The sequence below is a fragment of the Bombina bombina genome, chromosome 3, assembly GCF_027579735.1.
Source record: "Bombina bombina isolate aBomBom1 chromosome 3, aBomBom1.pri, whole genome shotgun sequence".
NCBI lineage: Eukaryota > Metazoa > Chordata > Amphibia > Anura > Bombinatoridae > Bombina > Bombina bombina.
Window position 1 is genome coordinate 891,549,910 of NC_069501.1, and position 72,089 is coordinate 891,621,998.

A 72,089-nucleotide genomic window follows, 5' to 3' on the forward strand; every position below is an offset into this window, starting at 1 on the left:
TCCTATTTGGGTAGCTAGCAGAGGATCATTAAGTAGGATATGCCAATTCTCATCTATTATTTTAATCACTTGCTTCATTTGTGGGTTATATGTTGTAATTAGACGTGGTTTGTTATCAGCTTTTTTTTTATGTGGTCTTAGAAGGGTATTACGATCCATTTTTGTTACTTGTGTGTTTGCTCTTTTGATTGAGAGTTTACTGTAACCCCTATCTTGTAATCTGTTACTGAGTTTTTTTGCTTCTTGTTTGTATACTGTAATATCAGAGCAATTTCTTCTCAGTCGTGTAAATTCACCTTTCGGAATTGCTTTTAGGGTACTGGGAGCATGTGCACTGGTTTGATGTAGGAGGGTGTTTGTAATTGTGGCTTTCCTGTACAACGTTGTGCTAACTTCACCGAGTTGGTTTATTTGTATCTCTAGGTCTAGAAAGTTGACCTTGTGATAACCGTATTCATAAGTTAGTCTCAGATTTAAATTGTTGTCATTCAGGATATCCATAAATTTGTTAAGTGTATCAATCGGACCCTCCCAAATAAACAGGATGTCATCTATATAGCGAATCCATAGTGGGATGTGTTGCATATATATATCGTTGGTATCAGAGAAGACAGTATTATTCTCCCACCATCCTAAAAATAGATTTGCATATGTGGGTGCACGCGCCGTACCCATGGCGGTGCCCTGAGTTTGTAGGTAGAAATGGTCTTTGAATGTAAAATAATTGTGGTGTAAGACAAAATGTAGTAATTGTTTTATCAGCTGATTATGTTCCTGATTGTCATTTACATTAGTTGAAAGGAAATAGGATATTGCTTTTTCTCCCAGTTGGTGTTTGATACTGGTGTAGAGGGATTCTACATCTGCTGTTACTATAATTGATTTTGGAGACAATAATACATTTATAAGTTTCTGAAGTACCTCCATAGTATCTTTTACGTTTGATGGTAAAGTATATAGGTATTCTCTGAGTCTTTGATCAATATACTGGCTTGGTTTCTCTGTTAGGCTATTGTTTCCGGAGATGATTGGACGTCCTGGTGGTTTGTATATGTCCTTATGTATCTTGGAAATAAGATAAAATGTTGCCGTGGTTGGATATGGCTGTGTAAGGAAGACTTTTTCTGTTTGAGTAATTAATTTATCTTTATATGCTCTCTCAATTATTTTATTGTATTTTTCCAAATAGGTTTGGGTGGGATTGCTGAAAAGTTTTTTTTATAGCATTGCTGGTTTTCTAATTGTTTATTTGCTTCTTCCAAGTACATATCGGAGGTATATATTTAGATGTATTTTTTATTTTTTGTCTCCAATCTGTTGTTACCTCTTGGGTATCCTGTGTATTTTCATGCAATAATTCTTGTATTTCCTGTAGTGCTGTTTGATCTGCTACTGTCCAATCCTCACCTAGTTCTTTTTTGGCGCATAGTTTTTTAAGTAGTAATTTCCTATTATATAAATTTACATCTTTGACCACTTCAAATTTATTAAGTGTGTTTGTGGGACAAAAACTTAAACCTTTTGATAAACTTGAGATATGATCTTTGTTTAAAATATGTTGAGTAAGATTAATAACTTTCAAGTTCCCATTCAAATTTTGGAGAATGGGCTTGGTTGTCTTCTCCTTGTTTCCCTGGGGGGTGCTGTTTACATTTTTCTTTTGTTTGGTCATGACTCCTGTGTTGTCTGATTGATGGGTGAGGTATATTGAGTGTGTGTTCCTTGTCCTAAAAAAGATGTTCTGGAAGTAAAAGGAGTAGCTCTATTACTAGTATATGATAGTTGTGATTGAGATCTAGTATTAGTTCTAGGTTGTATATTTATTTCAGGATTAATACTATTACTTGAGGTGTCAGATTCTGATATCTCTATTTCACTTTCATTGAATTGAATTAAATTCTGCGGTTTATTGATCTTGAGGGGGCGTGTGTGGTATTTCTTTTGCCATTTATATACTTTCTTATTTTGGTAGTTGGCTAGGTCCCTTTGGTATTTTTCTTTTTTGCTCTGTATTAGCTCATTTCCAAGATTATCCAATTCAGCTTGATATTGTTTATATAAGTTATTGAATTTATCTAGATCTTCAAATGTTTTTAAACTTTCGTTATGAGTTTGTATAGTTTCTTCTAATAGTGCAATTTCATCTTGGTCTGCTTCTATTAGGATTTGGATTAGCGTTTGTGAGCATGTTGTAAGTGCTTTTTCCCACCTATCAATGTGATCTTGTCTTAAAAACAGGAAAAGTATATCTACTTAAAGGAGATGTGTTTTTAACACAAGTGAGGACAGCAAAACAATAAAATATATACAAGCTGTCTTTTTTAACCAACACTAATAAAAGTTATATTTTATAAAACAACTTAATTCCTGAACATTTGAGATAATTGCATGACAGTGTAAAGAAGCATACCCTTTTTCTGACATAAGTCACATACCTGTGACTTATGTCATTTCAGTGATAATTTGTATTTTATGCTTAAGCACTGCTCCTGTAGACTACCCATTTATTCTGCAAGAATTTTAACAAGGTATCTAAGGAGAAAACAAGTTCCTCAATAAAGGAATAATAATTATATTTTCTGGTTTTGTACCTAACTTTCCAATTCTGTACATATTACCTAGGCTATACTAGGTCCCTTTGGAACAAACACAAAAAAATAATAGCAAACATGAGCATACAAAGTGATTTGTTAGCAAGACAGCAAAAGAGACTAAAAGATTTTAATACAATGTTTAATGTTTCAAATGAACAGCCACAAAAAATAGCAGAAGACCAAATAAAAAATGTATTATGCCAATCTCATAAAACACTCTATAAACATTCCAAAAGGTGGTGGAACCTACATTTTTTTCAGAAATACCAACAAGAAAATACGATTCCCAGGGGTTTGCGCATAAAAATGTTTCCAGCATATGAACTAAAAAGACAAGATCACATTGATAGGTGGGAAAAAGCACAACATGCTCACAAACGCTAATCCAAATCCTAATAGAAGCAGACCAAGATGAAATAGCACTATAAGAAGAAACTATACAAAAACATAACAAAAGTTTAAAAACATTTGAAGATCTAGATAAATTCAATAACTTATATAAACAATATCAAGCTGAATTGGATAATCTTGAAAATGAGCTAATACAGAGCAAAAAAGAAAAATACCAAAGGGACCTAGCCGACTACCAAAATAAGAAGGTATACAAATGGCAAAAGAAATACCACACACGCCCCAACAAGATCAATAAACTGCAGAATTTAATTCAATTCAGTGAAAGTGAAATAGAGATATCAGAATCTGACACCTCAAGTGATAGTATTAATCCTGAAATAAATATACAACCTAGAACTAATACTAGATCTCAATCACAACTATCATATACTAGTAATAGAGCTACTCCTTCTACTTCCAGAACATCTTTTTTAGGACAAGGAACACACACTCAATATACCCCACCCACCAATCAGACAACGCAAGAGTCACGACCAAACAAAAGAAAAATGCAAACAGCACCCCCCAGGGAAACAAGGAGAAGACAACCAAGCCCATTCTCCAAAATTCGAATGGGAACTTGAAAGTTATTAATCTTACTCAACATATTTTAAACAAAGATCATATCTCAAGTTTATCAAAAGGTTTAAGTTTTTGTCCCACAAACACACTGAATAAATTTGAAGTCGTCAAAGATGTAAATTTATATACTAGGAAATTACTACTTAAAAAACTATACGCCAAAAAAGAACTAGGTGAGGATTGGACAGTGGCAGATCAAACAGCACTACAGGACTTACAAGAATTATTGCATGAAAATACACAGGATACCCAAGAGGTAACAACAGATAGGAGACAAAAAATAAAAAATAAATCTAAATATATACCTCCGAGTAATTTGTCACCACAAATACAGATATTCAACGAAGTAGTATGTCAAAAAATAGAACAACTACCCATATCTAGGCCTCAATCAAATCTAACTAGAAAAGAGCAAAAGGCCCCCCTACAAGAAATCCAATCATGGCAAGATACTATAATTAAAACATCTGATAAGGGCAGCAATATAGTCCTTTGGGAAAAAGATATGTACTTGGAAGAAGCAAATAAACAATTAGAAAACCAGCAATGCTATAAAAAACTTTTCAGCAATCCACCCAAACTTATTTGGAAAAATACAATAAAATAATTGAGAGAGCATATAAAGATAAATTAATTACTCAAACAGAAAAAGTCTTCCTTACACAGCCATATCCAACCACGGCAACATTTTATCTTATTCCCAAGATACATAAGGACGTATACAAACCACCAGGACGTCCAATCATCTCCGGAAACAATAGCCTAACAGAGAAACCAAGCCAGTATATTGATCAAAGACTCAGAGAATACCTATATACTTTACCATCATACGTGGAGGTACTTCAGAAACTTGAAAATGTATTATTGTCTCCAAAATCAATTCTAGTAACAGCGGATGTAGAATCCCTCTACACCAGTATCAAACACCAACTGGGAGAAAAAGCAATATCCTATTTCCTTTCAACTAATGTAACTGACAATCAGGAACATAATCAACTGATAAAACAATTGCTACATTTTGTCTTACACCACAATTATTTTACATTCAAAGACCATTTCTACCTACAAACTCAGGGCACCACCATGGGTACGGCGTGTGCACCCACATATGTGAATCTATTTTTAGGATGGTGGGAGAATAATACTGTCTTCTCTGATACCAACGATATATATATGCAACACATCCCACTATGCATTCGCTATATAGATGACATCCTGTTTATTTGGGAGGGTCCAATTGATACACTTAACAAATTTATGGATATCCTGAATGACAACAATTTAAATCTGAGACTAACTTATGAATACAGTTATCACAAGGTCAATTTTCTAGACCTAGAGATACAAATAAACCAGCACAATGTTGTACAGGAAAGCCATAGCTACAAACACCCTCCTACATCAAACCAGTGCACATGCTCCCAGTACCCTAAATGCAATTCCGAAAGGTGAATTTACATGACTGAGAAGAAATTGCTCTGATATTACAGTATACAAACAAGAAGCAAAAAAACTCAGTAACAGATTACAAGATAGGGGTTACAGTAAACGCTCAATCAAAAGAACAAAACACACAAGACAAGTAACAAAAATGGATCGTAATACCCTTCTAAGACCACATAAAAAAAAAGCTGATAACAAACCACGTCTAATTACAACATATAACCCACAAATGAAGCAAGTGATTAAAATAATAGATGAGAATTGGCATATCCTACTTAATGATCCTCTGCTAGCTACCCAAATAGGAGATAAAGTATCCATTGGGTACAAAAGACCCAAAAATCTAAAAGATACCTTAGTCCAGAGCCACTATGTCCATAGACCAAGAAAGGAAAATCAATCTAAGGGCATGTTCCAATGTGGTACATGTAACACATGCTCCAAAGTATGGAAAATCAAAGAAACGCAAGACAAATATGGCGAAAAACATCTACTGTCAGCCTCTTATTCATGTACAACAATAGGAGTGGTTTATGCTCTCCAATGCCCATGTAAAATGTTCTGTGTAGGTATGACTACAAGACAAATAAGAACAAGAATTATGGAACACAGCAGGAACATCCGCAATGTAAAGAAGGATCTAGAAAAGGGAAGAACCATAACAAGTGTGGCAAAACATTTTTCCCTCAGACATAACAGCAATGATCAATTGCTGAGATTTGCAGTATTACAACAAGCAAAACTAGGAATAAGAGGAGGAAACATAGAACAAACTCTTCTAAAAATGGAGTGTAGATGGATACATCTCCTGCAGAGCGTAAAACCATATGGGCTAAATGACTACAATAACTTTAATGTATATCTATAAATATAAAAATAAAAAGAACTAATCTCAACAACGGATGAATTAAAAAAGCACAAGGTTAAAATACACAATTGATAAAAATATATAACACAGTTAATCAGCATAAATCATATACTAAAACTGTATGAATGCATTAACAGTAGTTAAATCAATTGATAAGCACAAATTAAATAATCTTGATATAAGTTCTTTAACAAAAAAATAATGGACACTATGTCTCAGCCCAAATTGCACTTATTGCGCATCACCCACACCTATATTCTCACAATGAGACAACAAAAAATGGTTATGTTTAATCAGTACATTATAAGCAGATATTACAACAATGCATAAACCAATATAAGACAAGTAATAATACATACATCTGTGAAATGAATCACTAATATCATATTAATAAAAATATAAGAATTAAAAACAAGATACATATCAACATCCAAGAACAATATATTGCTAATATCTGATTGACACCATTTTAAGGTCTATATATTAAAAATATGTAAACAACCTAGAATATAGGTAAAATGTAATTAACACTATCTACATGAACTACTTGTTATCCGTTAAATGAATAGCACTTAGTACATACAGATTTAAATTGATCAGTATTCATCAGAACTTCACTATTGTTTTAGCACTTGCATAATCTTCAAAACAGAAGAAGCCACTTCTAACACTAGTCACTTAACAACTAATTAAAAAAAAATAATTCCATTGTATTATATTTAGGCACTTTATTTTAGATTGTACATTATTGTTCACACTAGACTCACTCTCAATATGATCACTATTGATCTTTCATGATTCAGCATTCAGGTAGGCTACTTGGCACATTGCCAAAATCATAAGAAAATAATCATAATCACTAGCACTACAAAATCACAAATTTTAAGACCAGTAGAAATGACACTTTCTGTACATAATCAATAACTATTAGAATCTCACAAAGGTCACGTTTGTAAGTTTGTAGGTGCACGAAAGTCACAATTATTCCATTGTATTTTATTTCATTTCACTTTTTATTTTTATTTTTATTTTTTTATTTTTATTTTTTTTAATATCCTTTATTAATTTTTTTCTTACCTCACACAAATTTTTTATTAAAATAATATTTTCATTACACATCATCCATTCGCTATCATGATGCTAACATTTTTTTATTCTTATTTTTATTTATTTTTCACTCTTACTTCACTGACAATAAACCAATTTAACTCAGTCACACACAAGTTATATTTAGTGATGTCGCGAACATAAAAATTTGGGTTCGTGAACGGCGAACGCGAACTTCCGCAAAAGTTTGCGAACCGGGCGATCCGCCATTGACTTCAATGGGCAGGCGAATTTTAAAACCCACAGGGACTCTTTCTGGCCACAATAGTGATGGGAAAGTTGTCTCAAGGGGACTAACACCTGGACTGTGGCGTGCCGGAGGGGGATCCATGGCAAAACTCCCATGGAAAATTACATAGTTGATGCAGAGTGTGGTTTTAATCCATAAAGGGCATAAATCACCTAACATTCCTAAATTGTTTGGAATAACGTGCTTTAAAACATCAGGTATGATGTTGTATCGATCAGGTAGTGTAAGGGTTATGCCCACTTCACAGTGACAGACCAAACTCCCACAGCGGGTAAAACATCATCATCATCACACCGTACGTCGATGTGTGTAATGCTGCCTGACTGAGACATATGCCTGTTATCTACATCTTCTGGCAATTTAGGTTGCGCATCACTCATTTCTTCCAACTGATGTGTAAATAACTCCTCTGACAAATCAAGTGAAGCGGCTGTGGTGTTAGTGTTGGTGGTGGCGGCAGGCGGGCGAGTGGTAACTTGAGAGGTGCCCGAAGCTAAGCTGGAGGAGGATGGTGCGTCAAGGTTCCGAGCGGAAGCTGTAGAAGATTGGGTGTCCTGTGTTAGCCAGTCAACTATGTCCTCAGAACTTTTCGAGTTCAGGGTACGTGGCCTCTGAACACTGGGCATTATTCTAGGGCCAAAGGGAATCACAGCACCACGACAACGATGGCCCCTGTGGGGTGGCCTGTCTCTGCATGTCATTTTTTTTCCATTAGTGGTACTATGCGTGCAAGCTACTGGGACAACAGATATGAGTGGCACTGTGCACTGGCAGAAGTTGGCAGAGTAGACGCTGTAGGCCTGACACACACGCTTGCAGACAACTAACTGCTATTCAATCCATTACAGTGAAAAAAATTTTTTTTTAATGTACACTACTGTTACACCAGATATGAGTTGCACTGGTGTGACACTGTGCCGTGGCAGGCCCTGAAAAATCTGTTACACAACTACAACCACCAAAAAACAATCATGCTAAATAGTTTCTAAATTTTGTCCTGAGTTTAGAAATACCCAATGTTAAAATGTTCTTTTTTTGCAAGTTATAGGTAAATAAATACAAGAAGTACTTTGCTATTTCAAAACCACTTTTTTTCAAAATGAGCGCTAGTTACATTGGAACCCTGATATCTGTCAGGAATACCTGAATATCCCTTGACATCTATATATATATTTTTTTAGAAGACATCCCAAAGTATTGATCTATACCCATTTTGGTATATTTCATGCCACCATTTCACCGCCAAATGCGATCAAATAAAAAAAAATTGTTCACTTTTTCACAAACTTTAGGTTTCTCACAGAAATTATTTTTAAACAACTTATGCAATTATGGCATAAATGGTTGTAAATGCTTCTCTGGGATCCCCTTTGTTCAGAAGTAGCAGACTTATATGGCTTTGACGTTGCTTTTTGGTAATTAGAAGGCTGCTAAATGACACTGCGCACCACACGTGTTTTATGTCCAGCAGTGAAGGGGTTAATTAGGGAGCATGTAGGGAGCTTGTAGAGTTAATTTATTTTAAGTGTAGTGTAGTAGATAACCCAAAGTATTGATCTAGGCCCATTTTTATATATTTCATGCCACCATTTCCCCGCCAAATGCGATCAAATTAAAAAAAATGTTAAATTTTTCACAATTTTATATTTCTCACTGAAATAATTTACAAACAGCTTGTGCAATTATGGCACAAATGGTTGTAAATGCTTCTCTGGGATCCCCTTTGTTCAGAAATAGCAGACATATATGACTTTGGCATTGCTTTCTGGTAATTAGAAGGCCACTAAATGCTGCTGCGCATCACACATGTATTATGGTTAGCAGTGAAGGGGTTAATTAGGTAGTTTGTAGGGAGCTTGTAGGGTTAATTTTAGCTTTAGTGTAGAGATCAGCTTCCCACCTGACACATCAGACCCCCTGATCCCTCCCAAACAGCTCCCTTCCCTCCCCCACCCCACAATTGTCCCCGCCATCTTAAGTACTGGCAGAAAGTCTGCCAGTACTAAAATTAAAGGTTTTTAATTTTTTTTTATTTTTTTTTTAGTATATTTACATATGCTGTGGTGTAGCATCCCCCCCTTAGCCCCCAACCTCCCTGATCCCCCCAAAACAGCTCTCTAACCCTCCCCATCTGCCTTATTGGCGGCCATCTTGGGTACTGGCAGCTGTCTGCTATTATTTCACAGTCAAAAAAGTGTTGTTTTTTTTAAATGTACACTACTGTTACACCAGATATGAGTGGTGGCACTGGGCAAGTGGGCACAGTATACGCTGTGAGCCTGACACACACGCTGGCAGGCAGGCAACTGCAATTAGATTACACAGGAAAAAAAAAAAAGCAGACTGATGTTCTAGCCCTAAAAGGGCTTTTTGGGATGCTGTCCTTACAGCAGAGATCAGATGAGTCCTTCAGGTCTGTAGTGGACACTGAATACACTAGTCTAGCTATCAATTTCCCTATGAAATCAGCAGCAGCTACACTGTCCCTCCTCTCACTAAGAATGCAGCTTCCAAATGAATCTAAAATGGATGCTGTCCAGGAGGTGGGAGGATCTGGGAGGGAGTGTCTGCCGCTGATTGGCTGTAATGTGTCTGCTGACTGTGAGGTAAAGGGTCAAAGTTTACTCAATGATGAAGAATAGGGGGCGGATCGAACATTGCATATGTTCGCCCCCGCCGTGGTGAATGCAAACATGCTATGTTCACCGGGAACTATTCGCCGGTGAACTATTCGCAACATCACTAGTTATATTACAACAAAAACCGATAAGAGCAAAAGTAAATATTCATCCGTTACACAACAAAGAAAACAGTCTAGATTTTTCCGAAATAAAATACATGTAGCAACATAGTTGCACTCGCAATATTGAAAATGATCCTTACTGAGCATCAGCAATACAAAGGTGTCATGATTGACACATAACCTTACTAATAAAAAAAGAGAATTCAACTATCTCTGAATGACACCTGGACTAACCAATGGAGAACATACTAAAACTCTATTTGAAAAAAGTAGGTGTGAGCATCTAACCAATAAAAATAAGCATTTTTGCCGCCTCGCGTAACCCCCTCTGAGGAAGCGTCGGTGAAACGCCGCGTCAGGGGTTTCCAATTTTTTTTTATTTTGTTTTTTTATAAACTTTCTTTATTTCGGCTTTTCAGAACAAATCAATACATTGATAAATATGACAATTGATCCAAGATACAAGTTGCAGAGTTCACTATTATGAGGATACCATACTCGGTTCATAGTCCAATCAGTCCTGCCAGTGATGTTAGAGAAATTATGTGATTCAATAAAGTTCGTTCTTTCCAGCCATTTTATAATAAACATAAACAAATTATACTAAGATAGACTGACCCCTAAAGGAACCTCTCAAGGGGATCAGTAAACAATTAACATTCAACAATGAACAGTGAGCATGCTGTAGCTTGGCACTTCAATCTCGGCAATCATCTGTACAATCCTGGTTCTACCTAGTACATCCTATTTTGTGATATAGGTCACATTTAATAGCGTGAGTATATACGTTCCATCCCTCACAACACTGTCAGTCAAAAGTCCACTGTCCTGTGAGCTGTTTTTCTAAGATGTAAATAGTGTTCCTAAATTGATAGATAATCTGTTTCTGTGTCTCTCTGGCTAGTGTGTGTATAAAGGGTTCCCACTTTTCAATAAATTTCGCTGTTCTTTTATTTGGGTCTCCCAATGTGTCCCACTTTTCTTTAGTGAGCTGTGTGATGAGGTTTTTCAACTCATTAAGCTTCGGGATTTTGCCAGGAGGCCAATGTTTCAGAATAAGTTTCTTGGCCAAAATAATCACATTAATAATAAAAGGTCTGGCTGCTATTGGAGTATTATCTAGTTGCAGGAAAAAGATTTGTTCCTCTCTCAGAGGGGTATCAGTTGAAGTGAGAACCTTAATCCAGTAAGCTATCTGAGCCCAGTACTTCCTAATATGTGGACAGTTGAGTATAAAGTGGAGTATGTTTGGATCCATGAACTGACACTTCAGACATATGTTAGGTATTGCTGTGTTCCATTTCTTAAGGACTTTTGGGATTATGTAGGCCTGATGGAGCATCTTTGTATGGGCTTCCCTGAGATCTGTGGCCAAAGTGGCCTTCCTAATGTGTTGAATGCTATCAATGATCACCTGGTTTGTCACAACAATGTCCAGAGCGTCAGACCATCTCGAGACTATGCCATCTATAGTGTGCTTCTCAATGTCGTGTAGTAGTGTTCTTTAAAACAATGAGATGGAATGCGTGCCATTTTTAAAGACCGATATAGTAGCCTCCAACCCTGAGTGTCCCACCAGGGACGGTGAATTTCTAATTATCTGGTTAACATAATGCTTGGTTTGCAGATACGCATAGTGATGTATAGTCGGTATTTCAAACTCTCTCTGCAACTCCTGAAAAGTCTTGACCTCACTCGTTCCTATTTTAAACAATTGACTAGCCATCTTTAGGCCCCTCTCGTACCATAGCAAAAAGGGCTTGGTAGAGTAGCCTGCTATAAAATTAGGATTTCCTCTCAGGGGAAGATGTTTAGAATATGTATTGTCTATTTTCAACCATTTACATACTTTTTGCCATGCTCTCAGTGGTTCAATGAGGGGTAGATGTGAACCTATCGCCTTCTCTGCTTGTGTTCTAGTTTGGTGTGGTAACATTTCCAACAGCATGGGGGCAATCAGCGCCTGCTCTAGCTGAGAGTGTGCAAAACAGCCCTCCCCCATCAGCCAGTCCAACACTATTTTCCCAGATGTGACCCAATTATACAGCTCGATATTAGGTAGGCCAAACCCCCCCATTCCTCTTGTAGCTGTTAGTTTTTGTAGGCTTACCCTATGTTTTTTATTGTTCCAGACATAGGCCAGGATCGCTTTATTGAGGGTATTGAGGTCAGACATTCTAAGTGAGAGAGGCAGCATCTGCATTGTATACAATATCCTGGGAAAAATGGACATCTTTATCAAGCTGATCCTACCTGACAGGGACAAAGACAGGCCTCCCCAAGCTTTTAGTTGAGATACTATGGATTCTATCAATTGTCTGGAGTTGAGGTCATACCATTTATGTGGATTAGCACTCAGCTGAATTCCCAAATATTTGAAGCTACTCCTTACTATCTTAAATTGAAAATCTGGCAGCCTCACTCCTCCTTCAGGATGCAGCCACAAAAGTTCTGATTTGCAGTTATTTATCTGATACCCTGAAATTTCCCCAAATGTTTTAATTATAGAGATCAGGGGTGGGAGATTGGTAGTTGGGTTGGGAATAGCTAAAATCATGTCATCTGCATACAGAGACAGATGAATTGTCTCTTTCCCTATCTTAAGGCCCTGTAATGTATCCCTAATTTTCACTGCCAGTGGTTCTAATGCCAGGTCGAATAGGAGTGGGGAAAGGGGGCATCCCTGCCTGGTCCCTCTTCCTAGTTTGAAGGATTTGGAGAGTCCTCCGTTAATAATTAATGCTGCCCTAGGGTCAGAATAAAGCCTCTGGACCATCTGCAGAAATTCCCCTCGGATCCCAAATTTCTCTAATGAATAAAATAAGTGTCCCCATAAGACTTTATCAAAAGCCTTCTCCTCGTCCACGGCCAGAAGGCACGCTTCAGGGAGTGGAGAGGGTGTGTCCGATTTGTTATAGTTAACCCAGTAGTGGGAAAGAATTAACTGAAGCTTTCTAATATTCGAGACAGAGGAACGGCCCTTAACAAATCCCGTCTGATCTTTATGTAGGAGGGATTGCAAAATTTTCATTAACCTATTTGCTAGGATTTTAGTTAGAATTTTATAATCGCTGTTAAGGAGCGAGATGGGTCTGTACGACTCCCTCAGAGTTGGGTCTCTTCCTGGTTTGGCTATCAGCGTAATATTAGCTTCTACAAATCTGTTTGAGATATCAATTTGTTCAGCCAGTAGGCCGTTATATAGAGTTTCTAGGTCCTCCACAACATTAGGGAACAAGATCTTATAAAATTCGTCTAGCAGTCCATCAGGACCTGGTGTTTTCCCTTGTGGAGAACCTTTAATAACGCAGGTTATTTCCTGTTTGGTTATAGGTAAATTCAATGTATCCGACTCTGAGTCAGATAGGCGAGGCAGTTGCAGATGTGACCAAAATTGTTCTCTAAGCTCAGGGTCAATGTCTGCGGGACAGTACAGGTTTTGGTAATGCTCCCTAAAGGCCTGCGCTATCCTATCATTGTCTTTCTCTATGGAGTCCCACACTTTTATGCTAGTTATCAAGTTGTTTGGCCTTATATTCTTTGTCAGTGCTGCCAGATATTTGCCCGTCTTGTTACCATGCCTGTAGAAGAGGCCTGAAGCCCTATTTAATGTTCTCAAGGAGCTATCTAACAGATATGTGTCCCTTTGTTGTTTGACCGCATAGTAGTGTTCTCTGTTTTGTGTGGTGGGGCATCTTAAGTATTTATTGTATGCATTTTTAAGCTGTCGGAGGAGGAGCTCTGCCCTTGCTTTATATTGTTTTTTCAGTTTTATCGTATAGGTTGTGATTGCTCCTCTCAAGACCGCTTTAGCGGCCTCCCAGAATAGCATCGGTTTAACTCTATGGGCAAAGTTGGCCTCGCTATAGTGCTGCCACTCCTTGTTAAGGAAGGTATGAAAGTTAACATCATTATATAGGTATACTGGGAACCTCCATGTATTTCCCCTCCTCCCTGGTGCCCCCAGGCTTATTCGCAACTGAATGGGTGTGTGGTCTGAGAGGGTTATATCTAGTATTTTTGCATTTTCCACTTTCGGAGTCAATGATGTGGAAAGTAAGAAATAGTCTATGCGGGATAGGATATGCTTTGCGGTGGATATGCAAGTGTAATTTTTCCCTTCTGGGTTCCTATCTCTCCAGATATCTCTGAGTCCCAGTGTGTTTCGAAATTTAGTCATGATGCAGGTCTCTATTTTAGCATTCCTGTTGATTCCAGGGGTGGTACCCCTCCAGGCCGAGTCTCTAAATCTATCTAAGGGTGTTTGTGGAGCAATGTTAAAATCCCCTCCTATCACTAATGGGAGGTGAATAAATGGTAATAGTTTATTGTGCAACCTGGTCCAGAATTCATGCTTCTGGTTGGGTGGCCCATATACTCCACATAGCACCAGAGCGAGCTCCTGTATTTTAAGATGTAGGATAATGTAACGCCCTTCCATGTCTATTGTCTTGTTAATTATGTTGTATGAGAGTCCTTTTCTAAAGAGGACCGCTATTCCCCTCGCTCTGCGTGATTCGTATGGGGTGTACACTACTTCTGCGACCCAGCCCTGTTTCAGTTTCTGGTGTTCTACTTGAGTTAGATGAGTTTCCTCCAATATAGCTATGTCAGTTTTAAGGGATCTAAGGTGTTTCAAAATGGCTTTGCGTTTGATGGGAGACGTAATGCCTCCCACATTCCACGCAATGATATTTAGTTGTTCCATGACTCTACACAGCTTTTATAAGGAAGTATCTTACCGTGCTTACGTGTCTTATACCATTTCATGGTGTCAAAAGCAGTCTCAGTCTAGTCTGTCATATGGCAAAGTAACACACTGTTATCTGCAAGATTGAGTATTTGGTTAGGGTCAACATCATAATACACACATAAGAAATTATCATTTTTAAACTCCCAACCCCTGTTCAGGTTTGAGTAATCATTACACAGGATTATCCGCACAGTATGCTCAACAGAAAAAATATAACATACAAAATTACCGTGTACAACATAATGAAATAACAAAATTAACATAGCTAATAATATCAACATTAAATCTCTTTTATAAGTTCCTAAGAGTAGGGACTATTTAACCTTTATCTCCGTCACCTATGACATGGTTGTGTAAGCGAATCTTATAGACAGTTATAACAAGATCCTTTACCTTCAAATTTAGTTATTGTATGTAACTCCACCTGATTCTGTATCCAAAATGTACATCGAGGGCTCTCATCATGACTCTAGGGGCGATTAGGCCCCCTCCCTCAGAAAAGTAACAACTTCACCCCCCAAGGGGTGTCTCGGGAATGGATCTCAGACTCTCACAGTTTCAATCTGGGACATTTCTTCCTGCAGCAGTGTCTTTTTCTTCTTCCTCTAGGAACTTTTGCAGTTGTCTAGTGGAGTCAAAGAGTTTATGTCCCGTTGGTGTGTGGATCCTCAACTTTGCAGGGTACAGTAGTGAAACTTGTCTTCCTTTTTCTATGAGTGTTTTACAGTATGGTGCAAATTCTCATCTTCTCCTGGTTACCTCGATTGAATAATCTTGAAAGATCAGTAGCCTTCTCCCTTCAAACTGTATCGGGCCATTTTGTCTGTATGCTCTGAGGATGGTCACTTTATGTTGGAAGTTTAAATACTTGACCATTACTTGTCTCGGGAATTTTGACTGATCTCTGTTCCCTCCTGGGGTCCCCACCCTATGTGCCCTCTCTACACAAAAGGGCGTCAAGGAGTTTGTTATTTTCAGGATCTCTGGCAGTGTTTTTTCGGCAAAAGTGATGAGGGTGGTGCTGGCCACTGTTTCTGGCAGCCCCACTATATGGAGGTTATTTCTTTGCGATCTATTTTCTAGATCATCTAGCTTCTCTGATAATATTGTATTTTGCTTTTGTAGTGCTGTTATAGTTGTGGCTTGTGACCTTTGTAGATCTTCTACCCCTGACACCCGATGTTCCGCTCTGGTGATTCTGTTGGCCATCTGTTTCAGGTCAGCCGCCATGGCGTCTAGGCCAGTTTGCAATTGCTCCATTTTGGGGAGAAATAAGGCCGAGAGCTGTGCGACTATAGGGTGTGGGTCTAGATTCATGGCGTCGCATTCAGTCTCCCCTCCTCCTGCCACCACCTGCATCTCCGCCTGATGTTTGGCTTTCCTGTCTGTTTGTTTATTTCTTGCCGCCATTGTGCTCGTAGCTTTCTGGAAGCTGCTGTAATATTTCTGCATACAGTGATTTTTATAAGAAAAAAGGCCACTGAGCCTGAGCCAAACCGCAAGGTCTAAGTGTAGTTCCTAGTATGTCTGAGTGTCATGCCCTTGATAAATCTCTTTCACCCTCTTCCGTGTTATTATGGTTCTTATGGTTCCAGATTCAGGTCTCTCTTTTATCCCCAGTTTGTGTTGGAAGTATACACCACTTTTTGTTTGCCTTTCCGTATAGGGGGTGCTTGCAGCTTTAATGATGAGTATGTAATGTCCTGGTAATGATATGAAAGCACCCACCTAGCTTCTCAATGTTACATTAGTGTGGCCTTCCACCCTCACATCCGGGGCCTTGTAACTGCTTAAGTCTGGAGAGGGAGATGTCTGGTCATTTGTATTTCGGTCATTTAATGTCCCTTTTCTGCATCTCTGTATTGTGTGTTATAGGCATATTTGAAAAGCCTTTTGACTGTGTTGCAAGTGTTGGGTGCCATATCATCTGTAGGTGTCCCTTTTCTCAGTATTGCTTTATGAGGCCTGAGACATAAATACCGCGTGGTAGCGGTAAGCGAGATGATTTACAGCCTTGTATCTCTATGCTATTCCCCCTCCAACTCCGGTTGTCAAAGTACTCAGTTCAGTGTGTCTGTGCCATTAATGAACTTACAAAGTCAGTTACTCTTAGTCCACGTGGGTGGATCGTACTGCGCCAATCGCGCTACTAATTACTTTACCCTCCGGTGGTGGAGCAGATCTCTCGCTCCCACCTTTTATTTACCGGGCTAGCTTCTCTCCCTGCAGCCCAAGGTAGTTGTCTGGTCGGGTTTAGGTAACAGATTTTACTGTTATTACAGGAGCGGTCGCGGAGCTCCTTCTTCATGCGACCGTTCCTATGGCCCGCCCACCGGAAGTCCGGGGTTTCCAATTTTTTAACCTGCTCTCCTATAAGTTAAAATATAAGTTATGTTGTGAAAATAAAAGTTGGTGGCATACATAGTCAAGTAATATCTAGTGACCATCGAGTATATTAAGTATACTTTTAGCAATGTGGTTAAAGAACAGTTAAAGGCACACTAGTGCTAACAGGCTATAATCCTACAAAGGTAGTAACGGTAAAAGGAGTAAAATTATTATAATTTGATCCGGAAAAGAAACAATAACAACCAAGTTGAAAGTATTAGCGATATTTGATATTTACTTTTAAAATCGCTTATAGCATAAAAATATAGCGATACAATTCTGTTACAAATAACAGAGATAACAAGCTGAAAACTGCTTATATGAGAACAAGCTCTAAGTAACTCTGAGAATAACAACAGTTGCTGTATTAACAAAACAGCGGAGCACTTGTATTTAACTTTCTAAAAATCATAGCAACTTATAAAACACAAACAAAAAACCTATACAGGTTTAATGCTGTAATAACAATAATATACCTAATAAAGGAGTTAGAAGTGAAACACTTTTTCTTTCTCATTATTTAAGCTACATAGTAGCAGTATTTTGAAACCTACGTTTACACAAGTAAAACCAGCTACCTCACAGTATCACCTTTGCTGAAAAAAATATTCTCAACCAATGACTGAACACATAAGGCTTTAATTTAATAAGCCTATATTAGATCTAATGCAGCATTAGAGTATATATAAGTGGCATTGTAAATCTGTACTTAAAGTACATTGAAAGTTTAAACTATAGTATAACCTCTATATTTAACGTGTTAAAAACAGTAACGTAAGTTTGTGATACAGTGTAAATTCATGAACTTAATAATATAACAGCTTGTGATCCAGCATGAACTCATAAGCATAATTATATAAGCAAGAATTATTATAGTCAAAAACTTCAAATTAGTGCACAAATATCAGACCATATACACACTCCAATTTGACTATATTAAAATTACCCATTAAAATTAGCCATTTCACTATTGAATGTCACTCTTAAAACTTGGAGGAAATATACTAGAACTATAAGTAATATACAGGAATATAAAATCTGTTTAGACAATTCATCCAGCCAATACATTGTATTTTTCAGACAAGCAACATATATAGCTATTTATTTTTTGAAAATACAACTAGTATTGACTAAAAATATATAAATAAAAACTTAAAGTTCGCACAATTGCAACCAACTTAAAAACAGGAAAAGTATATCTACTTAAAGGAAATGTGTTTTTAACACAAGTGAGGACAGCAAAACAATAAAATATATACAAGCTGTCTTTTTTAACCAACACTAATAAAAGTTATATCTTATAACTCAACTGAATTCCTGAACATTTGAGATAATTGCATGACAGTGTAAAGAGGCATACCCTTTTTCTGACATAAGTCACACACCTGTGACTTATCTAATTTCAGTGATAATACACGTGTGGTGCGTAGTGGCATTTAGCGGCCTTCTAATTACCAAAAACCAACGCCAAAGCCATATATGTCTGCTATTTCTGAACAAAGGGGATCCCAGAGAAGCATTTACAACCATTTATGCCATAATTGCACAAGTTGTTTGCAAATAATTTCAGTGAGAAACCTAAAGTTTGTGAAAAAATTTGTGAAAAAGTGAACAATTGGTGGGCGGAGCCAGCAGCCAGAGCAATAAGACGTGTATCTAAGCGGCTCCTGAATTGACTTCAATTTTACTCAGTTTTTCCTCCGTGGCACAATATTTGACTATCCAATTAATGTTAAGAACCTCAGGGGGGGACATTGTAAAACCCCGGGCTGAGTGAAGAAGACACCTGCACTGGTATATCGCTGTTTCTGAGTCGCAACAGGCCGCAAACTTTCCCTAGACTATGGGGGAAACCATCTACGCCACGCTACGGACCCTATTTGCTGATTATGAGAAACGGATCCTAACTAAATTTGATGAATTGCTCACAAAGATTGAAGCAACACATCCACCAGGGAACCGCATGCTAGCTGATAAGACAAATGATGGTGACCTTTTCATCGTGCCTGACCAACCTGAGGTGGCGCGACTGCAAGATGGAGGAGTGGGAGGTCTTGGCGAGATCTGTAAAGTGCCGGTCCAGCGGCACTGCAATGTGCTGACCCCCGGAAGAGAAGATTGTGAGATCGGGAGGATTCTCTCCGTCGGAGGCGAGCTGGTGAGTCATGCTGAAGGCTGCACCTGGAGGTGTTTCTTGACCTCTACCATGGGGCTGAGCGCAGATGGAAGTGTGGCCGGTTTCTGTGAGGGTGCTCCTGCTGACATACGTGGATCACAGGCGGCCTCCTATCAAAACATTGCCTTGGTGACTCTCATGGTCTGGGGCCTAGTGAGATGCTGCACTGGGGTTTTGCCTATGATCCTTACCCCCCTCACAATATCCCTGCAGCGTGAGGGTCTCTGGCCCCCTGGGGCAAATAGAAAGGTTGGAGTTGGATGACATACTTGTTGGGGAGGTGGTTGCTAGACACTCACTTAAAGTTCAGCTCATGGATTTATTCAATAATCTCCCAATAACCGTAGCTACAAAGTCTGCACTTATGAAGATTGTTATCAGAGAATAGGTGGATTTTGTGACTGGATCCATGTGCAGAACTGTGGGACTTATCCGTGATGATTTTGGGTAGAATGCTTGGTTAACTAACTACAGTTATGTTTTTTTGTTGGCTCTCCAGAGTATTTTATGTTTTACTTTTATCACGTTGCAGTATGCTATATTTTATTAGTTCTATGTTGCTATGTGTATAGGTATGTCTCATGGCCCTTCCCTAGCGGCAGTTGCCTGTTCTTGCATGAGTGGATAACTCCTATTATAAATATACCAAAGCTAGAAAGCATCATTACTGGTCAGGATGTGAGTTTGCATTGTGTAACATTGTTTGGAGCACTTTCTTTCCTTTCCTCCTCTATATACTAGGTCCTGGTGATACACAAGTACACAGCAGAGTGAGGGGCTCATAGGGTGGACTGTTCAGTTTAGGATAACCCTCTGCACATAGCTGTGAGTCTACCTCAACTAGTACTACTGCATCTCAGCCCTATGCTATAAATTATATGTCTTCCCAGTTCAGGAACCAGCAATTACATATTTGCACATCAGGTGTATATTACTCTAGCTACAGTGTCCATATTCATTTAAGCTGATATTTGGCTGACCCATTCTCATAACTCCAGCTCTTCTGTATATTACAGCCATTAAACTAGGCGATTGGTATTAAGCTTAAAATTTATGCCTGCAAATGAGGGGGGCCAATCTTCAGTGTACATGAACATATTAGCCTATGCTCTTCCTTATCAGTACTGTAAAAGCCCTATTTATGCTGAAAAGACGATGGAAAGGAATTTTAAACGTGGGAGCTACTGCTGTCTACACTATACACTGTATGCAGCTCTTTTTTGATAACTGAAATACTTTGTCATACACTGTTAGTCTCACTCCTATGTTTATAGCAGCTCGGATGAAAATTATTGCCATCGCTCTGTCCCCTTGCTCTGACTGTTACATTAATATCGTCATTCAGGTTCCCCCCCCCCATCATTTTTATGCGGTAGAGGCTTATTGTTCTTCTTCCCCCGCATTCCCTTTTAGCAGAGTAAAGTAGTCTCTGCTCAGTTTGAAGAGTCGTGACTAAGTTTTTCCCATATTCTTGTAATTAGGCTCTTCGGACCCTACTATAAGAAATTTGCTATGCTTAAGCTGCCAACTCTTAGAAGACTGTCTAGGCTAATACTCTTAATAATGTTCTTATCAATGCAAATGCTCAGGGTTAATATCTAGTTATGTTACAACAGCAACTGAGGACTGATATGGCGCAATTTCTTTTTCACTAGTTTGATATGACTGATGTTAATTGCCATTAGCTGAGAACAATTTAGATGCCATCATGTATGTGTATATTTTAAACTGTATGCAGAACCTAAAGTTTACTGATAAGCCATAAGCATTGACACTGGACTTTCTTCTATTAGTTTTCTTAGTGTGTCCTCAGTGGTTCGCCATAGTTGCCGGTACCTTGAGTGGACCTGTTCGCTTGGAGGACACTGCAAAGCTACAATAACAAAAACTGAGGTGCCTGTAATGCCATGTCATGTTAGTTTGTTGTATGTTGATCTGTTTTATCCCTGAAATGACTGTTTGTATTAGCTATTTTTTGCCTCAATAAAAATAAAATTTAAAAAAAAAAAAAAAAAGTGAACAATTTTTTTTATTTGATCACATCTGGCGGTGAAATGGTGGCATGAAATATACCAAAATGGGCCTAGATCAATACTTTGGGATGTGTTCTAAAAAAAAAATATACACATGTCAAGGGATATTCAGGGATTCCTGAATGATATCAGTGTCCCAATGTAACTAGCGCTAATTTTGAAAAAAAGTGGTTTTGAAATAGTAAAGTGCTACTTGTACTTATTGCCCTATAACTTGCAAAAAAAGCAAAGAACATGTAAACATTGGGTATTTCTAAACTCAGGACAAAATTTAGAAACTATTTAGCATGGTTGTTTTTTGGTAGTTGTAGATGTGTAACAGATTTTAGGGGTCAAAGTTAGAAAAAGTGTGTTTTTTAGTAAATTATAAGATATGATGAAAATAATGGTATCTTTAGAAAGTCCATTTAATTGGCGAGAAAAACGGTACATAATATGTGTGGGTACAGTAAATGAGTAAGAGGAAAATTACAGCTAAACACAAACACCGCAGAAATTTAAAAATAGCCCTGGTCCTTAAGGGAAAGAAATTGAAAAATGGCCTTGTCCTTAAGGGGTTAAAAAGCAGAAATAGTGTGCATAGGAGCATGTCCAATTTTTGTTCATAACCTGGCGTATGCTTGCTTATTGGTGGTTAAATGTCGACCTCCAATAAGCAAACGCTAACCATGGTGATGAACCTATAATGTGCTGACTGCTAAGATTGCATTACTGCTTTTTAAATAAAGATAGAAAGAGAAGGAAGAAAAATGGATAATACGAGTAAATAGCACATTAAAAAACGGTTGATAATGTTTTTAAAAAACATTAACGTAAGAGGCACATTTTTGGTGCAGACAATTAAACAATATAAATATTAAGTTGTAAATTAATTTATAATTACCTCGAATATCGCTATCACAGTCATCAGTTATGCCCTCAATGACCTCTGTGCCAAGCCTCTGTAGAACTTTTCTTTCGAAGTCAGTCAAAACTGCGACATAAGGTTGTCCGTCTCCAGTACCACGTGCATATTGCTTTTCTTTGGTAATTTTGGTTTTAGTTTGATGCTTGATATCATTGAACCTTTTTTTGCAGGATTCAATATCTTTTTTTCATTGGTCCTTGAGCACTCACCGCGTCACTAATTTTTTTCCCCAAATAATCTTCGTACGGGCACCAGGGGTTTGATTGACTCGACTACCATAAATATTATCATAGTATTCGAGTACTAGATCAACAAGTACAACATTCTGTTGATGAGAGAAGTTAGGGTAGCGAGTCTTCTTGGAAGTAGCTGAATCTCCGGAGCAAGCCATCTTCTTTAAGTAAATGCCGAAAAGTAAATAAACAATATTCTAAGATTTCTGGGAAATGCACATTCTTATACATGTCAGCAGCTAAACGTTGCCGCTTGTATGACGATTATGACACCTAGATGGTCACGTGGGTTAAGAACTAAACCAATTAGACAGTAGACTGCTTAGTAACTTTGTTCTTTCGAGCCGAGCGAAGCTTCAAAGTTATCAATAATCCGATTGTCTTCGAGACAGATTAGACGCAACATTTTACGGCTTGGTTTTTAGTACATTCATGTAACAAAGTTCTATCCGTGTGGTGTGAATGCTGGCGGGTTGATTTGATACGGTCTGTGTGAAAATTTTTATGCCTTAGTACATGGCGCCCTTTATCTCTATCACACCTAACAGATAAGTCCTATTTTGTTAATTATTATACCTTGAAATGGCCATGTCCCTCCTTGTTAGTCATATAAACAGTAGGTCTTTCCTCCCGGAGTCCACCTCTATATTCATATAACATGATCTTCACTTCCTCCACATTACCACTCTGGCATCCTAAATGGCTCCGCTCCTCATTCCCTCCCTTACTTGATTTAGAGCGGCTTTTGCCCGCTGAACCCCTTCCCCACTCCCTGTATACTTTGATCCAAGAGTGACCAAAACAAAAAAACTAACCCCCTCTTGCCCCAATATTATTAGAATAGATAACCTCAGGAATGTTCTTTATGGCAATATGGGGAACATCTTTCCTATTTATATACAGTAATATCAAACTGAGGTTCCATTATAACTTCTACACATTTTTTACTGACATACTGGTTATGCATGTTTTGCAATATCACTCCCATTTAATGGTTACATGGTGTAAATTTCTTTATCTGCATACAGGCAGTTGTAATACTAGACATAGCTGTATACTTCATAGTTCCTCCAGAGACATACAGAATTTATGCCTAGAACTCTGACCTCTTTGCTTCTTTGTTTATGTGCTAATAATGTATGTCTTATTGCTATGTTATTATTGTTATTGGATGATTCTTTTATGTAACATCTCTCACATCCTCAATAAAAAAAATATATAAAAAAAAGAGTTTTCTTCTTTCCTTCATGAAGGTTATGAAAAGGAAACCTCATGATGACTTCCAATGATTCTAGTTGTTAGATTTCCTAATTCAAATATCTCTTCTAAGATTTATTAAACTAAATTCAAAGATAAATATGCCTGGGGATGTAAAATATCATAAATAGAATCTTGGTATTATCTTTTATCTTTTTTTGCTGGATTTATTTTTATTTTTCCATTCCATTCTATATCAGCACTATGTGACTTCCTGAATGGCCTATAGGTCAAGGCTGAGAATCTTTCATTAAAAAAAGCTTTGAACTGCATATTTCTGTATAAGGTTAAAACACCCTTGCTCCCCTTAATCTCTAAAATATTAATGTCTGTAATCTGGAAGTAGGCAGCATGTTGCCTTCAAAGGCGAGTGAATGCATGGGTATCTTGCAACCAATATTTGTTATCCAAATTTTAAACCATAAAGCTATTTTAGCTGCCACAGGCAAGAATATATTCTTTGATGCATATCTTAGAATATGTTTTTTACTTATATATAATAATCAAAAACTCATGTCTGAAAATGGTCCCAAAGGTGATGTTCTATGTTACATTTCTTTGATATCTATACACACTGGTAATAAAAATATTTGAGCCATAAAAAGTGAAGCATTTAAACAAATTTCCTGAAAAAAGTGACATGAATGTGAAGGGGTTGTCTACTAATGCTCATTGGCTAGTAGATACTTTCTACTGATACTCATTGGTATTGGTATTTTTTTATTTTTTATTATTCTTTATTTATAATCCAGCAGTGTAGGGACAAAACAGAATTACATTGAATTTGTCAACACACCACGCAGGGTGTCATAAGAAACCAAGAAAATAATAACTGCATACATATTCATATCAATATAAAGAAGTAGTATATATAGACAGATCCAAATTTGATCAACATACAATACGAGTCAGATAGATCATTTTCTAACCATAATACAAGGAAGAATAAGAACAAACAAAATATAATATCTGTACATTATATAGGCCTACACTGTTGGGGTGGTTTAGATTAAGTAAAATAAATGATAATAATAAAAAAGGGGGAGAGGGTCCTCCTCCCTCTGTGGCCAGAGTAACCATATACTGCATCTTTATAATATGCATTGTGGGCATCTCTGAAGAAATTGTACTGTCGTAATAAGGGTCCTATACAAACTTGATTCTAATAAAGGTCAACCTAGCTCTACACCTCTCTGTATAATGATAAATTCGGTGGGAAAAGATCTAATAAGATAAATTCAGCAAAACTATCGGAGCTTAAAAATGGAGACAGGATACGCTTTTGAATATGAAGTGGGTACGATTTAATAATTGGAAGCCAACCGTTTAAAAAGGTTTTTATTCTTTTTTCTGAGACAGATTGTAAGTGGTAAGATTCAAATACAATTTGCGATTGAATTTCTTGAAGTACAGAGGAGAAGGCTGGGGCAGAGCTAGCTTTCCAATTTTTAGTTATTAAATGTCTAACTGAGAGAATAATAGTGTTAATGTTGACATTATAGGTACTTAATCTATGATTTTGGGTAAAAAGAAAGAAAATAATTTAATGGGACAAAATAATCGAGAACTCATATAGATTAGAAAGCCAATACCCTATTTTTTGCCAAAGTTGGAATATTTTTGGGCAAAACCAAAACATATGAGATAAATCTGTTAGCAACTTTCTGCATTGTGGACAGTCTGTGGATGTTGCTGGAAACATTCTACCCAATCTACCGGGGATAAGTAAAAGTTCTTAATAATTTTCAAATGGGATTCTTTCCAACTCATTGTAATTATACATTATTTGAGAGCTGCAAAACTTTTTTTGATTTTATCTGGCTCTATACCCGGGAAATAGCATACCCATCTGTAAAAAAATGTGTTCAAGTAGAATACACATAATACCATATAACAGCGAGATGGAATCATTACCTGTAATAAACATTTGGATACACATCTTAATATCGGACGATGCCATAGGGGGAGGGTAGTCAATCCTGAAAGTATTGACAAAATGTCTTAATTGCAAATATGCAAAGACGCACTTATTAGGAAACATTTTTATAGCCTGAAAGGGTAAAACCTGTCTATTTTCTGATAATATTTGTGAGATAGAATTAAGAGCCTTTACATCCCATAGTTTAAAGACCCTATTATAGATCCCTGCAATAAATTGAGGATTACGTCTTATGGGAAGAAAGTCAGAAAAGTTAAAATCAACCTCCATTAAAGCACAGAATTTATGCCACGCTATAACTACATTTTTAATTGACATAAGACTAAGAATATTAGATGGCAAAGTCATAAGAGGGCAATGTAAAATTGCTTTTAAGGAAAAAGGAGCAATAAAATGGCTTTAAATATTAAAAAAGAAAAAATATTTGTCTCTGCAGTCCAATCTATTGCAATCTTACACATTGCAGTCCAGTTATACAATTTAGTATTGAGCAGAGCCAAGCCTGCAATCTCTCTTTTTTGCATCAATCTATTTAAGGAGATCCAAGATTTCTTGCCCCCCCCCCAGATGAATCTGGAGAACCAAGACAGTAGTTTGCGAAGATCCAAATTAGATATAAATACAGGTAAATTTTGGAGGGGCTATAGTAAGCGTGGGAAAATGACTGTTTTAAGTAAACTAATGCGTGCTGTTATAAATAAAAGGAAAGAAACCCAGATTTCTATATCTGTTTTTATTTTATCTAGAAGTGGGTAGAAATTGAGTGTGTACCATTTTTTGGGATTCTTGTGTATCAAAATACCCAGATATTTAATTATTTCCACTGTTTTGAAAGGGTATTCTTGTAGGCTTGATCTTGATTTGTTTACCCAGAGAAGCTCACTTTTCTGAAAATGTATCTTATACCCCGAGATGAGGCTAAACTCATTAAGACATCATAGAAATTGAGTATCTAGTATTATCTAAGAAGAAGAATAAATTGTCCGCATAAAGTAAGATATTAAGTTGTTGTGAACCCAGAGTGATACCCTTCATACTATCTCTTAGTTTAATAGCTAGTGGTTCTAACACCATGTTAAAGAGTAAAGGAGAAAGTGGACAGCCCTGTCAAGTTCCTCTTCTCAATATAATTTTAGGAGAGAGACAGTTATTAACAAGAAGAAAAGAAATAGAATAATTATATAATTTCTGTACAAACTGAGCGAATGTCATGTTACGGTGTATATACGCTCAGGACACAGACCCTCGGGTCAGTGGTAGGGAATTGGAGACACCGATCCCTGACCCGGGGAAGAGTATCCTGGACTTGGATAGATGATATTCTGTGACTCATAGTTGCAAGAAGATATTGTAGAATTCATTGATAGTAAAACATATGTATACAATATATTCTGGCTTCAATGGAAACATAAATTGATACTGTGACTTACAGTTAATAAGAGTAGCTGCAGGATTCATGGGTAAAAAATATAGTAATGTAAGATGTTCAGGCTTCAGAGTAAACTGGTAGAAGATTGTGATTCATAGAGGCAAAGAGTTGCTGCTTGTTCACAGTAAATAATATTATTTAGAGATGTATGCCAGAGTAATAAGCAGAGCAGCACAGGTGATAGACAAATTGCAAGTTTAAGGCATTAAATACAGTTTGTGCATATATTGGAGAATCACAGGAAAGCTGTTTAATTGAACACATAGATGCAAAGTTCTGAATATATTAATATATTTGCAGGAGGATATTTCAGCTATGACAACTTGTAGCAGTGAATAGTTATAACGTTCTGAGTATGATGCTGTTATAGCAATTACAGAGTGATTACAACCTAATGCATACTTGTAATTTAGAATAAGTTCAGAGTTTGCTAAGTAGCAGTGTCTAGGAAACAAAATGGAAATTATAAGGATACTTGCGATTAGATGATTTCAATCTTAGCTGAAAGGAAAGGCTGTAGTTTGAATATGCTGGTAAAATCCATACTGGAACAGTCACAGACCTCTGTTGTTCTGGAACAAAACTTCAAAGCTAATGCAATGCACATTAGGCCTGAGATGATTTAAAAAGAGTCTGATGGAATCAGGTGCATGAAAGATTAATTAGTTTGGTAGGTAAGCTGAATGCAGATACTCCCCAAACAGTATGATTGTTAGTAGCAGGGAAGACAGTCTTAAAGGGACAGTGATATCAGGCAGGCATATGTTACAGCGAATTGGTTCTTGAATCTGCCATGAAATAGAATCGAAAGCCTTTTCGGCATCTAAATTAAGAAGTTCTATTCTTATTATATTTTTCTATATTCCAACAATAATCTAAGAAGGTAACGACTTTTCGTATATGTTTAGCTGAGTTTCTAGACAACAAAAAGCCAGTCTGGTCAACGTGTATAATTTTATCTATACAGAGAGATAATCTATTGGCATTTTTAGAAGATAACATTTTGTAATCTGTATTTAAAACAGAGATAGGTCTGTATGAAGTAGGATCTTGCAGGTTTTTTTCCTTTTTTAAGAATTAAAGCAATATTGGCAGCAGAAAAATATGCAGACATAGGATTACTGGTACTAAAATAATAATTAAATAGTTTCCTTTTATTTCTTCTGACAAGATTTTATAAAATTCTGCTGGTAACGTGGTAAGCAGTCTGGTCCCACAGCTTTATTTAATTTAAGATGATAAATCACTTTGCTAATTTCCTCATCGGTAATTGGGGCATTGAACATTAAGCAATCTTCTTCCGATATCTTGAGTACTCTGATTTGTGTCTATATCTGTATGTAACTGCTGATAGATATCAAAGAAACCTTTGCTAATATCTTTAGTTTCTGTAAATATATTATCACCTATTTTAATAGTTGGTATAAAGTTTCTTTTTTTTCTATTTTTTACTAATCTGGCCAGGTCTTTAGCTGAACAGCCATGAAGTCCTTTAAAATGTAAGTTAACCTTTAGATCTTGTTCTAACGATTTTTGTTTTAAAAATAGATCTCTCTCTTTTCTTGTTTAAATATATATTCCAATCCAAACTCGTCTGTACACTATGATAATTTTTAAAAGAATTTCAGACCTGATTAACAAGTTGAATTTCTGTTTTTTCTATTCAATATGTACATGTACGCTTTAATTTCTCCCCGTAATGCCGCCTTGGAAGCTTCCCAAAAAATTTCAATTTTATTAAGCTATCAAATATTGATACTACAAAAATCTTTCCATTTTTGATTCAACCATAAGGACATTTTAACATTACTAAGGAGAAAACATGGGAAGAAAAAGGTTTGCATTTTATCTTCTGATTTGATTGCTGGAGGAAATGAAAGTGAAATAATGGCATGGTCCGATATTAAGATGTCCCCAATACCAGGGTACATTTTTTAAATAGACAAAGATTCAGATATCAAAAAAGATCAATTTTTGAAAAAGTATTATAAGATTTGGACTCAGAGGTAAAATATCTGTGAGTCTGGGTTCTTAGTTCTCCAAACATCAACTAATTTGAGTTTGTGGCACCATTTTTTTAAAGATTTTTGTACTTCTATTATAAATTTTCAGATTTTTACAAAAAAGTCTATCTAATTCCGGACAGGGAGTCAAATTGAAATTGCCCCCAACTATAAGATTTTCACTAATATAAGGAAACTTATATTAGTTTCCTTGTATTATTATAAGGAATTCAGATGAGAAATTATTTGGCCCATAAATGTTACAAATTTTTTTTGTATATATAGTTTATTAAAACATGAAGTAGAATAAACCTAGCTCCTGGGTTGGCTTCAATGTGTACAATAGTATATTTGAGTTATTTGTTAAATAAAATAACTACCCCAAATTTTCTGATGGGGCTGCTACCACCTTCCCGACCCATTTGATCTTTAATTTAGCAGATTCCAGTTCACTCAAAAGCATTTCCTGTAAGAATATCACATCCGGTTTATCTTTAGTTATCTGTTTAATTATGAGTTTGCGTTTAGCAGGGGAGGAAATTCCTCCAACATTCCATGAAAGGATTTTAAAATAATTCACATTAAAAACCATTTATCTATCAAATTCTTACGCCAGGATCCACAGTGGGAGGGAGATAAAACAACACAAAAACAAAAATAAGTATCAGCTATACCGGGTGCTCCCCCTATAATTTATGCATTTTTAACCATACTTCTATCAGCATAGAAAGGTAATAATATACGGCTAGATTACGAGTCTTGCATTAGGGTTAAAAAGCAGCATTGAGAGGTCCCAACTCTGCTTTTTAACGCCTGCTGGTATTACGAGTCTGGCAGGTACAGGTGTACCGCTCACTTTTTTTCTGCAACTCGAGCATTCCGCAAATCCCCTTACTTCAATTGCGTATTCTATCTTTTCCATGGGATTTTCCTAATTCCAGTATTACGAGTCTTGGAAAAAGGGAGCGGTACAGCTTCTCCTGTCAAGACACCTACCGCATTTTAAAGTCAGTAGTTAAGAGTTTTATGGGCTAACGCCGTAACATAAAACTCTTGACTAAAGTGATAAAAAGTACCCTAACACCCCACATCCCAAACAGTTAAATAAAAATTTTAACCCCTAATCTGCCGACCGGACATCGCCGCCACTATAATAAATATATTAACCCCTAAACCGCCGCACTCCTGCATCGCAAACACTAGATCAATTTTATTAACCCCTAATCTGCCGCCCCCAACATCGCCGCCACTATACTAAATGTATTAACCCCTAAACTTAAGTCTAACCCTAACCCCCCTAACAAATATAATTTAAAATAATCTGAAAAAAATACTACAATTAAATAAATGTTCCTATTTAAAAATAAATACTAACCTATAAAATAAACCCTAAGCTAGCTACAATATAACTAATAATTACATTGTAGCTATCTCAGTGTTTATTTTTATTTTACAGGTAACTTTGTATTTATTTTAACTAGGTACAATAGTTATTAAATACTTATTAACTATTTAATATCTTCCTAGTTAAAATAAGTAAAACATTTCCTGTAAAATAAACCCTAACCTAAGTTACAATTACACCTAACACTACACTATAATTAAATTAATTACCTAAACTAACTACAATTAATTACAATTAAATTAAATAAACTGAACTACAAAAAAAAACAAACACTAAATTACAGAAAATAATAAAATAATTATAAGACTTTTAAACTAATTACACCTAATCTAATCCCCCTAATAAAATAAAAAAGCCCCCCAAAATAATATTTAATAACTTCCTAGTTAAAATAAGTACAAATTTACCTGTAAAATAAGCCCTAACCTAAGTTACAATTACACCTAACTCTACACTATAATTAAATTAATTACCTAAACTAACTACAATTAATTACAATTAAATTAAATAAACCGAACTACAAAAAAACAAACACTAAATTACAGAAAATAATAAAATAATTATAAGACTTTTAAACTAATTACACCTAATCTAATCCCCCTAATAAAATAAAAAAGCCCCCCAAAATAATATTTAATAACTTCCTAGTTAAAATAAGTACAAATTTACCTGTAAAATAAGCCCTAACCTAAGTTACAATTACACCTAACTCTACACTATAATTAAATTAATTACCTAAACTAACTACAATTAATTACAATTAAATTAAATAAACTAAAGTACGAAAAACCCCCACTAAATTACAGAAAATAATAAAATAATTGCAAGAATTTTAAACTAATTACACCTAATCTAATCCCCCTAATAAAATAAAAAAAAAAAAAAAAATAAAAATCACTACCCTATATTAAATTACAAATAGCCCTTAAAAGGACTTTTTGTGGGGCATTGCCCCAAAGTAATCAGCTCTTTTACCTGTAAAAAAAAATACAATACCCCCCAACATTAAAACCCACCACCCACACACCCAACTCTACTCTAAAACCAACCCACCCAATCCCCCCTTAATAAAACCTAACACTAACCCCTTGAAGATCAACCTACCTTGAGATGTCTTCACCCAACCTGGCACAAGTGGTCCTCCAGATGGGCAGAAGTCTTCAATCGATCCGGGCAGAAGAGGACCTCCAGACGGCCAGAAGTCTTCATCCAGACGGCATCTTCTATCTTCATCCAGACCGCATCTTCTATCTTCATCCATCCGGAGCGGAGCATCCTCTTCCATCCGATGACTAACACTAAATGACGGTACCTTTAAGTGACGTCATCCAAGATGGCGTCCCTTCAATTCCAATTGGCTGATAGAATTCTATCAGCCAATCAGAATTAAGATAGAAAAAATCCTATTGGCTGATCTAATCAGCCAATAGGATTGAGCTTGCATTCTATTGGCTGATTGGAACAGCCAAGAGAATGCAAGCTCAATCCTATTGGCTGATTGGATCAGCCAATAGGATTTTTTCTACCTTAATTCCGATTAGTTGATAGAATTCTATCAGCCAATCAGAATTGAAGGGACACCATCTTGGATGACGTCACTTAAAGGTACCGTCATTTAGTGTTAGTCATCAGATGGAAGAGGATGCTCCACGTCGGATGGCTTGAAGATGGACCCACTTCGCTCTGGATGGAAGAAGATAGAAGATGCCGCCTGGATGAAGACTTCTGCCTGTCTGGAGGTCCTCTTCAGTCCGGATCGGATGAAGACTTCTGCCCGTCTGGAGGACCACTTCTGCCCAGTTGGGTGAAGACGTTTCAAGGTAGAGTGATCTTCAAGGGGTTAGTGTCAGGTTTTATTAAGGGGGGATTGGGTGGGTTTTAGAGTAGGGTTGGGTGTGTGGGTGGTGGGTTTTAATGTTGGAGGGGTATTGTATTTTTTTTTACCGGTAAAAGAGCTGATTACTTTGGGTCAATGCCCCGCAAAAAGCCCTTTTAAGGGCTATTTGCCATTTAGTGTAGGGTAGGGATTTTTATTATTTTGGGGGGCTTTTTTATTTTATTAGGGGGATTAGAATAGGTGTAAATAGTTTAAAATTCTTGTAATTATTTTATTATTTTCTGTAATTTAGTGGTTTTTTTTTCGTACTTTAGTTTATTTAATTTAATTGTAATTAATTGTAGTTAGTTTAGGTAATTTATTTAATTATAGTGTAGTGTTAGGTGTAATTGTAACTTAGGTTAGGATTTATTTTACAGGTATATTTGTATTTATTTTAACTAGGAAGTTATTAAATGGTTAATAACTATTTAATAACTATTCTACCTAGTTAAAATAAATACAAAGTTGCCTGTAAAATAAAAATAAACCCTGAGATAGCTACAATGTAATTATTATTTATATTGTAGCTAGCTTAGGGTTTATTTTATAGGTAAGTATTTAGTTTTAAATAGGAATAATTTATGTAATAATAGTAATTTAATTTAGATACATTTAAATTATATTTAAGTTAAGGGGGTGTTAGGGTTAGGGTTAGACTTAGATTTAGGGGTTAATATATTTATTATAGTGGTGGCAACGTTGGTGGCGGCAGATTAGGGGTTAATAACTAATGTAGGTGTCGGCGATGTTGGGGGCAGCAGATTAGGAGTTAATAAGTATAATGTAGGTGGCGGCGGTGTTCAGAGCGGCTGATTAGGGGTTAATAATATAATGCAGGTGTCGGCGATGTCGGGGGCGGCAGATTAGGGGTTAATAAGTGTAAGATTAGGGGTGTTTAGACTCGGGGTTCATGTTAGGGTGTTAGGTGTAGACATAAAAAGTATTTTCCCATAAGAATCAATGGGGCTGCGTTAGAAGCTGAACGCTGCCTTTTTGCAGGTGTTAGAATTTTTTTCAGCCGGCTCTCCCCCATTGATTCCTACGAGGAAATCGTGCACGAGCACGTTTAGCCAGCTCACCACTACCGTAAGCACCGCTGGTATTACAGTGAGATGTGGAGCTAAATTTTGCTCTCCACTCACTTTTCTGAGGCTAACGCCGGGTTTAAAAAAACCTGTAATACCAGCGTTGTGAGCGGTGAGAAAAAAAATGCTTGTTAGCCCCGCACACCATTACAGACAAAAACTCATAATCTAGGCGATACAGTCCACAGAGTCAGATGGTGATGGGAAAAAGAAACGTATTGAATATCTTGAGTGTAATCATTATTTAGAAGAGACAAACTCTTTTGCCTCCGCAATATCATTGAGAGACAGTCTATTGCCATTATCATCTATGACAATCTTAGCCGGATAAATCATAAATGATTTAAAACCTTTGTTAATCAATTGTGTACAATAAAGAGGCATAGACTTTCTTTTAGTAGAAGTTTCCATTGAATAATCTTGAAATAATAATACATTGACATTTGCCACAGTAAATGACCCACATTTTTTGTATAATTTTAGCATTTCTATCTTATCTTGAAATTTGAGACATTTAAAAATACACATTCTAGTTCTAATTGACCCATTAACGTTAAATTTCTTAGGGCCAACCCTATGGGCCCTTTCAAGTCTAAGGGGAGCTGCTGCGAGGAAAACTATAGTGCTTGTGGGAGAAGAGTGGAAGTAGATTTCAAAAGATCAAACTCAGGGCTTTCAGGGTAACTAACTATTCTTATTAGTGATGTCGCGAATAGTTCCCGGCATAGCATGTTCGCGTTTGCCGCGGCGGGCAAACATATGCGATGTTCGATCTGCCCCCTATTCTTCATCATTGAGTAAACTTTGACCCTTTACCTCACAGTCAGCAGACACATTACAGCCAATCAACGGCAGACACTCCCTCCCAGATCCTCCCACCTCCTGGACAGCATCCATTTTAAATTCATTTGGAAGCTGCATTCTTAGTGAGAGGAGGGACAGTGTAGCTGCTGCTGATTTAATAGGGAAATTGATAGCTAGGCTAGTGTATTCAGTGTCCACTACAGTCCTGAAGGACTCATCTGATCTCTGCTATAAGGACAGCACCACAAAAAGCTCTTTTTAGGGCTAGAACATCAGTCTGCTTTTTTTTTTTTTTCCTGTGTAACCTAATTGCAGTTGCCTGCCTGCCAGCGTGTGTGTCAGGCTCACAACGTATACTGTGCCCACTTGCCCAGTGCCACCATTCATATCTGGTGTAACAGTAGTGTAGATTTAAAAAAAACAACACTTTTTTGACTGTGTTAAATAATTGCAGTCAGTTTCCTTCACACGTGTGCGTTTCAGTGCCTGCCTGCCAGGGCACAGTGTCACCCCAGTGCAACTCATATCTGGTGTAACAGTAGTGTAGATTTTAAAAAAACAACACTTTTTTGACTGTGTTAAATAATGGCAGTCAGTTTCCTTCACACGTGTGCGTTTCAGTGCCTGCCAGGGCACAGTGTCACCCCAGTGTAACTCATATCTGGTGTAGCAGTAGTGTAGATTTAAAAAAAAACAACACTTTTTTGACTGTGTTAAATAATGGCAGTCAGTTTCCTTCACACGTGTGCGTTTCAGTGCCTGCCAGGGCACAGTGTCACAACACTGCAACTCATATCTGGTGTAACAGTAGTTTACATTTAAAAAAAACAAACACTTTTTTCACTGTGTTAAATAATAGCAGTCAGTTTCCTTCACACGTGTGCATTTCAGGGCCTGCCTGCCAGGGCACAGTGTCACCACAGTGCAACTCATATCTGGTGTAACAGTAGTGTACATTTAAAAAAATTTTTTTTTTTACTGTAATAGATTGAATAGCAGTTAGTTGTCTGCAAGCGTGTGTGTCAGGCCTACAGCGTCTACTCGGCCAACTTCTGCTAGTGCACAGTGCTACTCATATCTGTTGTCACAGTAGCTTGCATGCATAGTACCACCAATCGAAAAAAAAATGACAGGCAGAGGCAGGCCACCCAGCAGGGGCCGTCGTGTTCGTGGTGCTGTGATTCCCTTTGGCCCTAGAATAATGCCCACTGTTCAGAGGCCACGTACCCCAAACTCGAAAAGTTCTGAGGACATAGTTGACTGGCTAACACAGGACACCCAATCTTCTACAGCTTCCACTCGGAACCTTGACTCACCATCCTCCTCCAGCTTAGCTTCGGGCACCTCTCAAGTTACCACTCGCCCCCCTGCCGCCACCACCAACACTAGCACCACAGCTGCTTCACTTGATCTGTCAGAGGAGTTATTTACACATCAGTTGGAAGAAATGAGTGATGCGCAACCATTATTGCCAGAGGATGTAGCTAGCAGGGATATGTCTCAGTCAGGCAGCATTACACACATGGACGTACGGTGTGATGATGATGATGTTGTACCCGCTGTGGGAGTTTGGTCTGTCACTGTGAAGCGGACGTAACCCTTACACTACCTGATCGATACAACATCATACCTGATGTTTTAAAGCACGTTGTTCCAAACAATTTAGGAATGTTAGGTGATTTATGCCCTTTATGGCTTAAAACCAGACTCTGCATCAACTATATAATTTTCCTTGGGAGTTTTGCCATGGATCCCCCTCCGGCATGCCACAGTCCAGGTGTTAGTCCCCTTGAAACAACTTTTCCATCACTATTGTGGCCAGAAAGAGTCCCTGTGGGTTTTAAAATTCGCCTGCCCATTGAAGTCTATGGTGGATCGCCCGGTTCGCCGGTTTCTCAAACTTTTGGGGAAATTTGCGTTCGCTGTTCACGAACCCAAATTTTTATGTTCGCGACATCACTAATTCTTATATTATTGCGCCTAGAGCGATCCTCCAGATCCTCTAGGTGATTCTGAAAGCTACAGATTTGAGTTTCCTGTTTATGGAGGGTATTTTCTTGGGAATTAACTAGGTCTTCTAAATTGGAAATTATGTTTTCTGCTTCTGTTATTCTGGTACCAAATTGTCTCACTTCAGTAGACAGGGAGATTAATTCTGTTGATATACTAGTTAGATTTTTTTTAATTGACTCAAATTGGGGTGAAAAAATATCAGTCAGTTGTAATATTAATGAGTGTGTATCCACTATGGGTACCATTGTTTCAGGCATAGAATCTACACTGACATCTGTCATCCTACTCTTTTTATTGTTTAACAGGCATTATGGGTGAGTTTTTTCACCTAAGTGATACATTTTTCCATTAATTAAGGTGCATCTATATGAAACAGTAATAAAATTTGTAAAAGTGAAATAGACAAGCCAAAAAGAAAATCTCTCATAAAAACCCAGTTACGGGCGAAAAAATCCCTTAAGTGTATATATATATGGAGATATATATATATGTATTTTATGTAATAGGCAAGAGTCCATGAGCTAGTGACATATGGGATATACAATCCTGCCAGGAGGGGCAAAGTTTCCCAAACCTCAAAATGCCTATAAATACACCCCTCATCAAACCCACAATTCAGTTTTACAAACTTTGCCTCCCTATGGAGGTGGCGAAGTAAGTTTGTGCTTGATTTTCTTCTGTGATATGCGCTTCTCAGCATTTTGAAGCCTGATTCCTCTCAGAGTACAGTGAATGTCAGAGGAATATGAAGGGAGTATCATCTATTGAATTCTATGGTTTTCCTCGCGGGAAATCTTTTCATAGGTTCTCTGTTATCGGTTGTAGAGATTCATCTCCTACCTCCCTTTTCAGATCGACGATATACTCTCATCATATTCCATTACCTCTACTGATAACTGCTTCAGTACTGGTTTCGCTATCTGCTATATGTGGATGGTTGTCTCAGTAAGTATGTTTTCATTACTTAAGACACTCTCAGCTATGGTTTGGCACTTTATGTATTAATGTAAAGTTCTAAATATATGTATTGTACTTATATTTGCCATGAGTCAGGTTTATGAAAATTTCCTTTTGCAGACTATCAGTTTCAAAATTGGTAAAACATATTTAGGAAGTTATTTTTTCTTACCTGGGGTATAGTCTTTTTTCTTCAAAATTGACTGTTTTCATTAAATTTTGCGGGCAAAATTAGGCTTGCAAGGCCGCAAAATGCTAATATTTATTGCATCATTCTTAGGCCTAGATTTAGAGTTTGGCGGTAGCCGTCAAAACCAGCGTTAAAGGCTCCTAACGCTGGTTTTAGGCTACCGCCGGTATTTGGAGTCAGTCAGGAAAGGGTCTAACGCTCACTTTCCAGCCGCGACTTTTCCATACCGCAGATCCCTTTACATCAATTGCGTATCCTATCTTTTCAATGGGATCTTTCTAACTCCGGTATTTAGAGTCGTGGCTGAAGTGAGCGTTAGAAATCTAACAACAAAACTCCAGCCGCAGAAAAAAGTCAGTAGTTAAGAGCTTTCTGGGCTAACGCCGGTTTATAAAGCTCTTAACTACTGTGCTCTAAAGTACACTAACACCCATAAACTACCTATGTACCCATAAACCGAGGTCCCCCCACATCGTCGCCACTCGATTAAATTTTTTTAACCCCTAATCTGCCGACCGCCACCTAAGTTATACTTATGTACCCCTAATCTGCTGCCCCTAACACCGCCGACCCCTATATTATATTTATTAACCCCTAACCTGCCCCCCCACAACGTCGCCGCCAGCTACCTACAATAATTAACCCCTAATCTGCTGACCCCAAAGCGCTGCCACCTACATTATAGCTATGTACCCCTAATCTGCTGCCCCTAACACCGCCGACCCCTATATTATATTTATTAACCCCTAATCTGCCCCCCTCAACGTCGCCTCCACCTGCCTAAACTTATTAACCCCTAATCTGCCGAGCGGATCTCACCGCTACTATAATAAAGTTATTAACCCCTAATCCGCCTCACTCCCGCCTCAATAACCCTATAATAAATAGTATTAACCCCTAATCTGCCCTCCCTAACATCGCCAACACCTAACTTCAATTATTAACCCCTAATCTGCCGACCGAATCTCGCCGCTACTGTAATAAATGGATTAACCCCTAAAGCTAAGTCTAACCCTAACACTAACACCCCCCTAAATTAAATATAATTTAAATCTAACGAAATAAATTAACTCTTATTAAATAACTTATTCCTATTTAAAGCTAAATACTTACCTGTAAAATAAACCCTAATATATCTACAATATAAATAATAATTATATTGTAGCTATTTTAAATAAATCCTAACCTAAGTTACAATTAAACCTAACACTACACTATCAATAAATAAATTAAATAAAATACCTACAATTACCTACAATTAAACCTAACACTACACTATCAATAACTAAATTAAATAAAATACCTACAATTATCTACAATTAAACCTAACACTACACTATCAATAAATACATTAAATACAATTCCTACAAATAAATACAATTAAATAAACTAACTAAAGTACAAAAAATAAAAAAGAACTAAGTTACAAAAAATAAAAAAATATTTACAAACATTAGAAAAAAATTACAACAATTTTAAACTAATTACACCTACTCTAAGCCCCCTAATAAAATAACAAAGACCCCCAAAATAAAAAAATGCCCTACTCTATTCTAAATTACAAAAGTTCAAAGCTCTTTTACCTTACCAGCCAATCAGAATCAGCCAATCAGAATCAAGTTCAATCCAATTGGCTGATCCTATCAGCCAATCAGATTGAGCTCGCATTCTATTGGCTGATCGGAACAGCCAATAGAATGCGAGCTCAATCTGATTGGCTGATTGAATCAGCCAATCGGATTGAACTTGATTCTGATTGGCTGATTCCATCAGCCAATCAGAATTTTCCTACCTTAATTCCGATTGGCTGATAGAATCCTATCAGCCAATCCTAATTTGAGGGACGCCATCTTGGATGACGTCCCTTAAAGGAACCGTCATTCGTCGGGAAGTCGTCGGTGAAGAAGGATGGATCCGCAATGGAGGTCTTGAAGATCAGCCGGTCGTCATCGGATTGAAGAACATAGAAGATGCGGCTTGGATGAAGATGTTTGCTGGTCCGGATGTCCTCTTCTGCCCGCTTGGATCAAGACTTCAGCTGGAGGATGGACGTAACTCTTCAGCCCCCCGCTTGGGCTTGGATCAAGACATCGGAGGCTCTTCTGGATCGATCGGTGAACCTATCATGGTGAAGACAAGGTAGGAAGATCTTCAGGGGCTTAGTGTTAGGTTTATTTAAGGGGGGTTTGGGTTAGATTAGGGGTATGTGGGTGGTGGGTTGTAATGTTGGGGGGGGGTATTGTATGTTTTTTTTTACAGGCAAAAGAGCTGAATTCTTTGGGGCATGCCCCGCAAAGGGCCCTGTTCAGAGCTGGTAAGGTAAAAGAGCTTTGAACTTTTGTCATTTAGAATAGGGTAGGGCATTTTTTTATTTTGGGGGTCTTTGTTATTTTATTAGGGGGCTTAGAGTAGGTGTAATTAGTTTAAAATTGTTGTAATTTTTTTCTAATGTTTGTAAATATTTTTTTATTGGGGGCGGCAGATTAGGGGTTAATAAATATAATATAGGGGTCGGCGATGTTAGGGCAGCAGATTAGGGGTACATAGGGATAATGTAGGTGGCGGGGGTGTACGGAGCGGCAGATTAGGGGTTAAAAATAATATGCAGGGGTCAGCGATAGCGGGGGCGGCAGAATGGGGGTTAATAAGTGTAAGGTTAGGGGTGTTTAGACTCGGGTACATGTTAGAGTGTTAGGTGCAGACGTAGGAAGTGTTTCCCCATAGAAAACAATGGGGCTGTGTTAGGAGCTGAACGCGGCTTTTTTGCAGGTGTTAGGTTTTTTTTCAGCTCAAACAGCCCCATTGTTTTCTATGGGGGAATCGTGCACGAGCACGTTTTTGAAACTGGCCACGTCCGTAAGCACCGCTGGTATCGAGATTTGAAGTTGTGGTAAATATGCTCTACGCTCCTTTTTTGGAGCCTAACGCAGCCATTCTGTGAACTCTCAATACCAGCGGTATTTAAAAGGTGCAGCCAGAAAAAAGCACGCGTAGCTAACGCACCCCTTTGGCCGCAGAACTCTAAATCTAGGCGTTAGATTGCTAAGCTTCCTGATATTCACTGTTTTGTGCAGGCTTTGGTTTGTTTCAAGTCTGTTATTAAATCAATCTCTCCTCCTTGGAGTCTTAATTTGGTTTTGAAGGCTTTACAGGATCCTCCTTTTGAGCCTATGCATTCTTTGGATATTAAATTACTTTCTTGGAAAGTGTTGTTCCTTTTGGCTATCTCTTCTGCTAGAAGAGCTTCTGAATTATCTGCTCTTTCTTGTGAGTCACCTTCTCTGATTTTTCATCAAGATAAGGCAGTTTTGTGGACTTATTTTAAATTTTTACCTAAAATTGTGAATTCTAACAACATTAATAGGGAAATTGTTGTCCCTTCTTTGTGTCCTAATCCTCAGAATTCTTTTGAGAGATCCTTACATTCTCTAGATGTTGTAAGAGTTTTGAAATAATATGTTGAAGCAATTAAAGATTTCAGGAAGACTTCTAGTCTATTTGTTGACTTTTCCAGTTCTAGAAAAGGTCAGAAAGCTTCTGCCATTTCCTTGGCATCTTGGTTAAAGCTTTTGATTCATAAGGCTTATTTGGAGTTGGGTCAGGCCCCGCCTCAGAGAATCACAGCTCATTCTACTAGATCAGTCTCCACTTCGTGAGCTTTTAAGAATGAAGCTTCAGTTGATCAGATTTGCAAAGCAGCGACATGGTCTTCTTTGCATACATTTACTAAATTCTATCGTTTTCATGTATTTGCCCCTTTGGAAGCAGTTTTTGGTAGAAAAGTTCTTCAGACAGCTGTTTCAGTTTGAATCCTCTGCTTATGTTTTAAGTTTTTTCTTTTTAATTATGAGAAAAACTTATTTTTTTGTTGTGGATTTAATTTTTTCAGCAGAAAATGGCTGTTTTTATTTTATCCTTCCCTCTCTAGTGACTCTTCTTTGAAGTTCCACATCTTGGGTATTCCTATCCCATACGTCATTAGCTCATGGACTCTTGCCAATTACATGAAAGAAAACATAATTTATGTAAGAACTTACCTGATAACTTCATTTCTTTCATATTGGCAAGAGTCCATGAGACCCAAATTATATTTCCAGTCCATTTTTTGATGCTTTTTGCTCCTTTTTCTATCACCCCACTACTTGACTATTCGTTAAACTGAATTCTGGGTGTGGTTAGGGTTGTATTTATAGGCATTTTGAGGTTTGAGAAACGTTGCCCCTCCTGGTAGGATTGTATATTCCATACGTCACTAGCTCATGGACTCTTGCCAATATTAAAGAAATTAATTTATTAGGTAAGTTCTTAAATAAATGATGCTATATATATATATATATATATATATATATGTATATAGTGTTTTTTTGTTTGTTTTTTCCATCTTCTCTTTAGTGCAGCAAAGTGAAGAAAACATACGGCTAGATTACGAGTTTTTGTCGGTAATGGTGTGCGGGGCTAACAAGCCTTTTTTCTCACCGCTCACTTAAGACAATGCTGGTATTACGAGTTTTCTGCAAGCCGGCGTTAGCCTTAGAAAAGTGAGCATTTAGCAAAATTTAGCTCAATATCTCACCTCAATACAAGCGTTGCTTAAGTCAGCGGTGAACTGGCTAAACGTGCTCGTGCACGATTTCCCCATAGGAAACAATGGGGCTAAGCCGGCTGAAAAAAAACCTAACACCTGCAAAAAAGCAGCGTTCAGCTCCTAACGCAGCCCCATTGTTTCCTAAGGGTAAATAAAAGTTATGTCTGCACCTAACACCCTAACATGAACCCCGAGTCTAAACACCTCTAATCTTACACTTATTAACCCCTAATCTGCCGCCCCCGACATCATAGCCACCTACATTATATTATTAACCCCTAATCTGCCGCTCCAGACACCGCCGCCACCTACATTATACTTATGAACCCCTAATTTGATGCCCCCAAAATAGCCGAACCCTACATTTTATTTATTTACCCCTAATCTGTCCCCCCCAACTTCGCAGCAACTATATTAAATGTATTAACTCTTAATCTGCCGCCATCAATGTCGCCACCACTATAATAAATTTATTAACCCCTAAACCTAAGTCTAACCCTAACCCTAACACCCCCCTAACTTAAATATAATTTAAATACATCTAAATAAATTTACTACAATTAAATAAATTAATCCTATTTAAAACTAAATACTTACCGATAAAATAAACCCTAAGATAGCTACAATATAACTAATAGTTACATTTTAGCTAGCTTAGGATTTATATTTATTTTACAGGCAACTTTGTATTTATTTTAACTAGGTAGAATAGTTATTAAATAGTTATTAACTATTTAATAGCTACCTAGTTAAAATAAGTACAAATTGACCTGTAAAATAAATCCTAACCTAAATTACAATTACACCTAACACTACACTATCATTAAATTAATTACATAAACTACCTACAATTAACTACAATTAAATAAAATAAACTAAAGTACAAAAAAAAAACCCACTAAATTACAGAACATAAAAAAAGAATTACATTTTTTAAGCTAATTACACCTACTCTAATCTCCCTAATAAAATAAAAAAGCCCCCCAAAATAATAAAATTACCTACCCTATACTAAATTACAAATAGCCAATAGGATTGAGCTTGCATTCTATTGGCTGTTCCAATCAGCCAATAGAATGCAAGCTCAATTCTATTGGCTGATTGCATCAGCCAATAGGAATTTTCCTACCTTAATTCCGATTGACTGATAGGATCAGCCAATCGGAATTGAAGGAACGCCATCTTGGATGACGTCACTTAAAGGAACCTTCATTCTTCAGTCACCGTCGGATGGAAGAGGATGCTCCGCGTCGGATGTCTTCAAGATGGACCCGCTCCGCTCTGGATGGAAGAAGATAGAAGATGCTGCCTGGATGAAGACTTCTGCCGGTCTGGATGTCCTCTTCTGGCCAGATCGGATGAAGACTTCTGCTCCTCTGGAGGTCCACTTGTGCCCGGCTGGGTGAAGACAGCTCAAGGTAGGGTGATCTTCAAGGGGGTAGTGTTAGGTTTTTTTAAGGGGGGATTGGGTGGGTTTTAAAGTAGGGTTGTGCGTGTGGGTGGTAAGTTTTAATGTTTGGGGGGGTATTGTATTTTTTTTACAGGTAAAAGAGCTGATTACTTTGGGCAATGCCCCGCAAAAGGCCCATTTAAGGGCTATTTGTAATTTAGTATAGGGTAGGGAATTTTATTATTTTGGGGGACTTTTTTATTTTATTAGGGGGATTAGAGTAGGTGTAATTAGCTTAAAAAAAATGTAATTATTTTTTTATTTTCTGTAATTTAGTGTTTGCTTTTTTTTGTACTTTAGTTTATTTAATTTAATTGTAGTTAATTGTAGGTAGTTTATGTAATTAATTTAATGATAGTATAGTGTTAGGTGTAATTGTAATTTAGGTTAGGATTTATTTTACAGGTACATTTTTACTTATTTTAACTAGGTAGCTATTAAATAGTTAATAACTATTTAATAACTATTCTACCTAGTTAAAATAAATACAAAGTTCCCTGTAAAATAAATATAAATCCTAAACTAGCTACAATGTAACTATTAGTTATATTGTAGCTATCTTAGGGTTTATTTTATCGGTAAGTATTTAGTTTTAAATGGGAATCATTTATTTAATAGTAGTAATTTCATTTTGTTTCATTTAAATTATATTTAAGTTAGGGGGGTTAGACATAGGGTTAGACTTAGGTTTAGGGGTTAATAAATTTAATATAGTAGCGGCGACATTGGGGGCAGCAGATTAGGGGTTAATAAATGTAGATAGGTGTCGGCAATGTTAGGGAAGGCAGATTAGGGGTTAATAAAATTTAACTAGTGTTTGCGAGGCGGGAGTGCGGTGGTTTAGGGCTTAATATATTTATTACAGTGGCGGTGAAGTCTGGTCGGCAGATTAGGGGTTAAACATTTTAATTAAGTGTTTGTGATGTGGGGAGGGGCTCGGTTTAGGGGTTAATAGGTAGTTTATGGGTGTTAGTGTACTTTTTAGCACTTTAGTTAAGAGTTTTATGTTACGGTGTTAGCCCATAAAACTCTTAACTACTGACTTTTAAATGCGGTAGGAGTCTGGACAGGAGAGGGTCTACCGCTCACTTTTTCAAGCAATCGTAATACCGGCATTAGGAGAATCCCATTAAAAAGATAGGATACGCAATTGAAGTATGGGGATTTGCGGTATGCAAAAATCGAGGAAAAAAGTGAGCGTTACACCTGTACCTGCCTGACTCGTAATACCAGCGGGCATTTAAAAGCAGCGTTGGGACCTCTCAAAGCTGCTTTTTAAGGCTAATGCAAGACTCATAATCTAGCAGATTATATGGCTAAATATTTAGCACAAGCGATGACAACCTAAAAACTTGCTACTGACAATTTGCACCTCCAGTACCAACAATAAAGATAATCTGAGACCGTTTTTAGCACTAAGAGAGGTTCACAGATGTTATACTCTATACATAGCCTTTTTACCTTCTAAAGAAGCAAACCACATGTACAGAAACTTAGAATAAACTCCAACAATTAAATGCACTTCTCTACTTGAAATATAGTAACAAAATATGTAGTATTCTTTTTAGGTCCAAATGAAAAATACACCACAAAATTCTGTATGCAAACAGTTTAGCTGGCTATTTTTGTTCCCATAACAGATAAATACAAAATATAAAAGTCCAGTATCTGGCTTGTCCCTTAATTGGGTTAGAAGAGCCATGACAAGTATACGTTTGATAGCGGAATCTTCATATTGAACCAGCTACCAGACTGAATATTGTAGACAGAGTTAAACTTTATACTGGCTCAGGCTTAGGAAGTGGAGTATAGGATTTATATACTTTATCCTGTAAGCAGGTACAACGTCAAAACATAACCACATATAGCATGAAATATGGCAGGGTAAATTAGGCTCTTCAACACACCCATTTTCCTTTATCTACTGAGGAGAGTTAATTTATTAGCTTGATTTCCAGTTTCATATATTCAAGTTAACATGGGGTGATGTGGAGAGACCAACAACTCCCAGATGCTTACCGATCCGTGGATGAATAAACACAAAAGGATCCAAGTTTGATAGGGATACCTTAAAAGCTCAGGATCAAAGCTGTGGGCTTGACACCAACCTTACTGAAACCAGGGAACTTTGTGAGGAAATAACAAGGCAACCTTCTTTCTTTACTCTTACCTTTGCGAGGTCAGAGCCGCTCACCCAGATCCTTCTGAGCATACGAGACTCCTACCTGCAAACGGGATTGTAGTGCATAGCCCTCACACTAGTACTTTCTGGACCCATGTATCGCTGAACCAGGCAGCAACACACAAATGGCACTGCTGGCCCCTCCTGAAGCACCTCCTCTGGTTTTCCTTCAGGTAAAAAAGTAAATTTATGCTTACCTGATAAATTGATTTCTTCTATGATACGACGAGTCCACGGATTCATCCTTTACTTGTGGGATATTATCCTCCTGCTAACAGGAAGTGGCAAAGAGCACCACAGCAGACCTGTCTATACAGCTCCTCCCTTAATTCCACCCCCCAGTCATTCGACTGAAGCTATAGGAAGAAAAAGGAGAAACTAAAAGGTGCAGAGGTGACTGATGTTTTAAATCAACAATATAATCTGTCTTAAATAGACAGGACAGGCCGTGGACTCGTCGTATCATAGAAGAAATCAATTTATCAGGTTAGCATGAATTTACTTTTCTTCTATAAGATACGACGAGTCCACGGATTCATCCTTTACTTGTGGGATACAATACCAAAGCTACAGGACACGGATGAATGGGAGGGACAAGACAGATACCTAAACAGAAGGCACCACTGCTTGAAGAACTTTTCTCCCAAAAATAGCCTCCGAAGAAGCAAAAGTATCAAATTTGTAAAATTTGGAAAAGGTATGAAGGGAATACCAAGTTGCAGCCCTACAAATCTGTTCAACAGAAGCATCGTTTTTAAAAGCCCAGGTGGAAGTCACCACTCTAGTAGAGTGAGCTGTAATTTTTTCAGGAGGCTGCTGTCCAGCAGTCTCGTATGCCAAATGGATGATGCTTTTTAGCCAAAAAGAAAGAGAGGTAGCCGTAGCTTTTGGACCTCTACGTTTTCCAGAATAGACAACAAACAAAGAAAATGTTTGACGGAAATCCTTGGTCGGCTGCAAGTAAAACTTCAGGGCACGGACCACGTCCAAGTTATGTAACAGACACTCCTTCTTAGAAGAAGGGTTAGGACACAGAGAAGGAACAACAATTTCCAGATTAATATTCTCAAAACCACCTTATCAGAATGGAATATAAGATAAGGTGAGTTGCATTGTAATGCAGATAGCTCAGAAACTCTTCGAGCAGAAGAGATAGCAACGAAAAAACAGGACTTCCCAAGATAGAAGGTTAATATCTATGGAATGCATAGGTTCAAATGGAACCCCTTGAAGAACTTTAAGAACTAAATTCAAACTCCATGGCGGAGCAACAGGTTTAAACAGGCTTAATTCTAACCAAAGCCTGACAAAATGACTGAACGTCTGGGACATCTGCCAGATGCTTGTGTAGTAAGATTGACAAAGCAGAAATCTGTCCATTTAAGGAACTAGCTGACAACCCCTTCTCCAATCCTTCTTGGAGAAAGGACAAAATCCTAGGAATCCTGATCTTACTCCATGAGTAGCCTTTGGATTCGCACCAATAAAGATATTTACGCCATATCTTATGATAAATCTTCCTAGTGACAGGCTTTCGAGCCTGAATCAAGGTATCTATGACCGACTCAGAGAATCCCCGCTTAGATAAAATCAAGGGTTCAATCTCCAGGCAGTCAGCTGCAGAGAAACTAGATTTGGATGTTGGAACGGAGCCTGAATGAGAAGGTCCTGTCTCAGTGGCAGTTTCCACGGTGGCAGAGATGACATTGCCACCAGATCTGCATACCAAGTCCTGCGTGGCCACGCAGGTGCTATCAAAATTACTGAAGCCCTCTCCTGTTTGATTCTGGCAATCAGATGAGGAAGGAGAGGAAAAGGAGGAAACACATAAGCCAGGTTGAATGACCACGGTACTGCTAGAGCATCTATCAGTACTGCTTGAGGATCCCTTGATCTGGACTCGTAACAAGGAAGTTTGGCATTCTGATGAGATGCCATCAGATCCAATTCTGGTGTGCCCCATTGATTAATCAATTGTGCAAACACCTCCGGATGGAGCTCCCATTCCCACTCTGACGACTGAGAAAATCCGCTTCCCAGTTCTCCACTCCTGGGATATAGATTGCTGATAGATGGCAAGAGTGAGTCTCTGCCCGTCGAATGATTTTGGAAACCTCTATCATCGCTAGAGAACTCTTTGTTCCCCCTTGATGATTGATACATGCTACAGTCGTGATATTGTCCGACTGGAACCTTATGAATTTGGCCGAAGCCAGCTGAGGCCACACCTGAAATGCGTTGAATATCGCTCTCAGTTCTATAATATTTATTGGAAGGAGAGCCTCCTCCTGAGTCCACACACCATGAGCCTTCAGGGATTCCAGACTGCACCCCAGCCCAAGAGGCTGGCGTCCGTCATCACTATGACCCATGCTGGCCTACGGAAACACATTCCCTGGGACAGATGATCCTGTGACAACCACCAAAGATGAGAGTCTCTGGCCTCTTGATCCAGATTTATCTGAGGAGATACATTTGCATAATCTCCATTCCACTGTCTGAGCATTTATAGTTGCAGTGGTCTGAGATGCAAGCGAGCAAACGGAACTATGTCCATTGCTGCTACCATTAGTCCAATTACCTCCATACACTGAGCCACTGACGGCCGAGGAATGGAATAAAGTGCTCGGCAGGAGCTTAAGATCTTTGATTTTCTAACCTCCGTTTGAAAAATTTTCATGTCTACCGAGTCTATCAGAGTTCCTAGGAATGGAACTCTTGTGAGAGGGAGAAGTGAACTCTTCTTTATGTTCACCTTCCACCCGTGAGATCTTAGCAAAGCCAACACGATGTCCGTGTGAGATTTGGCTAGCTGGAAAGTTGACGCCTGAATCCAGATATCGTCCAGATAGGACGCTACTGCTTTTCCCCGCGGCCTAAGCACCACCATAAGGGACCCTAGCACCTTTGTGAAAATTCTGGGAGCTGTGGCCAACCCAAAAGGAAGGGCCACAAACTGGTAATGTTTGTCCAGGAAGGCGAACTTGAGGAACTGGTGATGATCTTTGTGGATAGGAATGTGAAGATACGCATCCTTCAAATCCACGGTGGTCATACATTGACCCTCCTGGATCATTGGCAAAATTGTCCGAATGGTCTCCATCTTGAAGGATGGGACTCTGAGAATAGAATTTTGAGATCTAAAATAGGTCTGAAGGTTCCCTCTTTTTTGGGAACCACGAACAGATTGGAGTAAAACCCCTGCCCCTGTTCTGCTTTTGGAACTGGGCAGATTACACCCATGGTATATAGGTCTTCTACACAGCGTAAGAACGCATCTCTTTTTGTCTGGTTTACAGACAAACATGAAAGATGAAATCTCCCCCTTGGAGGAGAGTCTTTGAATTCCAGATGATACCCCATGGCCACAATTTCTAAAGCCCAGGAATCCTGAACGTCTCTTGCCCAAGCCTGAGTGAAGAGAGAAAGTCTGCCCCCTACTAGATCCTGTCCCGGATTGGGGGCTGCCCTTTCATGCTGTCTTGGTAGCAGCAGCGGGCTTCTTGGCCTGTTTACCTTTATTACAGGTTTGGTTAGGTCTTCAGACTGACTTGGATTGAGCAAAATTCCCCTCCTGCTTTGTGGCAGGGGAAAAGGTAGAGGGACCACCTTTGAAGTTTCGAAAGGAACGAAAATTATTTTGTTTAGCCCTCATTCTATTTGTCTTATCCTGAGGAAGGACATGGCCTTTTCCTCCAGTGATGTCGGAAATGATCTCCTTCAGTTCAGGCCCGAATAGGGTTTTACCTTTGAAAGGAATAGCTAATAGCTTAGATTTTTATGATACATCAGCAGACCAGGATTTAAGCCATAATGCTCTACGCGCTAAAATGGCAAAACCTGAATTATTTGCCGCTAATTTAGCCAGTTGAAAAGATAATAAAATAATTAGCTAGCTTGAGAGCTTTAATTCTATCTAAAATATCATCTAATGGGGTCTCAACCTTAAGAGACTCCCCTAGAGCCTCGAACCAAAAAGCAGCTGCAGTAGTTACAGGAATAATGCACGCTATAGGTTGTAGAAGATAACACTGATGAATAAACAATTTCTTTAGAAGACCCTCTCATTTTTTTATCCATAGGATCTTTGAAAGCACAACTGTCCTCAATAGGTATAGTTGTACACTTAGCCAGTGTAGAAATAGCTCCCTCCACCTTAGGGACCGTCTGCCACAAATCCCGAATGGTGTCAGATATGGGAAACATTTTCTAGTAGGAGGGGGAGAGAACGAAATGCCTGGTCTATCCCATTCCTTAGTAACAATATCCGAAATCCTCTTAGGGACTGGAAAAACATTAGTGTAAGAAGGGACCTCTAGATATCTATCCATTTTACACAATTTCTCTAGTGGAATAACAATAGGGTCACAATCATCCAGAGTCGCTAAAACCTCCCTGAGAAACAAGCGGAGGTGTTCAAGCTTAAACTTAAAGGCCATCATATCTGAGTCTGTTTGAGGGAACATCGTTCATGAATCAGAAAGCTCTCCCTTAGACAGCAATTCCCCCACCCCCAATTCAGAACATTGTGAGGGTACATCGGAGATGGCCAATAAGGCGTCAGAGTGCTCAGCATTTACTCTAATACCGTACCTAATGCGCTTCCCCTGCAAACCAGTAAGTTTAGATAATACCTCTGTGAGGGTAGTAGACATAACTGCGGCCATATCTTGCAGGGTGAAAGAATTAGACGCACTAGAAGTACTTGGCGTTGCTTGGGCGGGCGTTAAAGGTTGTGACACTTGGAGAGAAGTAGATGGCATAACCTGATTCTCTTCTGACTGAGAATCATCCTGAGACATACTTTTATCAGCTAAAATATGTGAAGGACACATTTTAAGTGGGGGTTCCACAATGGCTTCTAAACACATGGAACATTGGCTTTCCTCAATGTCAGACATGTTAAACAGGCTAGTAATGACCACAAACAGGCTTGAAAACACTTTATTTAGTGAAAAAATGACAATCTAAAAAAACTGTACTGCGCCTTTAAGAGAAAAAAAGCATACAATTTTTCCAAAACTGCCTTTAAACAATAAAATGATCTCAATTTTATGGTAAAAGCATCCCAACTGTTCAGCTAAGTTTGCCCCACAAGCAAAGGAATACTTAACCCTTATAAACAAAACGTTATGCTATAAAACGTTTATTTCAATAAAAGACACCCCCTGCACCTCGCCACAGCCCTGCTGTGGTGCCTACCTGCCCTCAGGGGTCTGTAAAATCGGATTAAACCTTCAATTTGGCCCAATACTGTTCTTAAAGGCCCACCAGAGTTGGAGCTTGCTGCTTGCCTGGGAAAAACAACTGCGCAACTGAGGCACGAAAATAGCCCCCCCCCATCTCACTCTATGTCTCACAGCCTAAAATAACCACACCAGGGCGGTCAAAAACTTGCCATGTGGGTTCATATACCCGTATCTGAAGCCATGTGTACCCTCTTATATTCAATAAAGTATAAAAAAATGTCTTGCCCACAAACATCATAACATCAGTGTCAACCATTTTTTATAGCCCAATATGCAAGTTCAGTAATACCCCTCTTTATACTTTAGGATTACTGCTTACCCTTACCCTCATGGGGATACTGTCAGCCAATTCTGAAATAACACAGTCTCTCCAGAAAAAAATGACTGAACATACCTCACTGCTTATAGCATGAAAAACGTTCCTCACACTGAAGTTTCTTAAGTACTCCTCAGCCATTCTGTGAGAACTACTCGGGATCTTTGTACCAACTGCTAAGATCATCAGCTTCCAGGCAGGAGTCTTCATCCATCTACTGCCTGGGAGAAAATAGTACACACCGGCACCATTTAAAATAAAAAACTCTTGCTTGAAGAAACTAAAAACTAACATTTTATCACCTCTTTCACTTTACCCTTCCTATTACTTAGTAGGCAAAGAGAATGACTGGGGGGTGGAGTTAAGGGAGGAGCTATATAGACAGCTCTGCTCTGGTGCTCTTTGCCACTTCCTGTTAGCAGGAGGATAATATCCCACAAGTAAAGGATGAATCTGTGGACTCGTCGTATCTTATAGAAGAAAAGAGTGTGGTGTAAACCGCAAGCCAGCAATGGCTACTTCAGGCTTCCTTCACTTGTGGGTGAATGAACCGCCTCATGCCCAGATCGACTCTGGGGAAAACTTGGGGCCAAGAGTCTAACAGTAGGGAGCAAAGATTAAATTTGCAGCGTTCGATCTCACTGACACACACAGCAAACGGCACAGGTAGCTCCGCCCCCAACAGAACAGTATTGGTATTAGTATTGATAAAAATGTCCTAAACAGGTGCTTTGACTGATAGGTACATGTCTCGGATACCAGACTGCCAAAGCTACCACCACCCCCTTCTATCTGGCTCACTGCTTATTACACCAGTTTTGGCCCTTTCATGGCTTACGGGATCTCCCAAAACGTTCCTGTGTCATGTTTTACTGTTGTACCACCTCATGGAAAAGCTGATCCCTTTCCGCCTGACCCCTCTCTGACTGGCCGTGCTCCTGGAACTACTGGCCGGATGGACTACCCAGGACACCTGCTAACCTTTACCTCTGGTCACTCTAGAGGCTCTTTGTCCTAGATCTCCGCTCTTTTGGAGATTTGTTGTTGCTTTGGTGGACAAGGGCTGGGGTGATTGCCGAGGGAGAGCTCCCTTTAGGAACTGGTGGTTTTGGATACCCCCACCTCCATATCTTTACCAGGCTGTAACTCCGGTCCCCAGTAACTGATCATGCCGATTTTTGGACTTTCCAACAACACCCCATAACCATGACTTAGGTACTGTGGGGGTTCTATGGGACTGTTGCTCCTATGGAGGCGTTGGACTGCCTGGAGGGGCAGGAATGGCAGGAGATCTTGGGATCAGATAAGGCTTAGAATGTGTATATAAGCTGTGTGATTTTCCCAATAAAGTCAGTTTGTGTTTTCTCCTGAATACTGGTCTTGTCTGGTTTTTCGGTTGGGCTACTTGCTATAATCACTTTCCAGCTATACAGCTGCAGACTCCGGGAAGGAAGCAGAACCTTTTGGCTAAGCTACCCACTTAGAGTGCCTGGTATCCATCACATTGGCTGGCACCGGTGAGATCTGCTTCTTCCACACGGTTCCTGTTAACAGAGGAGAAGTGCCACAGTAGCCTGCAACTATGGAAGCCGAATTCCTATGGAGATTATAAGAGGCACTGGCCCAGCTGGACGGTCCTGGTTCTGAACAGGATGAGCTGAGATGGAGGAACATTATCTGCCAGCAACTATGGAGGGAGGTTCTTCAACAAAAACAGGACTGTTATGGAAAGGACCTCCCAACTGCTGATGAAAGGTACTGGTTCCAGCTAGACTTACAAGTGCCTTTTATGGGGGAGCAGCCCAAGGAGGAATGGCTACCTACACTAGATGAACTGGTTCAGGCAGAGATGTGGCTAGCGGATGACTACAGGGCCCTTTGATGACACACTATGCAAGCGTGGTCATGGCTGGAGAATGACGTCCCCCTAGAGGGCTTTGGCTTCGGCAGCCCTGTATTGCTATTTGAAAAGCTGGCAAAGGACCCAGACTTTGGGAGTGAATGGAGACTGGATGACATTAGTGAGTACTGAGAGAGATTGCTGAATCTCCTGGGGGTACCCTGGCTACAAGCCTATCTTGATTTTATTAGTGTCCAAGAATGATAGCTGGAAGTGGTCTACAAAAAGCTGCTAGACTCGGCTCAGCAGCCCAGTGAGGCTCCCTTTGCCTTGGACTATCAGGTGGCAATAGCCGAAAGCTCTGAAGGGCTGGCTGAAAGGTCAGCAATAGGGGTGTTTGTATCTCTACATGAGATACAGAAGCAGAGCTCCTATGGTGTAGGCAGCAAATACAGGCCTATCTCGATGAACCTGTTTCTGTAGATGGGATGGAGGGATGCATCTACCCAGCAGCTGGTCGAGGGATGGAGAAATCGTCTCATCCCCCAAGTGGCAAAGCCTTTTCCAGGGAGAGGAGACAGTCAGTCTCTCTCCCCAGTGGCAGAATGAGTTCCAGGGAGAGGAGACAGCCAGCCTCTCTCCCTAGCAACAGAATGATTTACTGGGAGAGGAGGTAGCCAACCACCCTCCCTCCCCAGCGGCAGAACCCCATCCAGGGAGTGGAGACAACTTGTCTCCCTCCCCAGCGGCAGATCAGTTTCCAGGGAGAGGAGGTAGCTGACCTCTATCCCCAGCATCAGAGGTAGCCGACCCCTCTCCCCAGCTAAATAACCCCATCCCAGGAGAGGAAACAGTTAGTCTCCCTCCCCAGCAGCAGAGCCCTTCCCAGGGAGCGGAGGTAGCCCACCTCCCTCCCCAGTGGCAGATCAGTTTCCAGGGAGAGGAGGTAGCCGACCCCTCTCCCCAGTGACATAACCCCATCCCGGGAGAGGAGACAGTCGGTCTCTCTCCCCAGCAGCAGAGCCAGTTCCAGGGAGAGGAGACAGCCAGTCTCACTCCCTAGTTGCAGAGCCATTCCCAGGGAGTGAATGAAACAAATAACATCTTCTTGATTTTTTCCAGGAGTATAGTGAACCACTCAGAAGAGATAGATGACCAGATAAGTTTATTGAACTAGAGGATAGTATCTAATAACCATATGTTTCCAGGGCCAATGATATGTTCAGCTCCGAGGGCCAATGGGAGACAAACTTCAGTAAGGGCCTATCAAATTCTTGTGGGAATGATTAATAAAAAGGAGGAGTGGTTATCTTGGATCAGAGCCCACACACACAGACTCAAAGAAGCATAATTTTTGACTGAGAGAGAAACACACAGGCCTAGATTTGGAGTTTGGCGGTAGTCAGGAAAACCAGCGTTAGAGGCTCCTAACGCTGATTTTAGGCTACCGCCAGTATTTGGAGTCAGTCAGGAAAGGGTCTAACGCTCACTTTTCAGCCGCGACTTTTCCATACCGCAGATCCCCTTACGTCAATTGCGCATCCTCGGCTAGATTTAGAGTTTTGTCGGTAACGACCCGCGTAGCTAACGCTGGCTTTTTTCTGGCCGCACCTTTAAAATAACTCTGGTATTGAGAGTCCACAGAATGGCTGCGTTAGGCTCCAAAAAGGGAGCGTACAGGCATATTTAACGCCACTGCAACTCTCGATACCAAAGTTGCTTACGGAAGCGGCCAGCCTCAAAAACGTGCTCGTGCACGATTCCCCCATAGGAAACAATGGGGCTGTTTGAGCTGAAAAAAAACCTAACACCTGCAAAAAAGCAGCGTTCAGCTCCTAACGCAGCCCCATTGTTTCCTATGGGGAAACACTTCCTACGTCTGCACCTAACACCCTAACATGTACCCCGAGTCTAAACACCCCTATCCTTACACTTATTAACCCCTAATCTGCCTCCCCCGCTATCACTGACCCCTGCATATTTTTTTAACCCCTAATCTCCCGCTCCGCAAACCGCCGCTACATACATTATCCCTATGTACCCCTAATCTGCTGCCCCTAACATCGCTGACCCCTATATTATATTTATTAACCCCTAATCTGCCCCCCACAATGTCGCCTCCACCTAACTACACTTATTAACCCCAAACCCCCGCACCGCTATTATAATAAAGTTATTAACCCCTAATCCGCCTCACTAACCCTATAATAAATAGTATTAACCCCTAATCTGCCCTCCCTAACATCGCCGACACCTAACTTCAAACATTAACCCTTAATCTGCCGACTGGAGCTCACCGCTATTCTAATAAATTTATTAACCCCTAAAGCTAAGTCTAACCCTAACCCTAACACCCCCCTAAGTTAAATATAATTTTTATCTAACAAAATAAATTAACTCTTATTAAATAAATTATTCCTAAATACTTACCTGTAAAATAAACCCTAATATAGCTACAATATAAATTATAATTATATTATAGCTATTTTAGGATTAATATTTATTTTACAGGTAACTTTGTATTTATTTTAACCAGGTACAATAGCTAAAATAGTTAAAATAATTACAAAATTACCTGTAAAATAAATCCTAACCTAAGTTACAATTAAACCTAACACTACACTATCAATAAATTAATTAAATAAAATACCTACAATTACCTACAATTAAACCTAACACTACACTATCAATACATTAATTAAATACAATATCTACAAATAAATACAATTAAATAAACTAACTAAAGTACAAAAAATAAAAAAGAACTAAGTTACAAAAAATAAAAAAATATTTACAAACATCAGAAAAATATTGCAACAATTTTAAACTAATTACACCTATTCTAAGCCGCCTAATAAAATAACAAAGACCCCCAAAATAAAAAAATGCCCTACCCTATTCTAAATTACTAAAGTTCAAAGCTCTTTTACCTTACCAGCCCTGAACAGGGCCCTTTGCGGGGCATGCCCCAAAGAATTCAGCTCTTTTGCCTGTAAAAAAACCACATACAATACCCCCCAACATTACAACCCACCACCCACATACCCCTAATCTAACCCAAAACCCCCATAAATAAACCTACTTTAATTCAGCCAATCGGAATTAAGGTAGGAAAATTCTGATTGGCTGATGGAATCAGCCAATCAGAATCAAGTTCAATCCGATTGGCCGATCCGATCAGCCAATCAGGTTGAGCTCGCATTCTATTGGCTGTTCCGATCAGCCAATAGAATGTGAGCTCAATCTGATTGGCTGATCGGATCGGCCAATCGGATTGAACTTGATTCTGATTGGCTGATTCCACCAGCCAATCAGAATTTTCCTACCTTAATTCCGATTGGCTGATAGAATCCTATCAGCCAATTGGAATTCGAGGGACGCCATCTTGGATGACGTCCCTTAAAGGAGCCTTCATTCGTCGGTAGTCCGTTGGGCCAGCAGGATGTTCCGCGTCGGAGGTCTTCAAGATGGATCCGGAAGAAAGAAGATTGAAGATGCCGTTGATAGAAGACTTCAGCCGGATCATGGACCTCTTCAGCTCCCGCTTGGATGATGACTTCAGCCGGATCATGGACCTCTTCAGCTCCTGCTTGGATGATGACTTCAGCCGGATCATGGACATCTTCAGCCCCCTGCTTGGGCTTGGATCAGGACATCGGAGGAGCTCTTCTGGATCGATCGGTGAACCTGGTATGGTGAAGATAAGGTAGGAAGATCTTCAGGGGATTAGTGTTAGGTTTATTTAAGGGGGGTTTGGGTTAGATTAGAGGTATATGGGTGGTGGGTTGTAATGTTGGGGGGGGTATTGTATGTGTTTTTTTTACAGGCAAAAGAGCTAAATTCTTTGGGGCATGCCCCGCAAAGGGCCCTGTTCAGGGCTGGTAAGGTAAAAGAGCTTTGAACTTTAGGAATTTAGAATAGGGTAGGGCATTTTTTTTATTTTGGGGGTCTTTGTTATTTTATTAGGGGGCTTAGAGTAGGTGTAATTAGTTTAAAATTGTTGTAATATTTTTCTGATGTTTGTAAATATTTTTTTATTTTTTGTAACTTAGTTCTTTTTTATTTTTTGTACTTTAGTTAGTTTATTTAATTGTATTTATTTGTAGATATTGTATTTAATTAATGTATTGATAGTGTAGTGTTAGGTTTAATTGTAGGTAATTGTAGGTATTTTATTTAATTAATTTATTGATAGTGTAGTGTTAAGTTTAATTGTAACTTAGGTTAGGATTTATTTTACAGGTAATTTTGTAACTAGTTTAACTATTTTAGCTATTAAATAGTTCTTAACTATTTAATAGCTATTGTACCTGGTTAAAATAAATACAAAGTTGCCTGTAAAATAAATATAAATCCTAAAATAGCTATAATATAATTATAATTTATGTTGTAGCTATATTAGGGTTTATTTTACAGGTAAGTATTTAGCTTTAAATAGGAATAATTTATTCAATAAGAGTTAATTTATTTCGTTAGAATAAAATTATATTTAATTTAGGGGGGTGTTAGGGTTAAAATTAGCTTTAGGGGTTAAAAAATTTATTAGAGTAGCAGTGAGCTCCGATCGGCAGATTAGGGGTTAATACTTGAAGTTAGGTGTCAGCGATGTTAGGGAGGGAAGATTAGGGGTTAATACTATTTATTATAGGGTTATTGAGGCGGGAGCTCGGCAGATTAGGGGTTAATAAGTGTAGGCAGGTGGAGGCAACGTTGAGGGGGGCAGGTTAGGGGTTAATAAATATAATATAGGGGTCGGCGGTGTTAGGGGCAGCAGATTAGGGGTACATAGCTATAATGTAGCTGGCGGCGGCGTGCGGACGTCAGATTAGGGGTTAATAAGTGTAGGTAGCTGGCGGCGACGTTGTGGGGGGTAGATTAGGGGTTAATAAATATAATATAGGGGTCAGCGGTGTTAGGGGCAGCAGATTAGGGGTACATAAGGATAACGTAGGTGGCGGGCGGCAGATTAGGGGTTAAAAAAATTTAATCGAGTGTCGGCGATGTGGGGGGGCCTCGGTTTTGGGGTACATAGGTAGTTTATGGGTGTTAGTGTACTTTAGAGCACAGTAGTTAAGAGCTTTATGAACCTGCGTTAGCCCAGAAAGCTCTTAACTACTGTATTTTTTCTGTGGTTGGAGTTTTGTCGTTAGAATTCTAACGCTCACTTCAGCCACGACTCTAAATACCGGCGTTAGAAAGATCCCATTGAAAAGATAGGATATGCAATTGACGTAAGGGGATCTGCGGTATGGAAAAGTCGCGGCTGAAAAGTGAGCATTAGATCCTTTCCTGACTGACTCCAAATACCGGCGGTAGCCTAAAATCAGCGTTAGGAGCCTCTAACGCTGGTTTTCACGGCTACCGCCAAACTCCAAATCTAGGCCCCTATCTTTTCAATGGGATCTTCCTAACTCCAGTATTTAGAGTCGTGTCTGAAGTGAGCGTTAGAATTCTAACGACAAAACTCCAGCCGCAGAAAAAAGTCAGTAGTTAAGAGCTTTTTGGGCTAACGCCGGTTCGTAAAGCTCTTAACTACTGTGCTCTAAAGTACACTAACACCCATAAACTACCTATGTACCCCTAAACCGAGCCCCCCCCCCCCACATCGATTAAATTTTTTTAACCCCTAATCTGCGGACCGCCACCTACGCTATCCTTATGTACCCCTAATCTGCTGCCCCTAACACCGCCGACCCCTATATTATATTTATTAACCCCTAATCTGCCCCCCACAACGTCGCCGCCAGCTACCTACACTTATTAACCCCTAATCTGCCGTCCGCACGCCGCCGCCAGCTACATTATAGCTATGTACCCCTAATCTGCTGCCCCTAACACCGCCGACCCCTATATTATATTTATTAACCCCTAACCTGCCCCCCTCAACGTCGCCTCCACCTGCTTACACTTATTAACACCTAATCTGCTGAGCGGATCTCACCGCTACTATAATAAAGTTATTAACCCCTAATCCGCCTCACTCCCGCCTCAATAACCCTATAATAAATAGTATTAACCCCTAATCTTCCCTCCCTAACATCGCCGACACCTAACTTCAAGTATTAACCCCTAATCTGCCGATCGGAGTTTACTGCTACTCTAATAAATTTTTTAACTCCTAAAGCTAATTTTAACCCTAACCCTAACACCCCCTAAGTTAAATATAATTTTTTCTTATTAAATAAATTATTCCTATTTAAAGCTAAATACTTACCTGTAAAATAAACCCTAATATAGCTACAACATAAATTATAATTATATTATAGCTATTTTAGGATTTATATTTATTTTACAGGCAACTTTGTATTTATTTTAACCAGGTACAATAGCTATTAAATAGTTAAGAACTATTTAATAGCTAAAATAGTTAAAATAATTACAAGATTACCTGTAAAATAAATCCTAACCTAAGTTACAATTAAACCTAACACTACACTATCAATAAATTAATTAAATAAAATACCTACAATTACCTACAATTAAACCTAACACTACACTATCAATACATTAATTAAATACAATATCTACAAATAAATACAATTAAATAAACTAACTAAAGTACAAAAAATAAAAAAGAACTAAGTTACAAAAAATAAAAAAATATTTACAAACATCAAAAAAATATTACAACAATTTTAAACTAATTACACCTACTCTAAGCCCCCTAATAAAATAACAAAGACCCCCAAAATAAAAAAAAATGCCCTACCCTATTCTAAATTCCTAAAGTTCAAAGCTTTTTTACCTTACCAGCCCTGAACAGGGCCCTTTGCGGGGCATGCCCCAAAGAATTCAGCTCTTTTGCCTGTAAAAAAACACACACAATACCCCCCCCAACATTACAACCCACCACCCACATACCCCTAATCTAACCCAAACCCCCCTTAAATAAACCTAACACTAAGCCCCTGAAGATCTTCCTACCTTATCTTCACCATACCAGGTTCACCGATCGATCCAGAAGAGCTCCTCCGATGTCCTGATCCAAGCCCAAGCAGGGGGCTGAAGATGTCCATGATCCGGCTGAAGTCATCATCCAAGCGGGAGCTGAAGATGTACTTTAGTTTATTTCATTGTATTTATTTGTAGATATTGTATTTAATTAATGTATTGATAGTGTAGTGTTAGGTTTAATTGTAGGTAATTGTAGGTATTTTATTTAATTAATTTATTGATAGTGTAGTTTTAGGTTTAATTGTAACTTAGGTTAGGATTTATTTTACAGGTAATTTTGTAATTATTTTAACTATTTTAGCTATTGTACCTGGTTAAAATAAATACAAAGTTACCTGTAAAATAAATATAAATCCTAAAATAGCTATAATATAATTATAATTTATATTGTAGCTATATTAGGGTTTATTTTACAGGTAAGTATTTAGCTTTAAATAAGAATAATTTATTTAATAAGAGTTCATTAATTTCGTTAGATTTAAATTATATTTAATTTAGGGGGGTGTTAGTGTTAGGGTTAGACTTAGCTTTAGGGGTTAATAAATTTATTAGAATAGCGGTGAGCTCCAGTCGGCAGATTAGGGGTTAATGTTTGAAGTTAGGTGTCGGCGATGTTAGGGAGGGCAGATTAGGGGTTAATACTATTTATTATAGGGTTAGTGAGGCGGATTAGGGGTTAATAACTTTATTATAATAGCGGTGCGGTCCGCTCGGCAGATTAGGGGTTAATAAGTGTAGTTAGGTGGAGGCGACGTTGTGGGGGGCAGATTAGGGGTTAATAAATATAATATTTGGGTCGGCGGTGTTAGGGGCAGCAGATTACGGGTACATAGGGATAATGTAAGTAGCGGCGGTTTACGGAGCGGCAGATTAGGGGTTAAAAATAATATGCAGGGGTCAGCGATAGCGGGGGCAGCAGATTAGGGGTTAATAAGTGTAAGGTTAGGGGTTTTTAGACTCGGGGTACATGTTAGAGTGTTAGGTGCAGACGTAGGAAGTGTTTCCCCATAGGAAACAATAGGGCTGCGTTAGGAGCTGATTGCTGCTTTTTTGCAGGTGTTAGGTTTTTTTTCAGCTCAAACAGCCCCATTGTTTCCTATGGGGGAATCGTGCACGAGCACGTTTTTGAGGCTGGCCGCGTCCATAAGCAACTCTGGTATCGAGAGTTGCAGTGGCGTTAAATATGCCTGTACGCTCCCTTTTTGGAGCCTAACGCAGCCATTCTGTGGACTCTCATTACCAGAGTTATTTTAAAGGTGTGGCCAGAAAAAAGCCAGCGTTAGCTACGCGGGTCCTTACCGACAAAACTCTAAGGGCTCCATGTACTAAGCAGTCAGCGAGCTACCCGCTACAAATCTCGCGTCAAAACTCGCAAACTGATATGTACAAAGTCGTCAACTATGTTCAAACTCGCATCTTTAAAATTGCGAGCGTACTTATCCGCCAAACCTCGCTACCTCTCCATTTTTCACTGTAATTAGACACATTTGACCACCAACTCGCCAAAAACGAATGTACTAAAAAGTCAATTTGTCCGTTCGCTACAATTTCCGCTCCCACCTCGTTATTTTTGCCTCGCCACCTTTTAGGTGGCGGGCAAGGTACAAAGCAATAGGAAAGTCAATCTAGACGCCAGTCTAGACATATATATAAAAGGCAGTAATATCAGCATTGTACTTACAGCATAACTGGCGTCTAATTTGTCTCTCATTTCCATGTACATAAATTGCGCCCAATTTGTCGACTGTAATTAAAGAGTAATCTATATTTTAAATTTGTATTGTATAGTTGTCAATCTTTATAATTATTTTTATATTAATATTTATATATTATCAGATCCAGATGAAGCCATATCCAAATTGTAAATAAATATTACAAAAATAACGCTCTGTAATCACTCTTCAAAAATTTTGAACAATAATAAAGTTGTTTAGATAAGTTGAACTTTTATAGGAGCAAAATTCTATTCCCGCGACTACTATGATGTTTGTGACACCTTGCATGTCACGTGTTAATAATTGGCCAGACAATTCAACTGAAAGTTAAGTACATCAGCTTAGTCGCGGCGAGCGAGGCGTCAAATTTATCAATAATCTGCCACTGCTCGCGGCGGGCTAGACTTGTCTATTTATTGGGGGATTATTAGTACATAGCGACAGCGGACACCATTTCGCCCGCGGTGAGTAACAGCGAGTTTATCCGCGTCTACAATGATGGATGAATTGACGGCTTAGTACATGGAGCCCTAAATCTAGCTGACAGATTTGTGCTAAGTACCTCTCAGCAATTTGTGGACACTTTCTTAGAAAAGAAAGATAACAATTTGAGGCCTGTACCCTTGTGAATAGTGGATAAAACCTTCTTATATGACCTACAAGAAACCACAGAAGCTGAATTCTCATTCTGGTTATTTGGTATACTGAAATTTATATATTAATAATTTGTTAGTTTATCCATTTTTGTATTTTTTTTAAAAGAAAACCAGAAAAAGATGAAGAAGAAAGCGAAGAGGGGGAAAAAGGAAGAGTGAAAAATAAAAATAAAAAAAAAATAGGGGGGAAAGAATAGGAGGAGCGATGGGCAAGATAGCTTAAACATAGATTTTTACCACAGTCCCAGTAGCACTAACTCTGAGTTCCTAAATGGGAAGATCAGATGATCTATTTCAGTTGGGGGAAGATTTTTGGTGAATACTGACCAGTTTTTTAAAAACTGCCTGATATCAGGGGCGCAATCATATATAAGGCGCAGGTTTCGGCGCAAGCGTGGAAACCTGCACCGTCCATAATTTCACCTTGCACATCGGGGTATTACATAAACCCCGCCGGCAGTTCATAAAGTGCCATAAGTCTGATAAACTAGCGATGTCCAGAAATGAGCGTAAAGACAAATTTCTGGAGTCGCTAGTGACTTACGGCACTTTAGAAACTGACGGCGCCTAAGAAAAGTAAATAAAATAACAAATCTCCCGAAAAATTCTAACATGCCCGACACATAAAATAAGCACGACACGTAAATCCCCTATATCCGCAATCCCCCCTCTCATTACTAATATTAAATGTATTAACCCCTAGACCGACAACCCCTCACAACGCAATATGGATATTTAAACTATTAACCCCTATATCCGCCATCAAACCCACACCGCAAGTAATAACTAAATTATTAACCCCTAAATCCGCCAACCCCAACATCGCAAACTACTTATTAAAACTATCAACCCCTAAACCACCATTAACCCACAATGCAATAAACCTAATAAAGTATGAACCCCTAAACCGCCATAGCCCACAACGCAATAAAACTAACCCCTAACCTAACCTAACCCCCCTAACCTAACCCCCCTGAACTTCAGGACAGGTGAGGACCACTTGGGGGTTAGACTTAGGGTTTTTAAGGGTTTTTTGGGGGGATTTATTTCATTTAGATAGGGTGGGCAGCAAAAGAGCTGAATGCCCTTTTAAGGGCAATGCCCAACAAATGCCCTTTTCAGGGCAATGGGTAGTTTAGCGTTTTTAGTGTTAGTATTTTTTTGGGGGGGGTTGGTGGGTGAGGCGGTTTACTGGTAGGGGGGCTGTGTGTATTTTTTGTGCAAAAAAGCCGATTATCTTGGGGCAATGCCCTGCAAAAAGTCCTTTTAAGGGCTACTGGTAGTTGATTAGATTAGGGGGTGTTTTTATTTTGAGGGGGATTTTTTATTTTCATAGGGATTAGGTGTAATTTATTTAAAATTTTGTAATTTTATTTTTTATTTTCTGTAATTCTTGCTTAAAGGGACAGTCTACTCCTGAATTTTGATTAGACTGTCCCTTTAATTTATACTTAGTTTATTTGTATTTTAGAAGTAGTGTAAATTTCTTTATATTTAATGGTAACTTTAGTATTTGTAAATTAGCTAATTTTAGTTTATTTAGGGGGGGTTAGGTTAGGGGGGGTTAGGTTAGGGGTTAGGTTTATTGCGTTGTGGGCTATGGCGGTTTAGGGGTTAATACTTGATTAGGTTTATTGCGTTGTGGGCTATGGCGGTTTAGGGGTTAATAGACTTTATTAGTTATTGCGGTGGGGAATTGCGGTTGACAGGTAGATAGACATTGCGCATGCGTTAGGTGTTAGTTTATTTTTGCAGGCATTTTCGGGAGTTACAGTGCTCCCATACTCAGCACACGGCCTGCTACGGCTGCCTTTTATGGTGAGGTAAAAATGGAGTAAGATTTATCCATTTTCGCCACGTAAGGCCATGCGCTGGATATTGGATACGATTTACGACGCAGTCCCATGTTAGCCTATGGGAGTAATAATTGCGAGCGACGGGTGAAATATACGCACGTAACTTGTATGCTACGCCGTATATGTAATACCAAAATCGTGTAAAATATGTCAGCGGAGGATTTTGCGGGCGATGCTGCATATGTAATGGAGGCCCAGACTCGTCATTCATATTAGTATCTATCTGTTCTAATATACATTGTTTTTTTAAATAGTTTTTGACTTCTATGATACTTTGGATTACATTTATTTTCCATTTTTTGAAAATTAAATATCTAGCTGCAAGAATAGTCATGCTAATAATTTATCATGTAATTGTGGTTCTTCCCTGTCCTTCCCTAGAAAAACAATATAAACCAATGATAGTGCCAGAGGGGAGACCATCAGCGAATTGTTTAGCCAATGTTCTAATTTCATCCAGAATGGTCTTATTCTAGGACAGTTCCACAGCATATGTGAAAGATCAGCTGCAGGCATTGAGCATTTTGGACACTTATTAAATTTCATGTTACCACACCTGGAGCCTTTTTACGGGGTAAACTATGTCTAATAGAGAAGTTTGTTATGAGATTCCCTCAAGGTGGAGGACAGAGTGACCTGCATCATTTTTTAAATAGAAGCTTGGACGAACCTAGTGTCAATATTGTTGTCAGGCGTCAGTGCATTCCAATCTAGAGACATTTTTTCAAGATTAGATATACCTTTGAGGGAACTGAGAAGTTGGTAGCATGGGGAAATTGACATATGACCATTTGTAACCATGGCTAACCAGCTTTCCAAATTCCCCCAAGTCCAGCACCAGCCTGACTCCTTTGTTAATTCTGCAGCAAAGTGTCTTGCTTGCAGATATGCAAAAAACTCCTTATTAGAGAGATTGAATTCTTGCTTAAGTATATCGAAACTTTTAACACATTGGCTTTCTTTATCTATTAAATGAATAACCCTATCCAGACCTAAGTAATGCCATTTTTGAAACGGTTCCCCAATAATGGTATATAATTTGAAACATTGCAGTCCAAAGCCAACTCTGAATGGGATTAAATATAGTTTTGAGTTGTTTTATTTCTTGAGGTATCAGTTTGGGCTTGCAGTGGATTAAGGCTACAGGAAGAAACGGGTGACATGCGTTATTTTCTAATTCATTATCTGTAACATGGTCATTAGTGAAAATCCAATCTGCCACAATGCGTGCCAGAAAAGCAAAGTTATACAAACGCAAGTCTGGTAGTGCAAAACCTCCAAATTTTCAGGGTCAGTGAAGTTTAACTAGAACAATCCTCGGAATTTTATTCTGCCATATGAAGCTTCTTAGTGCAGTGTTAAACAACCTAATGTCTTTCCCTTTAAGAATTATTGGGATATTCTTCAGGACATATAATATTTTCAGGAGGAGAACCATCTTAAACAGGGCTATTCGACCGGAAATAGATAATGGAAGATTTTGCCAGTTTTTCAATCTCTCTTTAATTTTTGTCAGTAATGGAGGAATATTAAGAGCATACAAATTATCTGGGTTAGAAGAGATTAAGATAACAGGTATTTAAATGAGTCTGAAACAATATAAACCCTATCCTTAGGGCCGAGTCTCCAATTGGATAGGATCTAGAGGCTGCAGTGTTTTAAGTCTCTTCGGTCCTTGTTCTTTTATCGACCACTCAGGGGCCGATACTCGCAGCTTAGATTGGGTCGCAGGGGGTCCCCTGGGGTCCACCGCCATAAGGCCCCACTGACCTAGGAGGGCCGTACCCTGAGCCAGAGAGGCCACCGTGAATGACTTATTGTCCTTTGTGATTATTAATTTAGTAGGGTAACCCCATCTGTATTTGATGTTCTCCCTGTGGAGGATCTGTGTGACCGGTTGGAAGTATCTGCAATGTTGTAGGGTGTGTGCAGATAAGTCGGGTAGCAGCTGTATATCTTTGAACTTCTCTGAGATCTGCGGTTTCCTGAAGGCCGCCTGCATGAGCTTGTCTTTGAATGGAAAGCTATGAAAACAGACTATGACGTCTCTCGGTTTCTCTTTTGAGACAGTTCTGGGTCGTAAGGCTCTGTGAGCTCTTTCCATGGTATGGTTAAGTCCGTCTTTTGGGCCCAGCAGGTCTCTAAATAGGTCTTTCAAGAAAGTTTGAAGTTCTGCAGGTTGAATGTCCTCCGGAATGCCTCTGAATCTTACGTTGTTTCTGCGAGACCTATCTTCCACATCAGCCAGTTTAAATTCCAGTTGACTGATCTGGTCTGCCAGAGATTCGGAGTATGCCAACAGGTTGGTATGGTCGGTAGCAAGGTCGTCCTGCTTTCTTTCCAAGGAGTCTACTCTGTCTCCCATCTCAGAAATGTCCTTGCGGAGTTCAGCATGATTGCGCTGAATTTCCTTAGTTATGGAGATGGTTTGGTTTGCTAACATTTTTTTGAGGGTATCCTCTGTGATCAGGTGTTGTGATCAGACCTGAGGTGTAAGATCGGGTTGAGATCCATCCCCAAGGGATTCAGAGTCGCTCTGATCCTCAAGCGGATCGTCATTACGGTGTTTATTTGGTTGTGTAAAGTGGTATCGGACCGTTTTCTGCCCCTGGCCTGGCGTTTTCGAGTGTCTCTTGGTGTTGTTGGGCATTTTCAGATCCGGAAGAAGTATCCTATTCTGAACAGGTAAGCCTTGGGTTTAGAGACTGTTAAGGAGATATGTAGGCCCTACATGTTGGCAAATTGGGAAAAGGAAAATACACTTGCAAACTAATGTTACTTGACTGAGTGGGGCCAGACATCCACTTATGACCCCTATCTCCGCATGGTGGTGCCTAGGAGCATAACACTGGTCCTCAACTCTGAGCAATTAACGCAAGACACCGATCCACACAGAGGCAGGGGCCCAGTGGAGCCTACTGATAATTACCTTTGATTTATAATGAAAAACCTTAGTCAAGCCTAGACAAGGTATTCCCCCTCGGACCCAGGGAGGAGGGGGTACGACCTATTGGAAGGGAAAAGGGAAAGAGGAGGTGACCAGCCTGCGTGAGCAGGCCGGAAAGGGTGAGTCCGAAGGGGAAGGTGAGCAAGAGCAAAGATGGTAAGCACTTAAATGGGTTAGCAGGCATACACTACCAGAGTCTGTGTCTCCTGTCGGTCCGCTCACCAGACAAGAGGCTGGGTTTGACCCCTCCCTTACCCCGCAAACAACCTATCTGCAGTCGACAGACAGGAGAGGCTAGGGTCTGAGTAGTGTGGATCCCCTTGTCCTAAAAAGAAGACGTACAGGTTATATTATGGCAAAACACTTAAGTAAATTAAAACACTCCACTCTGTGCTAGGGCCACAGAGAATCATAAGCTGGCGCAGCAGCACAAACAATCACAGTTCTAGATCAGTACACTTTATGTATACAGTCGGCAGTAGCCTGTAGCCTGAACTGCCGTGTGGCAGGGAAGCCTCGTAAGGAGCTTATGAGTGTCCTGGGAAAAGGTGGCAGGAGAGTGATAATTCAGGTGCCTGCAACATGTAAGTGTAAATACCTCAGTGCCCTTAAACTGTTATTCACTGGGATGGCAGGTTTATACAGTCTAATGAGAGTTGGTAAGTGTGGACGGTTGCTTGTGTTTGCCAATGGCACAAATGCTTATACTGTCTCTTGAGCAGGAGTACAAGGTGTCCAGTTCCGTTGTGACGCAGCAGAGTGGGTCTGAGACTCAGCTTGTGGCCTTGATAGTGCAGCAAAGGGGGGATGCCAGGAGAATGACAGACAACTTAACAGGAAGGGTGAGCCAAATGAGTTAGCCTCCAAAAGCAGTAGCAGTTCTGTAAGATGTGCAGGGAGGGTTATGGATAGAGGGGTCTGCTGGGGCATAGGAAGGTGATTGCAGATCTGTGACACATTCTAGCCCCCCGGCAGGTTGAAAGATGGATGCCCCCTGAGTTGACACCAAGAGGATGGGGCTAAATCAATACCCCCTACTTAGCACTGACTTAATCCATGCAATTTGGCACTAAGTACCTATGAGGTGTTATGTTGCACTTTCTAAAGTGTTAGTGACATCCAAACTGCTAGGGGAAACTCAAGGCAGATCCTGATTGAGTTGAAGGTCTAGTGGGCCTAGTGGTGTGCAATAGAGGCCTCCTCAGGGTACTCCTCTCCCAGCCCCCAATGTGACACCCTGGCAAGGGTAACAGAGTAGTAGATTCAAAAGTCTATTGTCCCCTCTTAGTTAGGCGCTGTAAGGTCACAAGTAAGGGAATCCCTTATACAGTAAAAGTGTTGTGTGGCTAGGGCTGTAACTCACCCGGTCCCTGCTGAGGTCTCGGCAGATGGCTGTTCTGGCAAAGCCTATTTTATAGGCAGGGTCCTCTCCAGTGCCTCCACCCGAGATCAGCAAGGGTGATCTAGGCAGCAGCCCCACTCAGGTTCCTGCGTCCCTCCCGCCCTGCAGCTTAGCGATGGAAAGCAAGGCCGGGGTGACGAAATGGCGGCAAGATGGCGGCTGTTCCCGCCGCTTTCTTCTCCAATACACCCGCCGGGCTAAGCGGGGATCCGAGGCTGCGCCCCGTCCGCGAAGATAACCAGTCTCCTTCTGCTGGTCGGATCGGGTCAGACTTGAAAGGCCAAACGTGGCTCTCTGCTACTGCACCAGGGCACGCCGGTCCCGGCATCCCGTCCTGCTCACCCCTGGTTGCGCTTCACACCGCTGGCTGCCCGGCTCTCACGAATACAAGGCGACAGGTCCAGGTCAGCGTCGCTAGTGCCGGAGCGGAGCCCCGACCCTCCGACACAGTCAGCAATCGCAGATGGGTAGGTGCTTTGAGGGCAAGTAGAAGGGCCAGCTCCGGTCACTGTCCAAAAGTATGGAGAGGTCCGCAAATGCCCCAAAACAGGGTGCCTGTCAAGGGTATAGGACAGTGCACCTAAGGCTAGTCAAAAAGTGTTCTTTTTTTTAGGGTAAAATAGGCTTTAATTTGATTTTAAACTAATAAAATGAGAGGAGCTCTAGCCTGAGACGTCCACTCTGCACGGCAGTTAGCTCCGCCCCCCCCCCCGCTTTCCTATTTTGATGCCTTCTAGTTGATTTCTGACCATAGTTGCTAAGGAATATGCAAACGAAAGAAATACACTGCGATCCTTTAAAAACAACAAAGGTTTTTAATATCCATACATAAGTGCAAAGTGTCATGAAAGGCAACAGGATTGTTAAAAGCAAAAAGATAGGCAGAACATTTTCAGGAACCAATCTGTCCTACATGTTTCGGTCAATTCCTTAATCATGAACATGACCGGCTACCCCTACTTCCTGCCTCTTAAGCCTGAAAGTGATTCCCTATTGGTTCCTCAGTCTGATATAATTAACCCCATATTGTTCAGCTGTTTATTGCTATAACATGGGCTCTACCTCCTTAATGTGTTTTATTAGAAAAAACTTATTAAGCTGTAAAATATAAACATATTTGTATTACCATATATATATATGTAGTCTAGGCTTACTTAAAGCCTATGTATATAAGCAGAAACACTACCAGCTAATGACATTGAACTTATTAACAGGAACATTGCCCGGTAACACTGGCTTATATGTAACATACAATATCCCCCTATTTTTCAAAATAAGAATGTCACTAAATTTCCTAGAGTTTCATACCTCAACCGGCATATACATATTATAGGTAGCCAAATGCTGCAACACTGATTGGTATGGGGATCCTGATGAATTTATTGTAAGAACTGGACTATCTTTTCCAAAAATGTATCACATCCCCCTCTATATTGAAGCTCTGTGGTCTTCTTGTCTTCATTTTGAAGATCCAAAAGGCTTCACGCAGCATCAGCCGTGCTACTCTGTCTTCCCCTCTAGAGGGGTTTTGAACACATTCTATAACCTGCCATGAGAGCGAAGTAACATCGCCCCCATGTACAGAAATAAAATGTTGTGAAAGGCCCGAGCTGTCTTTATCATGAGAGATGTCATTTAGATGCTCTCTAATCCTGGACCGAACCTCCCTAGTTGTACACCCTATATACTGCCCATTACACTGGGAACAATCTACCAAGTATACAACAAAAGGGGTTCTACAATTTGTGCAATTAGCCAAATTGAACACCCGATTTGTTGTTGCGGACTGAAAGGTGGATGTAACTCTGCTATGCTGGCAGGCTATACATTTTGAGAAATGGCATTTGAAATGTCCTTTCACACTTAGCCAACTGCTGTTGGCCCTCTCTTTATCCCTTAGTACACTGGGTGCCACCAAGTTGCCTATTGTGCATGCTCTTTTAGACACAAAGTTACACCCCTTAGACACATAGTCCTTCAAACTATCCTCGGCTGTAAGTATTGGTAGATGTTTGCTAACAATACTGGTGATATCCTTAAACTGTGGGCTATAGGTAGTGACCAGAGTTGGTCTACTTGAATCATAGCCACTTCTTGGTCTGGTGTTACCCCTCAATTACTCACTTCTATTCATTCTGGCCACCTCTAAATGAGCTCTATTGATAGTTTTGCATGAGTAGCCTCTCTCGGCCAGGAGACACTTAAGTATTTCACTCTCCTTTGCAAAATCTTCTTCCAAGGAGCAATTCCACTTAATTCTCATGAACTGCCCCTTGGCCACCCCAAACCCCGTATGACGGGGATGGTTACTCCTAGCATGGAGCAAGGAGTTGGATGTAATTGGTTTGCGATATAGGGAAGTAGAAACCTTACCACTTGAAGTATCCCCCCTAAGTTCCACATCTAGATATGATATTGTGTTTGTCCCTGTTTGGGCAGTGAATTCCAAACCCACCCCATTAGAATTAAGGTAATTGCTAAGGGTTTGATCGAAGCATCAAAAAGGAGAGGAGAGAGAGGGCACCTCTGCCGTGTTCCCCTTTCTAGCATAATCTCTGGCGAAAGTATATTATTAACTAACAATCTCATATGGGGTCTATTATATAAGCTCATGATAAATTTGAGAAATTTAGCTTTAAAACCAAATTTAGAAAGGGAGAGTAGCAAATGACCATAGCGTACAGAGTCAAATGCTTTCTCAGCATCTATTAAAATAACTGCTAGGTCGGAGGTGTCCTCTCTCTCTTTCTCCCTGTTCCGTCCCCTCCAATGTCTTGAAGTACTCAACAACCAACAAGATATCCCTTATTTTTGCTGAGGAATTCTGTTTATATATGAACCCAGCTTGGTCCTTGTGTATGATACTAGATAGTATTGACTGTAGCCTTTTTGCTAGAATGGAATTGAAAATCTTGTAGTCGGAGTTCAGAAGGGCTATAGGCCTATAGGACTTCTTCCTCCTAGAATCTTTCCCTTGTTTAAGTATCAAATCGTATGTGAAGCAGAGAAATGAGAGGAAACTGGGAGGCCGCCGATATACATATCATTGTAAAGCTGACAAAGATGCAGAACTATCAGTGGAGAAAGAATTTTATAAAACTCATTGAGTAACGCATCTGGACCTGGTGCTTTGTTTAGTGAGAGATCAGTTATAGCTCTTTCAATTTCAGTCTCAAGAACAGGGGAATTCAAGGTTTCAATAGATTCTGACGTGAGTGTTGGGAGTGTAATTTTGCTCCAAAATTCGTCAGATTGAAACATATCCGATTTTTTAAAGGAATAGAGTTCTTGGTAATACTTTGTGAGAACCTCTGAGATCTCTTCTGTTTTAAGCAGGGTTTTCCCCTCATGTTGAAGTGCTTCAATCACCCCAACCTTCTATCTCTCTTTACCAAATTTGCCAGGAGTTTCCCTGATTTGTTTCCATATCTATAGAATTTAGCTTGAAATTTTAAATCTTTTTGCGTTGCTTGATATATTAAATAAGTATCCCTTTCTTTTTTCAA